The sequence below is a fragment of the Impatiens glandulifera genome, chromosome 1 (genome assembly GCF_907164915.1).
Source record: "Impatiens glandulifera chromosome 1, dImpGla2.1, whole genome shotgun sequence".
Classification (NCBI taxonomy): domain Eukaryota; kingdom Viridiplantae; phylum Streptophyta; class Magnoliopsida; order Ericales; family Balsaminaceae; genus Impatiens; species Impatiens glandulifera.
Window position 1 is genome coordinate 36,323,635 of NC_061862.1, and position 72,089 is coordinate 36,395,723.

Consider the following 72,089-nt stretch of genomic DNA (forward strand, 5'->3'; position numbering starts at 1 on the left):
TTATTTCTACTATGAGAAATTTCATCGGATTCAATCATTTTCAGGTTAATACTCTTTGACGTGAAGCTTAATGCCTACAATATTTTAAAAGATAAAAGGAATCAAATTTTGATAATGTAAAAAAAAATATATGATTCAACCTCAAAAAATAACATATGATTTTAATTTTATGAGATTTATAATTCTAATTTCTTTATATAAACAAATATGAGAACTGAAATTGAACCACTTAATTCTAGTTCTAATTTTAACCTAAACAAAACATATCTAAAATTACAATACTATTGGAGCAACTAGGAAAAGAATATGATAAACAAATAACCTAAATTATGTTTTCAAATAAGAACACGATCGATATATGATTAAGACTAATTATTATGATAAAAGAATTGCTTCCATTTTGCATCAACCAAAATAATGGGTTTGGAATCACTTATTAAAGGATCTTTCCTTTCATCATGACAGTGCAGATCTTTGCAAATTAATACCAAATAGATAATGTTCCAATATATCCATGTCTTTAGTAGTTGAATAACACCTATATAACAATCATCAACAATCATCATTAAAATTTGTTTAATAAAATGTTGGTTGTTTTTATAATTAGTTGGTTAGACTAAGTTGATGCTACTTTTAACTTGTTCTAAACAGTGGGTTAGTAATTGAAAGTTTATTTAATAGTGGATTAGTGTTTAGTAGTTTATTTAGTAGTGAGTTAGCGTTAGTGTTTAATAGTTTTCTTATTAGTTAGTGTTTATTATTTTGTAGGACAATAGTTATTTGTTGTACTATTTAAGACCTACATTTTTTACTAATATTATTATGAGTTTGAAAAGACATTTGATTATTATTTACAATTGGTATCAGAGCCAGATTCAATTATAATCAACCGAGAGTTTGAGAAGTAAGACGCATTCGATTCACAAAGATTGACGAGAAAAACAATAGCAACCTCGCAAGGTTACCCACCTTCACTGATTAGCACTATGACCACTGGATTGAATGGATGAAAAATTTGCTTAGGGCAAAAGGGATGTGGCATCTAATCTAAAAAATGTTGAAGAAAAGCAAAGGCAGTCCGTTTTAGCAAAACTCAAATTAAAGAACTAAAGAACACAAATTGCAAAGTGAAATACTTCCTCTACCTAGCAATCGACAAAGTTACTTTTGAATAAATCTTAAACCGCAGTTTAACTAAGATTGTTTGAGAGTCTCTTAAAATAAAATTTGGGGGCAACGAGAGGTTCAAGAGATCTCTGCTCAACACTCTAAGACGTGAATTTGAAATCATGAAGATGAAAAGAGTGAAACGATCAAGTAGTATTTCACGAGGATTACAGTTGTAGCAAACCAGAAAAATGTCGGACACCATTATCATAGAAATAAATCTTGAGAACATTGACTGAAAAGTTTACTTACGTTGTGGTTGCAATAAAAGAGGCTAGGGATGTCAAAACTATGTTAGTCAATGAACTACAAAACTCATTGGCTGTACACATGCATAAATTCAAGCCCATCGAAAAAGAAGAAGATCAAGCCTTGAGAATGTCTGTTTTTGTTAATGGACGAGGAAGAGGCGGAGACAGAGGGATGAATAGAGGAAGAGGAAGGGAATTTGACAAGTCATGTATTGAATGTTTCAAATGAAAAAAGTTAGGACATTTTCAAATTGAATATCCGAGTGGGACAAAGCCAATTATGTTGCAGAGGATGAAGAATAAGAAGTCCTACATATGGTTAATGTTGAATCGGTGGTTACAATCGCAGCTCCATCAAAAGTACAAGAAAAGTTCAAAAGTAATTAATGGTTTCTAGTCTCAGGCTGCTTAAATCACATGTGTGGAGGACTACATTGGTTCACACATTTGGATACCAAGTTCAATCATTTGTTAAAATGGGAAAATGACATAAAAATTGTTGTATTCGGAAAAGGAAGCATTCAAATTAATGTAGATGGCGTTAAACAAATTGAAGATGTTTACTATGCTCTAGAACTGAAATGTAACCTCTTAAGTATGGGTGAGCTATAACAAAAATGTATAGCGTTCTTATGTTAGACGATGAATGCAAAATCTATCATCCGAGAAGGGGATTAATAATGAAAACAAATATGAGCTCAAATAGACTCTTTAAAATCAATACTGAGAAGATGACAATCGAAAATAAACCAAAAGAATAGAAAAAACAACCTCCACACCTACATGTCTTCAAGTTGTTCAAGTTGTTTCTGATGAGGAATATCTGTTATGACGCTGTATAATGGGACATCTTAATTATCAGAGTTTATAAAAGATGTATTCTCAAAAGATGGTAGAAGGACTACTCTTAATCACTAATCTTGAAGACACTTGCATACATTACCTGATTGGAAAGCAACTAAAAAAGAAACAATTAAAGAAAAGTAATTGGAGAGCCACAAGGAAGCTGCAATTAATCCACTCAGACCTTTGTGGTCCTATCACTACAGTCTCTAATCGAGAGAAATGTACTTACTAACTTTTATTGATGATTATAGTAGAAAAATATGGGCATATTTTAATATGTGAAAAATCTGATGTGTTAGAGAAATTTAAGAACTTCAAGCTAATGGTTGAAAATAAGTGTGTATTACCACTAACTTGCATTCGTACCGATAAAGATGGGAAATTTACCTCCAAGGAGTTTAACCAGTTTCGTGAGGAGAGAGGAATGAAGAGGCAATTGACTGCAAAATTCACTCCTTAGCGAAATGGAGTTACAGAAAGAAAAAACAGGACTATCATTAACTCTATAAGGACCATGTTGGCTAGTAGAGAAATGTTTAAAGAGTTTTAGGTTGAAGCAACTGACAGGTGTATATACCTAATGAACAGAAGTAACACTTCTGCTGTACATAAACTAACTACGGAAGAAGTATGAAGCAACTTAAAATCATATGTAAGTCATTTGAAAGTTTTTGTGTGCATAGCTCACATATTAGGTACTATACAAAAAAGACATAAACTTGATGACAAGAGTCATATATGCATATTTCTTGTCATTAGTAGAGAATCTAAGGCATATAAACTCTATGATCCAATATTAAGAAAGGTTATTGTGAGCAAATATGTGATATTCGAAGAAAGAAAATGGTGGAATTGGAATAAAGAAATGCCTGAAGTTTATAATGGAGGAGTTTAGAAAAGTGGTGTGATTAAAAAAGAAAGTGAATTAGAAGAAAAATATGTGGTAGAAGATGAAGAGGAGCTGAGTTTTCCAGCTCATCTTATGAAGAAATAACAACAAACCCACCTACTATTTTTAACTCCTCTCAAGGAACAATAGTAATCAGACCTATTAAACTTATAGTCCATTCGGGAAGAATTAGAAGGGCCCCTAAATGACACAAAGACTATGTATTTGATGAAGACTTATCAGAGGAAGAGGGATAGAGTGATGTGGCTTTACTTGTTACCCTTGATCCAGTCAAGTATGAAGAAGTTGCAATCAATGGCAAGTGGTAAAAAAACAATGAATCAAAAATATTGAAATAATACATGAAAGTTAGTGAATTTTCCAATTGGATCAAAAAAGATAGGAGTGAAGTGGGTTTTTAAAACTAAACTCAATGAGCATGAAGAAATTGATAAACATAAGAACAGACTAGTTGTTAAAGGGTACGCTAAAAAACAGGGCATTGACTATAACGAAATATTTGCTCATTTAGCTCGCTGGGATACTATTTGTATGATCATTGCAATAACGGCTCAATAAATGTGGAATTTCTATCAAATTTACGTGAACAGTGCATTTCTTCCTGCAAAACAACTTGAGGAAGTATTTATTGACCAGCCCAAGGGATTTGAGAAAAAGGGGGAGGAGGACAAAGTTGATAAACTAGGAAAAAGATTTGTATGGATTAAAACAAGCTCCAAGGACATGGTTCATCAGAATTGAAGCTTACTTCATAGAACAAGGATTTGAAAAATGCTCATCCAAACCAACTTTGTTTGTTAAAGTAATGCAAACATAAAAATATTAATTGTTAGTTTGTATGTGACCACTTTTTAGAACCCACCAAGGAAAACCAGTGGTAAGAGTCGGCTTAAGAGACCAAAAGGTCACGGGTTCGATTCCATATGGAAGCGTTTTAAGTTTAAACGGGGAGGGAGGCATAGTTGTGGGGGTGTTTTAAACTCAAAACTTTTTCAGATAAAATCGAACCCGTGACATTTTGTTATCTTAATTCGACTCTTACCATTGGGCTATCTTGGTGGAGTTAAAAAATGTGGCCACAAGTGGGTTAAGCATATATATCCCGCAAATAACTAGGCGCAGAACTTGCCGTTTGACGGACTCGAATATATGACCTCTTAAGGAGGCAGGGGATATACATCTATTGTTGTCGCTAGGCTAGAAGAAGAGATTTTTATTAATATTATTATGAGTTTGAAAATTGAAAAGGCTTTTGATTACTATTTTACTCTCATAAGCTAGTGTAGGTCTTTTCAAATACATACTTGGAGAATTGGAAACACATAAGATTTACTCTACTCAATATCCAACCAGAATTAGATTTCCGAGTTTTATTGAATAACCCAAACATGTTGGCTTTCTAAACCCTATCATATCTTACCGGATGCAAGATCGATTTATCATAAATTATCCATCAAAGAGATATAAATGAAGAGCAACGATAATCAGTGAAAAGGGACATCATGAAAAGAGATATATATCATCAAAGAGATATAAACCACGATTTGGACAACGAAATCAAACATATATGAAAAATGAAATAACGTACAGTGGGTTTAGGGTTTAGGGTTTAGGGCGGCGAATGAAGCAGCTAGCTGGCTATGAGGTTGAAGATGAAGAAATTCAGAGGAAGATTTTCCTGACCTTCGTTTGATAAACAGTCTAAGCAATCAGCATGGCTAGCGATATACATACGCTGCGCTCAGCCATTTCTCTCTCTACTGTCTTTCTTACAAATTTAAATTCAAATTAAAAATTATAAAAGAATAAATAAAAATGGGATTGTCTTTTCTTTTACCAAATTGCGCTCACACTTATTAACTCATTTTAGTGTAAGCTTTTGTCACTTAATCACTATTTTTAATAAAAGTTTCCAATCCTAAATAATACCCAAAGTGTTCATTTACATTTTCATATTCTTCCATTTTTTCCTCGTAAAACTTTTTTTCTAAGACAACAAATATCACAATCTTTTCAAATAAAATAATTTATGTAGGTATTTATATAAGTATGACATATATTTATATAATTGTTATTAACCATAACAATCAAAATTACCGTATTTAATAGAAGGTACCTATATTATATATTACATGTCACATTTTACCTAGTAAACAAAATATAAACACCACTTAATATTTCATATTGAATTAGAGTGTGTTTGCATTAACAACGTAAGAGAGAACATCGATGTTATTTTAGACAAATTTGCTAACAATTATCTATCTTTTTCAATATTATTGAGCTAGTTGATTAAATTAATTATACCCATAGACAAAAAGGGTGAACAGCTAAATTATTTTAATTTAAAGACGATAAAGACAATAGACTTTTACTTAAAAGTGTTTAAAAAAAAGAGGAATAAAAGATAAGTTCAATATTACAATTACATATATCAATAATTTCAAGTTCGCTTTAATTGACATATGTAACCTTTTTTTTGCAAACTTCTCTATCAAACCGAATAAAATGTTTTAAGATACTAGTCATTTTTCAGTTTTGAAAAGTCGTCACTTATCTTAAAACAAAGAAAAGTAAGAAATTATGGGCAAGTGTTCAGTCACATTTAGGGAATACTTATACTACTTCGTCTACAAAACATTACGGGGAGGACAGTAACAAAGCGCATAAACGGTGCACCGTAAGTGTTTGTCGGAAGATAATCTCTACTCATTAATATATTGTTGAGAAAATATTTAATATAAACACACGATAAAAGAAAATATAAAAAAAATGTGGTCAATAATAACAAAGAACACAATATATAACAGGCTTCGGCCAACAATGCCTACATCATCGGGGAGTCGTCAATTCTATTATTTCCATGGAATATTGGTCCAAGTAACTCTATATTAAAATGTCTATTTATAGGAGTACATTAAAAACCTAAAAGACTAAACTACTATTATAAGTCCAATAAAAGTTTAAAGCTCATAATATATAAACTCTAATAAAATATGAGTCAAAGCCAACATATATTTAACATCAAATTTTTGATTTTGCCATTCAAAAATTTGTGAGCTCTAAACTATTTCGTAATTTTATTTTTATATTTTCTATATTTTTGAGAGATACGAAAAAAATAAGAACCGTGTTAACGAAATATAGATAATGATATAAGTTAATAATTTTTAGGGCAAATTATATGGCCGACCCAAATTAGATTGTTTACTTCTAGTCTTTAAATTTTTTTTTTTTTTAAAACAAATAACCCTTTAGATTTTTAAAAAAATCACCCTTTAGATTTTTAAAAAGGATCACGAATGACTCATCTGTCAATTTTTACGTTAGGTTTAACGGCTCTAACAAAAATCATCGCTGCCAATTTCTTTTTCTTATTTCCTCATGCTGCCACCACAACCACCGCTTGTTGCGGTTACATAGTCAATTTGAGCAAGGACATAATAATTGTTTTCCACCACCACCTTTTTCAAGGCCTCATTAATCAATACATTCGTCTCTTTTAATCTCTTTTGCTATCACCTCTAACTTCTAAAACGTTTCGTTCTGCTCACTTTCACAACCTCCACTTGAGCCATCACAGTCGTCACTCTCATCTCCGTCAGCCTGTCTCATTCCTCAATTTTCTCTCTCTCTCATCGATTGAATTCCTCTTTAGAAATAGTTATTTGTGTCCCGATTTAGATGTGAAACAATTCATTCGCATCGTCGAGCTCCAACGTCACCTCTTTCACAGACATAATATTCACAACTTTCACTTTCTCAATTTTCTCTTGCGGATATCCAATCTCGGGTTGAGTTTGTGATTTGAAGCCTTTAGCAAGTTCGGGATGATACTCGCTCTTCAAGGAATTTAATTTCTTAGCAGACTCTTCGATGTAAGATTTATAAGTTTTCTGATTAAGGATGTTCTTTTCCGCAAAGATCTTCACTTTCACTTCAAGCAAATGGTTACCAACGATTCGCGAAGTTCGGTGATTTCGTCTGAAATATCTCTAGCTTTTGCAACATTCAATCAACACGAACTCCGCTTCAGACAAGATCTTGGCGTTGACAATTTTCTAGAGGGGTTAGACATAATAAAAGAAATTGACAAAAGGGCCATTTGTGACTCTTTTTAAAATTTGAGGGACGATTTATTTTAAAAATTAATTTAAAGGTTAAAGTAAGCGATTAGATTAATTGTAGGCTCATTTAATTTTCCCTATCTTTTATATGTATTTGATGCGTCTTAATTCGACTCGCCATGTATCCTAGTTCTAATTAAAACAAACCGTTTTTTTTTACTTCTCACAATTAATTATAATTATCCTCATAGCCCCACCAAGGTAACATAGTGAAAAGAGTCGACTTAAGAGACTAGAAGGTCAAGGATTCGATTTCATCTTGAAGCGTTTTAAGTTTAAGTAGGGGTAATGGTTGTGTGTCATGCTAATTCTTCTTTAATTCCAAAAAAATTATAACTATCCTCATGACACATAGATCAATACTAATTTCTAGACGTGCATGCATATTAATATGAAATATGAAATTGTATTATAAACAAGATTGATGTTTACAATTGATTAATAATGCTTCTAATAGGTTTAACGTGATCTTCTATCAACCTAGCTAGGACAAGCTCACTTAATGGCGAAATCATATTCTAATTTTTTTAGAGCCTCTATTTTTTCTCCAATACTCTATACATGATCGATTATGGGATAAGCCCACGGGCTAGGACAGTCCACTCTAAGGCAACTCATTTATTTAAACAAAATAAAAGATTTAGGTAATTTACAGGAAATTTGACGAAATGACCCTATTAAGATGTGAAATTTGAAAAATAACCAAGGTCAATAATGTTTAAAAAAATGATATTTTAAGCCAGTGAAATGTCCATATTGTCTTTAATATCCCTTTTTGGGAGTTTTGGGGTGTCAAATTTCTTCTGTTCATCTTCTCCCTCTCTCTAAATCCTAAACATCAGTAGTAACGTTTTACGTTCATCCCCACGACTGTCAAACTTCTCGTTCAACATCAGTAGTGGTTTCTCCCTCACTCATTGCATTGATCCTTAAATATCTCTTTTGCATTCTTCCTGAATCTCTCTTTCGCATTCTCCCTCTCCAACTTCCTGTTCAACATCAATAGCGGTTTCTCCCTCACTCACTACATTTTCAATGGGTATGTTAAATGTGAATTTTATGTTATAATTGGTTTGTGGCGATCATGTATGTATTTGTTAGTGACATGAATACTATGGATCGTAAAGAATATTATAGTTGTTTCGTCACAATTATATATGTATTGGTTCGTGACACAAATTATATAGTGCACGACGCAAATTGTATAGTTTGTCCCGCGAATTGTGTAATATTATCCATTCACTATTTTCAATTATTTTCAACTGCAGCTCATAAAGTAATTATTTTCTATGATGGAGAGTGGTTATAGAAATTGATGATCCTGGTGTATTCCTGAATCCTGATGTTTTAGTAGAATGTCTTTGAAAGTCAAAATGATATATTAGTAAATAAAATAGAAGAATGAGAAAAATTCTCATGTTTGCGTCTGAATGAGGGGTTAGTAATTGGGTTGCTAGTACCGGAGTAGCACTTTGTTGGGTCAAATTATTTTGACTAAGTGTTGAAATAATTTAACCATTGGAATTTTGATGATGAAATGACTTATGCGTTTTGATGCAGGTGTATCGAAATCATATTTCATAAGACTATGTTCTAATGAGGCTCATTAGACCGATTTTGGCATTAGATGCATAGAATTAGACGTGCAGTCTAACTCAACGGAGTTAGACGTGCAGTCTAATGAATGCATAGAATTAGACGTGCAGTCTAACTCAACGGAGTTAGACGTGCAGTCTAATGAATGCATAGAATTAGACGTGTAGTCTAACTCAACGGAGTTAGACGTGCAGTCTAATGAATGCATAGAATTAGACGTGCAATCCAATTTTCAGCAGAGTTAGACGTGCAGTCTAATAAATTATCGAATTAGATGTGTAGTCTAATAGATATTTGGAATTAGACGTGCATTCTAACTCAGCGGAGAAGACGTGCAGTCTAATATATATACGGAATTAGACGTGCAGTCTAACTCAGCGGAGTTAGACGTGCAGTCTAATATATTTGCAATTAGACGGATAGTCTAATGTATATGGAATTAGACGAACAGTCTAATATATTTGCGGAATTAGACGTGCAGTCTAACTCAGCGGAGTTAGACGTGCAGTTTAATATTTGTGCGGAATTAGACGTGCAGTCTAACTCAGTGGAGTTAGACGTGCAATCTAATAGATTGTGAAAGTTAGACGTGAGTCTAACTCCTTCAGACAAGTCTGAGCTAGAACCGGAATTAAACGTGCAGGTTAATGGTTAGTGAATGATTAGACGGGTAGTCTAATGCATTGTGAAAGTTAGACGTGAGTCTAATGTATTCAGACAAGTCTGAGTTAGAACCGGAATTAGACGTGTAGTCTAACTCAGTGGAGTTAGACATGTAGTCTAATGATTATTGGATAATTAGATGGGTAGTCTAATTAGTGAAAGTTAGACGTAAGTCTAACTCCTTCAGACAAGTCTGAAGTGATTGTAATTAGACGTAAGTCTAATTCTATTAGACCAGACAGACGGTCTAATAGACTCTGTTTTTAGACGGGAATATTTGAATTTCATTAGACTGATTTTCACAATCCGTCTAACTGAAATACGTCTAATGCTCAGCTTAAGCAGTATGCTTGAAGCTAGCACCCGCCTACCCACGTGCTATAGCTGTACCCTACTCCTGCTCCACTTTCTAGTGAAGATTAGTACAACAACTATATGCAACCAACCAACGAATGCCACATAAGAGAATTTTCCTCATATTACTTGTTTTGCAGGTACATTCCTGATGGAATATTCGGCGCACTACCAGTTGTTGTACGGCCACGATCCTTGTGTTCAGAACCTGCTGTGTACAATGGAGGCTTTCCAATGGAAGAGTGCTACGTATCATTCTAAAAGATTCGACCGTTAGCTCCTGCTCAGTATTTAACAAATCTTAAGGACATCGGACAATCTGTCTTACGAACTGCCAATTTTTACATTCTTGTTTGCTGATATTCAAGAGAGAGAAATTAAGCCTTTGAATATTCATACTATGAAGTTGCTTTCCTGATTGTACTGTGTGTGAATCAAGAGAGAGCTGGAATCAAAAACACTTTTAGCTGAGTGATATTCTTCATCTTGTAATTGAACAGAGTGTGTTCTGTTCAATAGTGAGCTAAATGTGTGCAAACTGGTAAATCCATCCGGTGGTTGGAAAAAGGGGGGTGACGTAGAAGAGTTTCTCCGAACATCCATAAACAAGCAGCTGTGTTATTTTTTTTTCTGTCATCTTTTCATCTTTCATCTTGAGCGTCAAACCCAAGTAAACAATTCCGCCTTGAATCTGTTTCAAGTATTTACAAGTGTTTGCGTAGAATAGAAAACGAACTAAATCTCTAACAGGATTTCTTTCAACCCGTTTTTCATAAGCCTTTATCCATAGCTAGACCCCCGTCTCTATCGATAAAGATGATCTTATCATATGGTATCAGAGCCTTGTTTCTATTCTCAAGCATCAAGAACCTGAAGCATGTCTATCATCAATGAAATTCCTATTCTGTCAAAGGACAACTGCGAATATTGGATGATGAGAATGCAAGCTCACTTGGTTGCTCTTGACTATGATATGTTGAGCGTTATTACTGATGGCCCCATAAAGATTTTGAAGCCAAGAAGTGAGTGGACCTCTGAAGATAAGATGACCAACAACCTGGATAATGTTGTTAAGAATATTTTGTACTAGTCGATCAACATGAATGTGTTCTATGAAATCAAGTCATGTTCCTCTGCTAAAGAGATATTGGATAAGCTGAATCAGACCTACGGTAGAGGTATTCAAGCAAAGAAGGACTAGAAATTGTTCATATGCAATGAAAACAAATCCAGATGGGCCGATAATGATTCAGAGGAATCTCCTGCAGAAAAAGAGAATGAAGTTACCACATGTCTGATGGCAGATGACCAATCCAAGGTAAATAATATCTCTGCACCAGAATTTACAAACGAGGAGTTAACTAATGCATTCAATGAAATGGCTATTGAGTACAAGAAGTTAACGGACTCTTTTTATGAAATGAAAGTTAAATATGAATCAATTGTTCTTCCCTCCAACAAAGAATCTGAATCAAACGTTTTTTATGAAAACTTAATAGAGATTTCATCTGAGAATGAGATGCTTAAAGAACATATTCAAATTCTTTCATCTGAAAACAAGAGATTAAACTATGTAGTTAGTGCATGGACAAGATCAGAAGATGCTGTCAAACATCAGATCAGCATATTGAAACCTGATGGATCCAGATCCGGATTGGGATTTGACAGCAATGACCCTAACTTGTCATGCAAAAAGTCCAACTAATCTGACAAGTTTAAGCCAATAAGTTTTGTCAAAGGGAGTATGACTAACATTGAATTAGATCCTATCCATGAAGAAGTTGCTTTCAAAAATGAAATAGTTTATGTTCCGCCTACTGTTAGCTAGCTTAAGAATAAGCTAGATGCAGCTAATAAGTCTGGCAAGTTAAAACCTGACTCTAAGTCAAGGAGTTTTAAAAGAAAATCTTCTTCGAGAGTTAAAGGATCAGTGGCTAGCAGAAAGTCGTCTGCTAAGTCAAAAACATACGCATTAATTACAGCACAAAATGGGAAATTCATCATAATAACTCAAATATGGATTCCTAAGGAACTGATTAAACGAGAACCCAATTTAAAGTGGGTACCAAAAGATTGTAGATATTTATTTATGTAGGTACAAATAAACGAAGGACTAGAGGAATCTGTATGGTATCTTGATAGCGGATTTTCCAGGCATATGACAAGAAACAGAAGGCTTCTCACTGATATATCAGATTGCTCTGGACCTAAGATCACGTTTGGTGACAACAAGAAAGGTAAGACCATGGGTAAGGGTAAGATTATCCATGGTAATCTAACTATAAATGACGTGCTGCTTGTTGACAATCTGTGCTATAATTTGATCAGCATTAGTCAATTATGTGATAATGGTTTGTCAGTAGATTTTTAAACTCATGCATGTCTGGTTAAAGATCAAGATGGAAACATTTTATTGACTGGAAGTATAGTAGGAAACTCATACAAAATGAATTGGCTCTGATCCTATGTGCATGATTGCCAAGAATGACTAGAAATGGTTATGGCATAAACGTTTGAACCATTTAAATTTTAAGACAATCAACAACATCTGTTCAAACAATTTAGTTATTGGTTTGCCCAAACTTCAATTTTTGAAGGACAAGATATGCACTGATTTTCAGTTAGGCAAACAAGGCAGGTCATCGTTCAAAAGTAAAGGGAAATCACAATTCAGCCGTATCCTAGAACTTTTACATATGGATCTGTTTGGTCCAATTCCTGTAAAGAGTACAGGAGGAATGAGATTTGCCCTAATTGTTATTGATGATTTCTCTCGATTTAAATGGGTTGCATTTTTACCATCAAAAGATAAAACTGTTGAAAACTTGATTAGATGATTTAAAGAAATTTAGAATTAGAAATCTTTAAATATTACGTGCATTAGAAGTGATTAGGGAACTGAGTTCACTAACAGATACCTATCATCTTATCTCGAGGAGACTAGAATTAGGCACGAGTTGTCTAGTGCCAGAACTCCACAGAAAAACGGCATTGCTGAGAGAAGAGTGAGAACTCTGAAGGAAGCAGCGAGATCTATGCTTGCTGAATCAGATGTACCTCAGAGGTTCTTGGCGGAAGCCATTAGTACTGCCTATTATACACCAAACCGGTCAATAATTAACAAGCGTTTTGATAAAACTCCCTATGAACTGTATTATGTAGAATTCCCACAGTTTCTTATTTCAAGATATTTAGGTATAAATGTTTTATCCATAAGAATGGAACGGTTTATTTGACCGCTTTTTATGCTAAAGTAGATGAGGGATTCATGTTGGGATACTCATCAGTAAGAAAGGCTTACATAGTATACAACAAAAGAACACAGACTGTTGAAGAATCCCACCATGTAGTGTTTGATGAGCCTGTTGAGAGCAAATCTAATGAACCCATTGATCTTGCTGATAGACTAAAAGCGAGTAGTCTTGAGTCTGTAAGTGAAGAAGAAGAAACCTTGGATAAGCGGATGGCTCTGTCATATCTAGTGGTTGATCCAATTGAAGTTCAATCAGACGTACAAACTTCTGTTCAACAAGAAGTTGAAAGTTTATACGTCGTGGAGTCACCTGTTCATATGACCAATCCCCTTGGATCCAACTTCAGATGGAACAGAAATCACCCACTAGAAGTGATCATCGGAAATTATTTCTCTCCTCGAAGGACAAGACGTCAACTAATGGATGAAATTGCCAACTCTGCATTTATTTCTCAGATTGAACCCAAGAAAATTGGTGAAGCTATAGTTTATCCAGATTGGATCAATGCTATGCAGGAAGAGTTAAACCAATTCGCGAGAAATAAAGTGTGGTATCTTACTCCTAGACCAACTGACAAGTTAGTTATAGGAACGAGATGGGTCTTTAGAAACAAGCTTAGTGAAGATGGTTTAGTCATTAGAAACAAAGCTCGTTTAGTTGCTCAAGGATACAGACAAGAGGAAGGTATCGATTTTGATGAGTCTTTTGCACTAGTTGCAAGACTAGAGGCAATTAGGATCTTCCTAGCATATGCATCATTTAAGAATTTTAAAGTTTTTCAAATGGATGTGAAAAATGCATTTTTAAATGGAAAATTAAGTGAAGAAGAATATTCTGAGCAACTCCCTGGATTTGTAGATCATGTTTTACCAAATTATGTTTATAGGCTTGACAAAGCATTGTATGGTCTGAAACAAGCTCCTAGAGTTTGGTACGACACATTAACCAAATTCTTGTTTGAACATGACTTTGTTGTTGGAACTGTGGATAAAATCTTGTTTAGATTTACTAAAGATTCTCACATTCTACTTGTTCAAATATATGTTGATGACATTATTTTTGGTTCAACTAACCCCAAATTGTTTGAGAAGTTTGCTAAGCTGATGCAGGATAGGTTTGAAATGAGCATGATGGGATAATTGATATTCTTCCTTGGGCTTCAAGTCCGTCAACTAGAAAATGAAACCCTTATCAACCAGGACAAATACACCAAAGAACTGCTAAAGAAGTTTGGTTTAGAGAACTGTTCTGCAGCAGCTACTCCAATGAGCTCTTCTAGTAAATTGGATAAAGATAAAGGTGGCCAAAGTGTTGATGTAACAGCATATAGAGGACTCATCGGATCCTTGCTGTATGTAACTGCTAGCAGGTCAGACATTCAATTTGCTGTTGGTGTTTGTGGCAGATATTAGGCTGATCCTAAACTCTCTCACTTTACTGCTGCTAAACGTATTCTTAAATACTTAAAGAGAACTCAAAATATGGGACTGTGGTATCCGAAGGATTCCAGTTTCAATTTAACTAGTTTCTCAGATGCAGATTATGCAGGGTGCAAAATTGATAGAAAAAGCACAAGTGGAACTTGTCAGTTCCTTGGTGATCGTCTAATCTCATGGTTCATCAAGAAGCAGACGTCAGTTGCCACGTCTACAGTTGAAGTAGAGCATCTTGCAGCTGGCAGCTGTTGCTTCTAAGTTCTGTGGATTCAACAACAGCTCAGGGATTAATGGATTGAGGCTGATGAATCTCCAATTTTCTACGACAACACGAGTGTTATCGTAATCACCTACAATCCAGTTTTGCATTGTCGAACAAAGCATATTGAAATCAGGCATCACTTCATCCGAGAACACGTCAACCAGAAGCAAATTCGTCTTAAACATGTTCCTGCAGATCAACAAACCGCAAACATCTTCACAAAACCCCTACCACTAGCTAAGTTTTCTCATTTTAGAAAAATGTTAGGTCTTGTTGATCTTGATTGATATGATTATGTGCATAAATCGAGGGGGAACGCATTGTTCAAAATGCAACTGAACAGACATGAAAGACAAAGTTCTTCGAAATCCATCTTTCTCTTTCTGAATTCGAATCATCCAAACCCTTGTTCATCAAATCGAAATGTCGTCTTTCCGTCCAAAATCGATTCAGGTGGATTTCAAATCCGTATCCACTCTGAAATTTCCGGGCATGATCAAAATGTTTGAATCTCTGAAAGCTTTCGGGCTGAGAAAGTTTCTTTCCCCACATCATCTCTATCACGAACAGTTGGTCCGTAAATTTTTCGAAACAGTGAGCTTTTATCAGGATAAATTCGTTGTTGGGGTTGTGATGGGCCAGATGATCTGCATCACCGAAGAGTCTTTCGGTATGTTTTTCCAGCTTCTAAACGTAGGTATTGATGAGTTCTCAACCACTCCGTCTGATATAATGATTACAATGATGAAAGTCTTTTCTGATTCTCCTCAAGTGGGCATTCATGGAAAGAAAAACCTCATAAAGGTTGAGTTTGCTCTTCTAAGCGATATCGTCTCGAATTCTCTTCTCTCTAAAGAGTCCTCTTACAAGTATTGTACGAAGGTTTTTCAGATAATGGTGGCTATCACCAGGGGTGTTCCTGTCAACTGGACAAGCTTTCTCTTCGGAAATCTTGTCAGAATGGTTGTTGCTCGAAAGACTATTTTCGGTTTTGATGGTCCTCTTAGCTCTTTTCTTTGTTTCCTTCTGAATGAACCCGGTAAGAGTTTTCACATTCCTTCTAAAATCCTGAACAACAAAAGGTTGTCGATTATGTTCAAAGGGTGGAGACGCTCAAGTCCAAGAAAAGGAAAAGAGAAGACTCTAACTCCCCTCTAACCACAGTCTTAGAGATCTCTTAGGTTGAAGTCTATCCTTTTTAGAGTACAGACTAGGAAGAAGAAGAAGATTATAATGGAAATTATTTTCATTTAAGATGAAAACTTTTGAAAAATCTGTTAGCAATACTTTGATGTTAACTTATTTTGGTTATTTTTTAGAACAAGTTTTTGTATGTTTCTTCTGAAAAACACTCACGTTTGGTTAAATATGAATAAGATATTTTTGTATGCTGCTTTTGCATGTAAATGATTGTTTTATCAATATGATGAATGCATACCTTGATATATATATGTAGGTTTTCAATTTCTTCATCAAAAAGGGGAAATTGTTGGGTCAAATTATTTTGACTAAATGTTGAAATAATTTAACCATTGGAATTTTGATGATGAAATGACTTATGCGTTTTGATGCAGGTGTATCGAAATCATATTTCATAAGACTTGGTTCTAATGAGGCTCATTAGACCGATTTTGGCATTAGATGCATAAAATTAGACGTGCAGTCTAATGAATGCATAGAATTAGACGTGCAGTTTAACTCAACAGAGTTAGACGTGCAATCTAATGAATGCATAAAATTAGATGTGCAGTCTAACTCAATGGAGTTAGACGTGCAATCTAATGAATGCATAGAATTAGACGTGCAGTCCAACTCAGCGGAGTTAGACGTGCAGTCTAATGAATTCTCGAATTAGACGTGCAGTCTAATAGATATTCGGAATTATACGTGCAGTCTAACTCAGCAGAGTTAGACGTGCAGTCTAATATATATACGGAATTAGACGTGCAGTCTAACTCAGCGGAGTTAGACGTGCAGTCTAATATATTTGCAATTAGACGGATAGTCTAATGTATATAGAATTAGACGTACAGTCTAATATATTCGGAATTAGACGTGCAGTCTAATATATTTGCGGAATTAGACGTACAGTCTAATATTTGTGCGGAATTAGACGTGTAGTCTAACTCAGTGGAGTTAGACGTGCAGTCTAATGGATTGTGAAAGTTAGACGTGAGTCTAACTCCTTCAGACAAGTCTGAGGTAGAACCGGAATTAGACGTGCAGTCTAATGGTTAGTGAATGATTAGACGGGTAGTCTAATGCATTGTAAAAGTTAGACGTGAGTCTAACTCCTTCAGACAAGTCTGAGGTAAAACCGGAATTAGACGTGCAGTCTCACTCAGTGGAGTTAGACGTGTGTGCAGTCTAATGATTATTGGATAATTAGACGGGTAGTCTAATTAGTGAAAGTTAAACGTAAGTCTAACTCCTTCAGACAAGTCTGAAGTGATTGTAATTAGACGTAAGTCTAATTCTATTAGACTAGGCGGTCTAATAGACTATGTTTTTAGACGGGGATATTTGAATTTAATTAGACTGATTTTCACAATCCGTCTAACTGAAATACGTCTAATGCTCAGCTTAAGCGGTATGCTTGAAACTAGCACCCGCATACCCACGTGCTATAGTTGTACCCTACTCCTGCTCCACTTTCTAGTGAAGATCAGTACAACAGCTATATGCAACCAACCAACGAATGCCACGTAAGAGAATTTTCCTCATATTACTTGTTTTGCAAGTACATCCCTGATAGAATATTCGGCGCACTACCAGTTGTTGTACGACCACGATCCTTGCGCTCAGAACCTGTTGTGTACAATGGAGGCTTCCAATGGAAGAGTGTCACGTATCATTCTAAAAGATTCGACCGTTAGCTCCTGTTCAGTATTTAACAAATCATAAGGACAATGGACAATCTGTCTTACGAACTGCCAATTTTTACAATCTTGTTTGCTGATATTCAAGAGAGAGAAATCAAGCCTTTGAATATTCATACTATGAAGTTGCTTTCCTGATTGTACTGTGTGTGAATCAAGAGAGAGCTAGAATCAAAAACACCTTTAGCTGAGTGATATTCTTCATCTTGTAATTGAACAGAGTGTGTTTTGTTCAATAGTGAGCTAAGTGTGTGCAAAATGTATTTAATTCTAATCATATTATAGTGAATCCTTCGGTGGTTGGAAGAAGGGGTGACGTAGGAGAGTTTCTCCGAACATCCATAAACAAATGGCTGTGTTATTTCTTTTCTGTCATCTTTTCATCTTTCATCTTGAGCTTCAAACCCAAATAAACAATTCCGCCTTGAATCTGTTTCAAGTGTTTGCGTAGAATAGGAAACGAACTAAATCTCTAACAGAATTTCTTTCAACCCATTTTTCATAAACCTTCATCCATAGCCAGACCCCTGTCTCTATCGATAAAGCCGATCATATCATTTCCCATTACAAAATAAAAGAAGATGACAGTTTCTCATAAATGAAAATACTAATAAAAGCTTTTATAGAAACTAAAATTCAAGATTCATATAGACACTAGTGTAGTCAAAGTTTTGCACACCTCACTAATAACCTGAAGGAGATAAAAAAAACCAATCACCATGACCTCCACGTGAATATGATCTTTTCAATTAAATAAATTTTCACATATAAGGTATTAAGGTCTCTAACCACTAAATTAACCAAGATTGGTGTCAATACATTAGTATAATGCATGGTTGTTATGGAGAAGGCTATATAAATTTTTTGACCCTAAGTTGATCCACTAATATAATCTCATACTTAAATAAATGTCGAAGAAGATCATCCTCACAAATAAAATTATATATTAACAGAATTTGCAAAGTTGAAGAGCTTACAATCCAAGTAGGAATGATCAAACCTCTACCCTAATGGTAGAATCAATGTCTTACATGATAATCAGTAAATTAGTTTGTTAAATTAAGTTAAAGAAGGAAAAAAGAAAAATTGTTAAATTAAGATTAAAGGGGAAATCATTAAATTATGTTAATTATGAAAAACGCTTTAATTGATTAAAATGAACTTAAGATAATTAAAATGAACACATAGTTTTGATGATGTTTTGATAAATGAATAAAATTAAGTTCAACAATGTTTTAATGCATAGGTAAAGACTCGCTGGCAGCTGACTTACTCAAAGAGCTGAAGAAACGTTGGCAAGAGAGTTGCCATCAATAGAGCTGAAGAAGCGCTTGAAGCACAGTTGCCATCAACATAACTAAAGAAGCGCTAACATCAGAGTTACCATCAGCAGAGTTGAAGAAGCACTGATAGTAGAGTTGCCATCAACAAAGTTGAAGAAGCTGGCAGAAGAGTTTCCATCAGCTAAGTAACTCATTAGTTCTGTTGCCATCAACTGAGTTGCCATCAGCTAAGTAGCCCATCAACAGAGTTGTGCTAACAGCTGAGTAGCCCATCAACATAGTTGCGCTAACAGGTGAGTTACCATCAGTAGAGATGCGCTAACAGCAGAGATGATCAACAACTGAGTTCGCTATTAGTAGAGTAGCCAACAGATGAGCTAATCAATAGCTGAGTCCGTTATCAGCATAGTAGCTCATCAATAGAGCTCGCTATCAGCTGAGTTCCACATCAGCTGAATACGTTAAAATATATAACCAACTCTCTACTTTGATAGGAAAAACGATAAACGAATATTCCACTCTATTATGCACTACAATCCCTACTCCACACACAAACAAATATTTCATTCGTCTGCGCACTACCCCGTACTCCAAACGTATGATGAACTTACCGTTGCCACGTATCAACAAATTAGATTCGATCGTTGCCATGCCGAAAATATAAAAAGGCATCAAAGAACAATGGAGAATCATTTGGTTTTTCTCCAATCGACTCAAGAATTCTCCGGTTCTTTTGCAAGACTATATTACGCATACACGAGACGATATACGTAGAGCGATAATCTCTTGTATTACTCGATAAAAATTTATCATTGTGTAGGTTGAACAGATAGTCGTCTATTTAATAAGATAGTGTGAGATCTAGGAGTTCAAACAAGCAAGTGTTAAGACATGTGATCTAAGTGAGTTTATGTAGAGGCTATACAAATCAAAGTCTTCTAGTGGAATCCTTCTAGAAACAGAAGAAGGGGTGACGTGGGAGTTTTATCTCCGAAAATCTATAAAATCTTGTGTTGTCTTTTCATTTCTTCATTCATTATCATATTTGTCGATTCAAATCCCGCAATCATTTTCCGCACTTAAAACCGTTCAAGAGCTTGCTACAATTTTTCCAAAAATAGAAACAGATTTTTAATCCTTAACATGATTAAAATCGCATTTAAGTGAAAAATAGAACAACAATATTCAACCCCCCTTCTACTGTTGTCTTCGATCCTAAAATTGATATTAGAGCAAGATTTTATATTCTTAATTTACTGCAGATATCTGAATCATGTCTTATATAAACAAAATTCTAATGTTCTCAAAGAAAGACTATGATGACTAAAAGATCAGAATGCAAGCATATTTGGTTACACAAGATGATGATATGTGGTATGTCATCATATATGGTCCTATGAAGATACTAAAGGTAACCACAACCATAAATACAATGGAGGGTGCTCTTGAGATGAAGGAGAATCCTAGATACTAGTGGACTGCTGATGATGTAAAGAGGAAATCCAACCTCGACAACGTGACCAAAAACATTCTCTACAAAACTTTGGACAAGAACATCTTCAACAAGATCAAATCATGTTCCACTGCCAAAGAGATATGGGAGAAGCTGACTCAACTTTGTGAAGGCAACAACCAAACAAAAGAAAACAAGTTGATGGTTGCCACATAAAAGTTTGACAGCATCAGAATGCGTCCGGGTGAGACTATGACTGAGTTCGACAAAAGATTTAGTAACATAGTCATCGAACTCTCAACTTTGGGAAAGGTATATATCAATAGGGAAATTGTTATCAAAGCTATGATAGCTTTGCCTAGAGAATGATATATCAAAACGATGGCTATGAGGGAATCTAATGACCTCAACAAGGTCGAGTTGCGTGATCTCTTTGTCGATATGAAGGCCTATGAGTTTGAGATAAACTCAAGGAATGAGGAGGAGGAGGAGTCCACCTCCATCACAACACAAACATTGGTGATTGCTGAAGAGCCACCTACTTCAATATCTGCCAAGTCTACTGAACACATCAACAACGACGCGATATCATTATTTGTCAAAAAGTTTGGCAAATTCATGAGGAAGAATCATTCTAACTCACAGAAATAATTATAAAAATGAGTATAATACTAATTTAAAATGTTTTAACTATGACAGATCATGTCACTTCAAAGCTAACTACAGGAAATTTGGAAGGGATGACAAGAAGCCATTCGAGAGGAAGTACAAGGAGGATCACAGATCTTCCAAGAATAAGAAGGAACAAAGGCTCTATTTGTTGAGGAAAGCAAGAGAAAATGGGCTGAAAGTGATTCCGATGAAAGTTCCTCAACTGAAAGTGAGAAAGAAATTGTCAAATGTTTCATGGCAAATGACAACGAGGTATTTGATTTCACCTTTGATGAATTCACAAGAAATGATCTAATTATTGCACTCACTCAATGACATGGTCATTGAGTACAAGAAACTGTTAGATCTTTTTAACGAAATAAATTTGAAAAACTAATCTAACAACACATGTTTCTTAACTATAAATAATGAACCAAAAGTTTTGGAAAAAAAATGAATGAGCTATCAGTTGAGAATGAGAAGCTCAATGAAATTGTTCATAGTTTATCTGTTGAAAAATTAAAGATTAAATTATGTGGTTTGATCATGGACAAAATTTATCAAAGGTCTGCCGGATGCAAATCCGGTCTGGGATTTGTTGGGGGAAATCCAACTAAGTCCTGCAACAATTTGACCCTAGTAAAAGGAAAACTTAATTACAAACCTGATAGAAAGTCATGAATGTTTTATCAAAAATCATTTTTCTAAAATTAACGGATCATTAGTAGAATGAAAAAAATCTGCCAAGTCTAAAACATACACACATTATTAAAAACACAAAATGGGAGATCCATAAAAATAACTCAAGTATGGATCTCCAAGAGAATAATTAACCATGGACCCAAATAAAAATGGGTATCAAAGGTGTCAATGTTTATGTGCAAATAAAACAGGACAACAACTTGAAAGATTCAGTATGGTATCTGGACAGCGGCTGATCTAGGCATATGACAGACAACAGTCGGCTACTAACATACATATCAAAGTGTACTAGACCAAATATCACTTTTGGTGATAACTCGAAAGGTAAAATCGTGGGTTAACTCAGCCAAAACCCGGACTCAACTTCCGAGTCATCCGCGCCCCTAGTCCACCCGTGCACCTCTCACTCCGTGTTGATCAACGACCAAACCATTTGACCATAGTCCATGCCGTGTCCAAAGCGCCCCAAACCACACTCTTTTAACCGACGGTCCCCTAGTGGTCGTTCTAGTCCGTCCTATGGGAAATTTATCTTCAATTTTTGATTTTAAATGTCTTTCAAAATTTAAAGTCTTTAAGCTATTTTTAAAAAAATTGAAAAAATAAAAAACGCCTTTAAAATATATATTTTATTATTGTCTCTTTTGGATTTATTTCTTAAATTTAACTTTTTTTTAATTGACATGTTCAAGTACCATCCCCACATTTTCTAAATCAATCGCATATACCGACATTTAATTAATATTTAAAAAATTAAAATATTAAACTTAGATGCATGTATTTATAAAAGTAATTTAGATAAATAAAATATAAGAATTCAATTTTTAAATAGTAAAAATTTTGTGAAGTAAAAACTATTTTTTAATGGGCACGAAATAAATAGGGGGTAAGACTTCTTCAAGTGACATCAAATATCGAACTAAAAAGAATAAAATATTTTTTGATTTTTAAATTTAATAATAAGTTTAAAAGGTTAACTGTTTAAAATTAATTTCTTAAAAGTTATTTAATAAAGAATTCATTTATCAAATCTCTTCCCACCTCCTTATGAGATTCAATAGAAGACTAAATTATGAGATTTCATAATAATTATGGATGAAAGGTTAACTTAAAATTAATTTTAATTAATTATTTTAAAAATAAAATTGTGTCCACCATCTCTTGCTCGCTATGTCAACCCATTTCCGAGCTTTTACAATTTCTATTATTATGAAATTAATAAATAAAAATAATTAATTATTTATTTTAATAATTTTTTAATTAATTGAAATTTGGTATCACATAATATTAATAAAATTATAATAATGACATTTTCTTTATTATCACATATTTATTTTAAATATAATTTTATTTTATTTTTAAATAATTGAAAATATTATGTTTGTTATGATTTTATTGTTAATACTCTTATTTTATTTATTAATGTATGCTTATTTATTTAAATATAAATTTTATAGCATTTCTTTTTAATAGTATAATTAATATATATTTTAATTAAATAAACTTAAAATTAAATAAAAATTAAATTTATGTATCCCTATCAAGAAAAAGAATGTGAGAAAAAAGTATAAAAATACATAAATAGAAATTTTTAAATTATAAATACATGTAGATTTATTTATTAAATATAAATAAATTCGTTAATTCCGTGGCACGAAATCCCTCATTGGCATAACAATTATTTGGTTATGTCATTTTGGCTTTGCTCTAACAGAAGCGATTGCATGATTTGCCCCAATGATGGCCTTTTTGATCTCATTCGTATTTCGACAAAAATTAACTAGATATAAAATTACATAATTTTTTGTTTTTAATATATAACAAAAAAAATTTATATTAACACATAAAATAAATTATTAACATATTTAAAATTTGTTTATAATTTATACATATTAAATATAAAATTTGATTTTTCTTTTTATTAAAATCACTTTGTTTATATTTGTACTTAAAAAATTAAATTACTTTATATATATATATATATTTTTAGATAAATATAAAATAATTTTGTAATACTTGTAATGAAAACCCTTGCTTATATATATATACCTGTATTCTATTCTAGGCAATTTAATATTGTTTAGAATAATAAACAATAAAATCCATTCATCAATAAAATAAAAGTTCTTAATAGTATTAAGTTTAGCAAGAGAAGAAAAAAAGAAAAAAATCCAAATATCAATAAAATAAAAGTTATTAATACTAATTTAAACTGTTGCTGTAATGCAAGGATAAAATGTGATTCCACGTTCTAACCTCTGACGCGTCCTTATAGAAACTTGCAACCATTCTTTCTTCAAAACATCATAAGTAACAAACTTGTTCCTTTTTTCAGATACAAATGACAACATGATCATGTCTTTGTTACCTATACAAATCATGTGGATAGTGTTCTTCCGGTTCAATCCCAAGCACCACTCACTTGGCATCCTGTCGAACTCTTTCCATAGTAACGTCATTTTTTGTAACTCCCAAATGCGAACAGAAACACATGATTCTATTTCACTTTCCACCGAACCAACGAGCATGATCCGACCCCCACATTCCACGAGAAATCGGTTAGCAATCAAAACACGAGGATTCGGGACTAAAAAATGATTCCAAACTCCCGACAACATATTGTAGGAGATTATACCTTCTGGATTCGAACACGTGAAGTAAAGACAATCGTCTATAGAGATAGCCTGCGGGAGAAAGCTCAAATACAACGGCAACATTCTAATCGCCGGCATGACTCCTGATTCATACCATGTATTCTTGATAGAGTCAAAAATTATGTATTGGCCCAACTCCCCATTGATGCAAATGATCTTGTAGCCCTCGACTATAGATTTTCCATACATCCACATTCCAACGACTGCTATAGGCCAATTAATTTTTGACCTAGCAGGAAGCTCCTTGAGTGTCTGAGTAAGCGGGTTACCCACGAAGAAACGTGTTTGAAGAAGATTGACAAAACAAACAATACCGCCAACAGAAGCAACAGGGACGATATCCATCTTCTCTTGGAAATAATGATTTTTTAAATGGTACCATTTATTTGAACAGGGATCGTACATGGCTGCGTTTTTGTGGGTGACAGCGTATACCCATGGTTGGGTGATGGGAATTTTATCATATCGGTCTCGAAAGGTATGGGAAGTCAATATGGAATTCCACTTTCTATTAACCGAAAGAAAACGAAAGAAGGTAGCCACTGGGAGTCTCGCCCCAACCACTTCAAAGAGCTCTTCCGGAAATTTTCCCCATATCTTAGGTGACATTTCAATAGAGGAACACAAGGTAAACTTATTTCCACTGTGAGAAGTTTCATCGGATTCCATCATTTTCAAGTTAATACTCTTCGACATGAAGCTTAATTATTGATCATCATCATTGACCTACAATATTTTAAAAGATAAAAGGAGTCAAAATTTGATAATGTAAAAAAATATATGATTCAACTTCAAAAAATAGCATATGATTTTAATTTTATGAGATTTATAATTCTAATTTTTTTATTTAAACAAATATGAGAACTGAAATTGAACCACTTAATTATAGTTCTAATTTTACCCTAAACAAACATATCTAACATTATAATACTATTGGAGCAACTAGGAAAAGAATATGATAAACAAATAACCTAAATTATGTTTTCAAAAAAGAACACGATCGATATATGATTAAGACTAGATATTAGGATAAAAAAATTACACTCTGGATGCTTCCATTTTGCACCAACCAAAATAATGGGTTTGGAATCACTTATTAAGGGATCTTTCCTTTCATCTTGACAGTGCAGATCTTTTCAAATTAAAACCAAATAGATAATGTTCCAATATATCCATGTCTTTAGTTGTTGAATAACACCTATATAACAATCATCAACCATCATCATTAAAATTTGTTTAATAAAATGTTGGTTGTTATTTTAATTAGTTGGTTAAATTAAGTTGATGCTACTTTTAACTTGTTCTAAACAGTGGGTTAGTAATTGAAAGTTTATTTAATAGTGGATTAGTGTTTAGTAGTTTATTTAGTGGTGAGTTAGCATTAGTGTTTAATAGTTTTCTTATTAGTTAGTGTTTGCTATTTTGTAGGACAATAGTTATTTGTTGTACTATTTAAGACCTACATTTTTTACTAATATTATTATGAGTTTGAAAAGACTTTTGATTACTATTTACGATTGGTATCAGAGCCAGATTAAATTATAATCAATCGAGAGTTTGAGAAGTAAGACGCATTCGATTCACAAAGATGGACGAGAAAAACGATAGCAATCTCGCAAGATGGACGAGAAAAACGATTACTAATATTTTTTACTGGAATGAATTGATGGAAAATTTGCTTAAGGCAAAAGGGATGTGGCATCTAATCTACAAAATGTTGAAGTACAAGCAAAGACAGCCCGTCTTAGCAAAACTCAAATTAAAGAACTAAAGAACACAGATTGTAGAGTGAAATACTTCCTCTACCTAGCAATCGACAAAGTTACTTTTGAATAAATCTTAAACCGCAGTTGAACTAAGATTGTTTGAGAGTCTCTTAAAAGAAAATTTGGGGGCTACGAGAGGTTCAAGAGATCTCTGCTCAACACTCTAAGACGTGAATTTGAAATCCTGAAGATGAAAAGAGTGAAACGATCAAGTAGTATTTCGCGAGGATTACAGTTGTAGCAAATCAGAAAAATGTCGGACACCATTATCATAGAAAAAAATCTTGAGAACATTGACTGAAAAATTTACTTACGTTGTGGTTGCAATAAAAGAGGCTAGGGATGTCAAAACCATGTCAGTCAATGAACTACAAAGCTCATTGGTTGTACACAGGCATAAATTCAAGCCCATCGAAAAGGAAGAAGATCAAGCCTTGAGAATGTCTGTTTCTGTTAATGGACGAGAAAGAGGCGGAGACAGAGGGATGAATAGAGGAAGAGGAAGGGAATTTGACAAGTCATGTATTGAATATTTCAAATGCAAAAAGTTGGGACATTTTCAAATTGAATATCCGAGTGGGACAAAGCCAATTATGTTGCAGAGGATGAAGAATAAGAAGTCCTACATATGGTTAATGTTGAATCAGAGGTTACAACCGCAGCTCCATCAAAAGTACAAGCAAAGTTCAAGAGTAATTAATGGTTTCTAGTCTCAAGCTGCTCAAATCACATGTGTGGAAGACTACATTGGTTCACACATTTAGATACCAAGTTCAATCATTTGTTAAAATGGGAAAATGACATAAAAATTGTTGTATTCGGAAAAGGAAGCATTCAAATTAAAGTAGATGGCGTTAAACAAATTGAAGATGTTTACTATGCTCTAGAACTGAAATGTAACATCTTAAGTATGGGTGAGCTATAACAAAAATGTATAGGGTTCTTATGTTAGACGATGAATGCAAAATCTATCATCCCAGAAGGGGATTAATAATGACCACAAATATGAGCTCAAATAGACTCTTTAAGATCAATACTAAGTAGATGACAATCGAAGATAAACCAAAAGAATAGAAAAAACAACATCGACACCTACATGTCTTCAAGTTGTTCAAGTTGTTTCTGATGAGGAATTTCTGTTATGATGCTGTATCATGGGACATTTTAATTATCAGAGTTTATAAAAGATGTATTCTCAAAAGATGGTAGAAGGACTACTCTTAATCACTAATCTTGAAGACACTTGCATACACTACCTCATTGGAAAGCAACAAAAAAAAGAAACAATTAAAGAAAAGTAATTGGAGAGCCACAAGGAAGCTGCAATTAATTCACTCAGACCTTTATAGTCCTATCACTGCAGTCTCTAATCGAGAGAAATGTACTTACTAACTTTTATTGATGATTATAGTAGAAAAATATGGGCATATTTTAATATAGTAGAAATTTAAGAACTTCAAGCTAATGGTTGAAAATGAGTGTGTATTACCACTAACTTGCATTCGTACCGATAAAGATGGGAAATTTACCTCCAAGGAGTTTAACCAGTTTCGTGAGGAGAGAGGAATGAAGAGGCAATTGATTGCAAAATTCACTCCTTAGCAAAATGGAGTTGCAGAAAGAAAAAATAGGACTATCATTAACTCTATAAGGACCATGTTGGCTTGTAGAGAAATGTTTAAAGAGTTTTAGGCTGAAGCAACTGACAGGTGTATATACTTAATGAACAGAAGTAACACTTCTGCTGTACAGAAACTAACTACGGAAGAAGTATGAAGCAACATAAATCATCTGTAAGTCATTTTAAAGTTTTTGTGTACATAGCTCACATATTAGGTACTATACAAAAAAGACATAAACTTGATGACAAGAGTCATATTTGCATATTTCTTGGCATTAGTAGAGAATCTAAGGCATATAAACTCTATGATCCTATATTAAGAAAGGTTATTGTGAGCAAATATGTGATAATCAAAGAAAGAAAATGGTGGAATTAGAATAAAGAAATGCCTGAAGTTTATAATGAAGGAGTTTAGAAAAGTGGTGTGATTAAAAAAGAAAGTGAATTAGAAGAAAAATATGTGGTAGAAAATGAAGAAGAGCTGAGTTTTCCAGCTCATCTTATGAAGAAATAACAACAAACCAACCTACTATTTTTAACTCCTCTCAAGGAACAATAGTAATCAGACCTACTAAACTTATTGTCCATTCGGGAAGAATTAGAAGGGCCCCTAAATGACACAAAGACTATGTATTTGATGAAGACTTATCAGAGGAAGAGGGATAGAGTGATGTGGCTTTACTTGTTACCCTTGATCCAGTCAAGTATGAAGAAGTTGCACTCAATGGCAAGTGGTAAAAAAATAATGAACCAAAAATATTGAAATAATACATGAAAGTTAGTGAAGTTTCCAATTGGAGCAAAAAAGATAGGAGTGAAGTGGGTTTTTAAAACTAAATTCAATGAGCATGAAGAAGTTGATAAACATAAGAACAGACTAGTTGTTAAAGGGTACGCTAAAAAACAGTGCATTGACTATAACGAAATATTTGCTCATTTAGCTCGCTGGGATACTATTTGTTTGATCATTGCAATAACGACTCAATAAAGGTGGAATCTCTATCAAATTTACGTGAACAGTGCATTTCTTCATGCAAAACTACTTGAGGAAGTATTTATTGACCAGCCCAAGGGATTTGAGAAAAAGGGGGAGGAGGACAAAGTTGATAAACTAGGAAAAAGATTTGTATGGATTAAAACAAGCTCCAAGGACTTGGTTCATCAGAATTGAAGCTTACTTCATAGAACAAGGCTTTGAAAAATGCTCATCCAAACCAACTTTGTTTGTTAAAGTAATGCAAACATAAAAATATTAATTGTTAGTTTGTATGTGACCACTTTTTAGAACCCACCAAGGAAAACCAGTGGTAAGAGTCGGCTTAAGAGACCAAAAGGTCACGGGATCGATTCCATCTGGAAGCGTTTTAAGTTTAAGCGGGGAGGGAGGCATAGTTGTGGGGGTGTTTTAAACTCAAAACATTTTCAGATAAAATCGAACCCGTGACATTTTGTTATCTTAAGTCGACTCTTACCATTGGTCTATCTTGGTGGAGTTAAAAAAAATGTGGCCACAAGAGGGTTAAGCATATATATATCACGCAAATAACTAGGCGCAGAACTTGCTGTTTGACAGATTCGAATATATGACCTCTCAAGGAGGCAGAGGATATCTATCTATTGTTGTCGCTAGGCTAGAAGAAGAGATTTTTATTAATATTATTATGAGTTTGAAAACTGAAAAGGCTTTTGATTACTATTTTACTCTCATAAGCCAGTGCAGGTCTTTTCAAATACATACTTGGAGAATTGGAAACTCATAAGATTTACTCTACTCAATATCCAACCAGAATTAGATTTCCGAGTTTTATTGAATAACCCAAACATGTTGGCTTTCTAAACCCTATCATATCTTACCGGATGCAAGATCGATTTATCATAAATTATCCATCAAAGAGATATAAATGACGAGCAGCGATAATCAGTGAAAAGGGACATCATGAAACCTAGTTAGTATGAAATGTTGGAGATGAAATTAAAATTTGTGGATTGAACAAGCATAGGTAAAAGTATGGAGATTATAAGATTAAAAACAACTATTTGGACAGCCAAAGCAAACAGATATGAACAAGCATAGGAAAAAGTATCATATTAGATTACATTACAATCCTCAACAGCCAAAGCAAACAGATACGAACAAGTATATATAGATATGAGATTATAATCCTAGATTTGGACAGCCAAATTTAACAGATATGAACAAGCATAGGAAAGATTACCTACCTATCACACAGTGGCGATGGAATCGGCGAAGAATGGAGAAGAAGATAATAAGAGGAATCGAATGAAATGACGATCAAGGGACGATCAGGAGGAGACCTGGTGAGATTCAAATTTGAGAATTTACTAAACATAAACCACGATTTGAACAACGAAAGCAAACATGTATGAAAAATGACATAACGTACAGTGGCGGCGGCGGATGAAGCAGCTAGCTGGCTATGAGGTTGAAGATGAAGAAATTCAGAGGATGATTTTCCTGACCTTCGTTTGATAAACAGTCTAAGCAATCAGCATGGCTAGCGATATATACGCTACGCTCCGCCATTTCTCTCTCTACTGTCTTTCTTCAAATTTTAAATTCAAATTAAAAAATATAAAACAAAGGGTCTAAACCAAATTGCACTCACATTTATTAACTCATTTTTGTCTAATTAGCTTTCGTCACTTAATCACTATTTTTAATAAAAATTTCCAATCCTAAATAATACCCAAAGTGATCACATTTATTAACTCATTTTTGTCTAATTAGCTTTCGTCACTTAATCACTATTTTTAATAAAAAATTCCAATCCTTACAAATTTAAATTCAAATTAAAAATTATAAAAGAATAAATAAAAATGGGATTGTCTTTTCTTTTACCAAATTGCGCTCACACTTATTAACTCATTTTAGTGTAAGCTTTTGTCACTTAATCACTATTTTTAATAAAAGTTTCCAATCCTAAATAATACCTAAAGTGTTCATTTACATTTTCATATTCTTCTATTTTTTCCTCGTAAAACTATTTTTCTAAGACAACAAATATCAAAATCTTTTCAAATATAATAATTTATGTAGGTATTTAAGTATGACATATATTTATATAATTGTTATTAACCATAACGATCAAAATTACCGTATTTAATGCAAGGTACCTATATTATATATTACATGTCACATTTTACCTAAATTATTTTAATTTAAAAAAGATGAATAAATTATTTTAATTTAAAGAAGATAAAGACGATAAAAACTTTCACTTAAAAGTGTTAAAAAAAAGAGGAATAAAAGATAAGTTCAATATTGCAATTACATATATCAATAATTTCAAGTTTGCTTTAATTGACATATGTAACCTTATTGCACATTTCTCCATCAAACGGAATAAAATATTTTAAGATAATAGTCATTTTTCAGTTTTAAAAAGTCGTCACCTATCTTAAAACAAAGAAAAGTAAGAAATTATAGACAAGTGTTCAGTCACATTCAGGGAATACTTATACTACTTCGTCTACAAAACATTACGGGATGATAGTTACAAAGCGCGTAAACGGTGCACCGTAAGCGTTTGTTGGAAGATAATCTCTATGTTATAACAGAACGCGTGAGAATGACGTAAACAATAAGAAGGACAAAGATTTAACGTGGTTCACCAAAATAGAACCTTGCTATGTCCACCTAGAATAATTAAGTAAGTTAATTTTTAAAACCGGCCATACATTACAAGTTTTGAATATTTATTCTAAATAATCAAAAAGGGAGAAAAGGGATAAATTGATAGAAAAATTAAGTAAAGTTAATTTTTGGAGCCGGCTAGGGGAACTAAACAATTATTAACTTTTATGTGCAGGAACAGATCGAACTGTATAAACCGGCTGGAGCCTCATAAACCGGCTGTTGAACACTTCAAAGAAATCCAGTTCCAAGTGATCAAGTCAAGATCAGAGGAACCGGTTTTTACTCTTCCAAGAGACCGGCTAGCAAAGACAAGTTTTACATTCCAGCCGGACTATACTATGTAAGAAACAAACCGGAAACTACAATCTGCAGAAGTGACGTAATATGACGAAATAGACGTGTCTCAAATGGATAAAAGAAGATAAGATCCGATTAGAAGCATGCGAGGAAAGCAATGATGATTTACTGATCCGACGTTGACAATCGGAAGGTGCATGCCTGACACGTGTCCGAATTTGCAAACCGGCAACGTCATCTTTACCTGAGGAGTGTCTGCATGCTTGCCAAGTGTTGAGGAAGGAGAAACGTGCAAGCAACCTCCCTACACCGGCGTGATGCTGGATCAACCAATCCCACGGTGAGAGAAGAATATGACCGTTGGGATATTTCTTGCTATAAAAGGAAGACGAAGCGACCTCATTAAGAGATAACAAGCGAACACATAAAACGAGCAAGCGACACAAGTTACGAAAATCTTAGAGAGATAAAGAAATCTTACGAACGATCCAAAACCGGTGTGTCATAAACCGGAAGATTTGTGTGTGTGTTTGTGTTGTAGTTGTATTACATCAAGAGTGAGTTGGTGTAACCAGCGAGTAGCGAGTTGGGCTCGACCGGCATTGTAATTACTGTAACTTTGAAAGTTAGTGGAGATCCTTCTCATAACTTGAGAAGAAGGGGTGACGTAGGAGGGTTTGCTCCGAACATCCATAAAAAATCTTGTCTCGTGTTATTTCCTTCATTTACTGCTTACTCACTTAACCTAACCAAAATCAATCTTACTCCTTATATTAAAAACCGGTCCACTCATATCTCTAAAACCTACTCCTTCTAAACATCATCTAAGTCGCATACGTTGCTTCAGACTGAAACAGACATTTCCGCCCTTGAACCCGATTCAAGAGTCTGTGACAGTTTGCGAAGTGCTGAGAACGGTCATAGTGTCTAACCGGACTATCACCAAAGTGTTGTGTGTGTTGTAAGCGGCCACCCTTCCTGAAACCGGAAACACCCCGGTCCTCCAAGGGCGTCCCCGATCCTAACAAGTGGTATCAAAGCGAGGTTCTTAGCACTCAAGCAACCGAAGAAGATGGGAAGCATGACCCACAGCGACAAGCCGCCAATGCTAAACAGTGAAGCGTTTAGCAGTTGGAAGAAACAGATGTATCTACATCTGATCACGTTAGATGATGAGATGAGCTGAGTCCTAAAAGAGGGACCGATCAAGATCAACAAGGAGTTAGACTAATGGACAAATGAAGATCGAAGACGGAGTAACCTGGACAACCATTGCATGAGGCACATCTATAAGGCTATAGATGATAACACCTTGAACAAGATCTCAGACTGCGATAATGCAAAGGAAGTCTGGGAAACGATCATTCAGATCCATGAAGGAAACGAAAGAACAAAGGAGAACAAAATATTGGTGGCTACACAGAAATATGAAAACATCAGGAAGAAACCAGGGGAAAACATGAAAGAATTCAGTAACCGGTTCACTAGTGTGGTCAACGAGCTTCAAACACTCGGAAAGAAGTACGACAACCGAGAAGTAATCATTAAAGCCTTAAGATCACTGCCGAGTACTTGGGATATCAAGACCATGGTGATGAGGGAATCAAGCACCCTTGGGCAGATGAAGTTGCATGATGTGTTTGAGGATCTAAAAGCCTACGAGTTCGAGATTAAGTCTCGGATCGAAGATGAAGCATCCACATCAACCGCAACCAGAGCTTTGGTTACATCGGTGGAACCGGCGGTCCAAGTATCAACCGTTCCGGCTCCAGTCAAAAACGCTGATCAAATCAGTGAAGATGTGATGGCGATGCTAGCTCAGAAATTTGGGAGATTCATGAAGAAGAATCAGCCTCCATCTAACAACGACTTTAATTATAATTATGTAGATAAATCAAATAAAAGATGTTATAACTGTGACGGTTTTGGAGATTTCAGGTCAGAATGCAGAAAACCGAGGAGAGACGACAGAAAACCGGAAGGTAACTATCAAGGCAACAACTACCAAGGCAACCGGTACCAGGGTAACAACTACCAAGGGAACAACTACCGAAGAAAATGATAATCAACGGAACGACTACCGAAGAAACGATGACCAGCATGCTGACGAAGGGAATGAGATTCAGAAAGCACTCATTGCATCCGACGGTGGAAGCGAATGGGCGTATTCCGACAATGAAGACAATGAAGAAAGGGTAACATGTTTCATGGCAAACGACGAAGAGGTATTTGATTTCTCTTCTGATGAGTTTACTAAAGAATATTTGATTTCTGCACTCAACGAAATGGTCGCTGAGTTCAGAAACATATCTGCATACATACCGACTCCGGTAGAACATAAAACCGTAGAGTCAAGTAGTATCGCTGTTAAAACATGTGAAACCGCAATGTATGAACTAGATGAACTATTCTTAGATAATGAGGAGATAGTTCAACCGGTAACTGAAACCGATGAACGAACATTGTATGTTACGGTTGCGTGGGAGAGATCTCGTCAAGCCGTAAAACAGATGTGTAATTATAAAAGGCATCCTAAATGTAGATTTGGTATCGGTTACGAACCAAACAAACAAAACGAAACAAAACAACCTAACGGGATAAAACTCACGAAAGACAATCTTCCATTCATAAGATTTGTCAAGAGTTCAACAACCGAAAATGATTTAAAACCGGAAGAAGAACTAAAATATGTAAGTCCAACCGAATCAGAAAACTAGCTTCATCCTGAGAGAAGAAAAGCCAACCGGAAACAAAATAAAACAAACAGATCTCGGTCTCAAAGAAACTCATCACCACAACATAAGGCATTCTTGAGCAATGGTCAAGAAGTTAAGCCAAACACTATAAATAACAGATACCGGAAAAGTGACCCGACTTATTCAAGTCTGGATCCCAAAGTGACTAATCAACCATGGACCCAACTGAATGTGGGTCCCAAAAAGGTGTAAATAATTTTCTTTTGCAGGTTAGGAGAAGCAACCGGCTAAAGAACTCGGAATGGTATTTGGACAGCGGATGTTCAAGACAAATGACCGGCAACGATGAGCTACTAATCGACATCAAGTATGAAACCGGAGCAGTCATAACATTCGGTGACAGCTCGAAAGGTAAAACCGTGGGCAAGGGTAAGATTGTCCATGGTAACCTATCCATAAATAATGTATTACTGGTAGAAGAACTGCGTTTTAATCTGTTGAGTATAAGTCAAATATGTGATGTAGGTTACAAAGTGAATTTCATAAAAATGCATGTTTAGTTAAGAATCAGCAAAATGACATTCTTTTAACCGGTAACCGAATGGGAAATATTTACAAAGTTAATTGGAAAACTGATTTTGAAAAACCTGTGTGCATGATAGCCGGAAATGATCCAAACTGGCTTTGGCATAAACGGCTAAACCATTTGAACTTCAAAACAATTAACTTCATATGTTCCAAAGAACTAGTTCACGGTTTTCCAAATGTTAAGTTTTCAAAAGACAAAGTATGTGCTGCATGTCAAATGGGCAAACAAATAAAGTCATCTTTCAAAAGTAAAGGAAACTATCAATCTGAACGGTGTTTAGAACTTTTGCATATGGATTTGTTTGGTCCGGTTAAAGTAACCAGTCTAGGAGGCATGCATTATACTATGGTAGTTATTGATGACTATTCTAAATTTACCTGGGTGACATTTCTAGCTTCTAAAAATCAAGCAACTCCAAACCTGGTCAAATTGATTTTGAGAATACAAAATGAAAAATCTATTCGAGTAAACAAAATCAGAAGTGATAGAGGAACTGAGTTTATAAACAGCAATTTAACAACTTTTCTTGATGATTCCGGTATTAGACACGAGAAGAAACCGGACTGGCTAAGAGAAGAAACCGAACTCTCAAGGAAGCCGCAAGGTCAATGATAGCTGATTCGAGCATTGCTCAAAAGTTTTGGGCTGAGGCTATCAATACCGCATGCTATACTCAAAACCGATCTTTAGTAACTAAACGTTTTTCCAAAACTCCTTTTGAAATATACTATGATCGAATTCCAAACATACGGTATTTTCGAATTTTTGGTAGCAAATGTTTTGTTCACAACAACGGCAAGAATTACTTGGCCGCTTTTGATGCTAAATCCGATGAGGGAATAATGTTGGGATATTCAGCTGTAAGTAAAGCCTACGGGATATACAATACTAGGACTTTAACAGTTGAAGAAACAGCCCACGTTATTTTTGATGAATCAGTTGAACGAAACACGGCATTACCCTTCGACCTTCACAACAGAATGGCAAATTTCAATATCTATTCTGATGATGAAGACGAGGTTCCGGCTTTTAGACTATTTGTCAATGACCAAGCGGTTGATGCTGAACCTCAGTCTGCTCAAGCTGCCTTACCGTAGAAAGTTGACTCTTCAGTTTCGACTGAAGAAATCGGTCGGTCTGACTCTGTTCAACCTACCGATCAGTCTAACCTTGATCAGCCAACCGAAATCTTGATAGAAAAGTCTCAGATAAACCTCAGAAGGAATAAAAATCATCCTCTTGAACTAGTAATAGGTAACATATCCTCACCCGTCCGAACTAGGCAACAAAATTTGGAACACTGAAAACTCAGCTTTCATATCACAAATTGAGCCGAAAAAGGTGGATGAAGCATTGTCAGATCTCGATTGGATCTTAGAAATGCAAGAAGAATTAAACGAGTTTGAGAGAAATAAAGTCTGGTACCTAGTCCCTAGACCGAAAAATAAACCGGTTATAGGAACACGATGGGTATTCAGAAATAAACTCAATGAAGACGGTTTAGTGACGAGGAACAAAGCCCGGTTAGTGGCTCAAGGCTATAAACAGGAAGAAGGCGTTGATTTTGAAGAATCATTTGCCCCTGTAGCTAGACTTGAGGCCATTAGAATATTTTTAGCATATGCAGCTTTCAAAAACTTCAAAGTTTTTCAAATGGATATTAAAAGTGTTTTTCTAAACGGTAAAGTAAATGAAGAGGTTTATGTTAATCAACCTCTAGGTTTCAAAAATCCGGAACACGAAAACCATGTCTACCGGTTAAACAAAGCCCTTTACGGTTTGAAACAGGCTCCAAGAGCCTGGTATGATACATTAACACAATTCTTATTTTATCACAAATTCACAATAGGATCAGTTGACAAAACACTTTTCAAATTTGAGAGAAAGGAACACATATTACTCGTTCAAATCTATGTCCATGACATTATTTTCGGATCAACCGATCCAAAATTATGTGATAAGTTTTCAAAAATGATGACTGACAAATTTCAAATGAGTATGATGGGAGAACTGAGTTTCTTCCTAAGACTTCAGGTTAAGCAGATTGAAGCCGGAACCTTTATAAGCCAACCGAAGTACACAGCCGAATTATTGAAGAAGTTTGGAATGGATACATGCGCGGAGGCGGCTACACCAATGAGTCCTTCTGTAAAGTTAGACAAAGATGAGGATGGTCAAGCCGTTGACATCACAGCATATCGAGGAATGATTGGATCATTGCTTTATCTAACAACCAGCCGACCTGACATTTTGTTTGCGGTTGGAGTATGCGGAAGATTCTAAGCCAATCCAAAGCAATCACATTATACTGCGGCCAAAAGAATATTAAAATATCTGAAGGGAACTCAAGAAGTGAGACTTTGGTATCCAAAAGACTCAAGATTCAACCTCATAAGCTACTCAGATGCTGATTACGCAGGATGCAAGATCGATAGAAAAAGTACAAGTGGAACCTGCCAGTTCCTAGGTGATCGGTTAGTCACCTGGAGCAGCAAGAAACAAACCTCAGTTGCAACATCAACCGCAGAGGCAGAGTATATAGCAGCCGGAAGCTGCTGTGCACAACTCCTCTGGATTCAACAACAACTAAGGGACTTTGGTGTAGAAGCCAAGGAATCTCCAATATTCTGTGACAACACCAGCGCGATATCGATCACATACAAAACCGCTACAGGAAGCTAAGTTTTCTCACTTTAGGAATATTCTGGGAATTACTAATGTTAAGCAACTTATATCATGATCATGCATGCATACTGCTTACATACATAATAATGAAAAACCTGGATATGTATTCAGGGAGAAGCTCTCGCTTCTCAAACCATATTCAAATAGGCCATTGAAAATTCGAGAATGTTAACCGGGAGGAAGTCTCCGGTTAAGCCTGATCACTTCATGATGTCAAATCATGTGTATACTTACTATACGGTTGAAATGACTTGATAGAAGTGGATATATGTAATCCAAAGTTGAACAAATGTTGATGTGACTCAACATTTCTTCACAATCGGAACAAAATATCCAACTGAAACCGGTCATGGAAAATCGCCCAGTACAAATGCACTCTGGTTTCGATGGAATGAACTTTTCCGGTTAATTTGAGACAGCTAACCGCGTTTTCATGCATATCTTGAGAAATGAAGCCTGTAATAAATAAAAACAGTCTACCGCAATCGAGATGACGACATGTGTCCATCATCAAGAGAGGGAGACTCACATCTTGTCAATAGATTTTTGTCATCATGAATATCTTGGTAATAATTAGTTTTTGCATTGGAAATAAACATTATACACTTCAACAAGTTAAAGCCTATTAACTAATTGATGACATCACTAAGCATGCTTAACCTATTGATCTAGCTGAACCCCTGGCTATATAAACCACCTTCAAATCCTCACAACTCTTCACAAAATTCACTATTCACAAAACTTTCTTGAGCTCAAATTATCTCAAGAACATGAACTCCAACTCTCTAGCAAAGAAAATTCTATTAGCTGATTTCAACTCGATCTACCAATACGAAGATCATGAGGTCAGAGAAATGTTCTTAGTCGTTGAAAGAAGCGGGCTAAGAGGGTTTCTTGAAAACAGATTCATTCTCGACTATCTAGTAGTCGAAGAATTCTTCCATACCGCAAAGGAGGTGCATCGAGACATAATCGTTGCACAAGTTTACGGTCAATCCTTTCTGTTCAGCGAGATGGATTTCGCTGAATACTGCAGTCTGCCCACTGAAGGGGTAACCGATTTAACCTACTCTCCAGTGACCATGGAAGAAATGTGTCATCGGTTCTCCAACTCTGACATCCCGGTTAAACTCTGGGGTGCTAAAAGCCAACTCTCTCACAAGTACCATCTTCTTTGTGAGATTCTGGGAAAGTCCATTCTGGGCAGAGAGAAAAGTTATTACTACACCCAAAGGCTTTTCGAGATGATGATCGCCGTTGTGGTTGGGACACCGGTAAATTGGTCCTGGATCATCTTCAGCAACCTGAAGAAGATGCTTCTTTCTAACAAAACTGGCTACGCTCCTCAGCTAAGCGGTTTTTGTGCTAGCTTGGATATCCACTCCGGACCCTTCGTCACTCTCCATCCAAAGCACGTGCTCACTATGGAGAGAGAGTCCAAGAACTGATCGACCGATGGGAAGCAGCTAAGGCAAAGAGGAATCAAGCGGTTGGGTCATCCAATGTTTAAATCATCTCTCATCCTTTTACCCTTTCCCAAACCGGTAATTTTGTTGTACTACCGGTTTGGTACCCTGAATTAATGAAGATCATTTCTTTCCACTTTAGTCAAAAATCAAAAATCCTAAAGTAATGACCAACATTAAATGCGCCGTATCAAACCAAATCAAATCACTCTTGGAAACAGAAATATTCGTTTTCAAGAATCATGTCTGATCCGATTTGACTAGACATGCCTTTATCCTCTTGAAAATTTACAAAAACATTTATGACAAGACATAAACGGTCTGATTTTTCAAAATATCCTCATTTAATGCATCCAACTGCTCAAGCTATAAAAATGGCTCAAACCTTCATCTTCAAACACGCTTCCATTACTATTCTCTCTCTAAAGCTTGAAAGCTCAAATAACTTCCCTTCGATTCTCATTTCTTCTCTTTTCCAGAATGTCTGCTGAACTAAGAAACACAATCGTCATCAACTTCGAAGAAGTAAAAGATGGTCGGTTTCACGATACCATCTTTCAACCGATCATAGAATCGGGGCTTCAAAAATTCCTTGAAGGCTCAAACACCATCCTTGTAGAGGAAGTGTGCGAGTTCTTCAACAATGGGCACATTCTCGATGATGGTAGTATAAGGACCATCGTTGACGGAAGATTTGTTTGGATTACCGAAGAACATTTTTCTGCTTTCTTCCACCTTCCAACCGAAGGGTTCTCTGACTTTCCGATGCCATTCTTTCCGGCTAAGGAAGACTTCGGCTTTATGTTCTCCTCTTCCATCGAACCGGTCAAAGACCACGGGAAGAAGGAAAAACTCGCCCCTCACTATCAAGTCTTTCATGATTTGGTTCAGCGGTCTATCATGGGCCGAATGCCAAACCAAAACTATAACCGGGAGGAATTCGACATCATGATAGTCATCATCCGCAAATCGGCAATCAACTGGTCCTCCTATCTATTCAAAAACCTGAAGCAGCTCATAACCGCTTCAAGGGGAAGGGTCGGTTTCGCTCCACAAATCTCTCGATTTTTGGAGGCTCAACGCCGCAACCTTGGGCCCGGTGTTCCTGTCGACCGGCCAACACTATGACTCTATCCATGCTAAATATATGGATATCAAGGATTGACAAACGAACATCCGAAAACACTGTGTCCAAGTGGCTTGACAGAATGGTGGAAGGGGGACTGGGTCGATCTAAACTAAGTTATTTGTTTTTTTCTTTCCGGTTTTTGGTCATTTCATTGTACGACCGAAAACCGCTTCATTTACTCTTTCGGACTTATTTATAAAATTCTCTAATTATTAAAAGTCTCCGGTTATTCAATATCCTTCTTTCCAGTTTTGAAATCAATAAACATAAGACTTCATGTTAAACGAAACTTCCGGTTAACAAAGCTTCTGGTAAATCAGAATCTTAAGCAAAAATGAAAAGTTTGAAAAACTTACCGCCCACGGTTTTACCACACAAAATTTACCGCCCATTGTTTTCTCCGCATTTACCGCCGAAAGTTACTGCAGTAACTTTTGGAGGGAAAATTGGCGCCAAAATATTATCAAGTGACGGTTCGTCTTCCAACCGTTCGAAACCGCCTCCTATATAAGTTCAGATCAGTTTATTTTCTACATACGCTTTCTCTCTCTAAAAACTCTCAAATCTTAAAAGCCTCTCTAACTTTCGTTCATCGTTGTTCTTCATCTTTTTCCTTCACAAGATCAAACATGGCTCTAGGTAAAATACCTTTTCAATGGATGTTGCAGATCGATTTCAACAACATCGACGAACACGCCGGGGAGGAAAACAAGGTTGTGCTTCAATCTCTACGGGATTCAGGACTGGAAACGTTCTTGTCTGGTCCGTTCGTCGTGCACCCGACGGCAGTTATGGAGTTTCTAGCGACGACGACTTTAACGAAAAGGAAAGTCTCCGCCACCGTCAACGGCAAAGAGATTCACATCACGGAGGAGCTTTTCTCTAAAGCACTCGGTTTGCCGAACACCGGTTTGGACTTCAAGACTGACCTGACCGCTGCAGAATCTAATGCGGTCTGGTTAGTGATATCAACTGACGATCAGGATCTGGTGATTCACTCAAGCCGGAAGAACAAACTAAAACTGGAGTTCAAATGGTTGCTGAACATCATCTCTCGTTCGATTTAGGGTAGAGGAGGTAACTTCGATAACCTGACGAAACTTAAGCTGAAAATGATGATGGCTATTGTTCGCGGTGACAAGATAGATTGGGGAGACGTTATCTTCGAACAGTTCTGTGAGATGGTGATACAGAAGGATGGCCGAGTTCAGGCCTTCGCAATGCAAATCGTCAAAATTCTTAAGTTCCTTAATGTGGAACTTGGTGAAGGTGAACCGCTCTCACCCAATAACATTCTCAACTCCAAGAAAATGAGTAAGAAGACTGACAAAGCGGTTAAGCCGAAGTCTTCCAGAACGAAGTCTTCAAAGGGGATCAGTTCTTCCACTCTGGCTGAAGAAGGTTCAAAACAAGAAAAACCGAAGAGGAAGGCGGTTCAAGTTGAAGCCTCCCAGAAGAAGAAGGGAAGGAAGAAGTCGTCCGCAAAGAAGAGCTCCAACAAGTCGGCTGACTCCGAGAAAACCCTTTCATCGGACAATTCGCCGAAGAGAACTGGGGACGTCTTCCAGACCATCCCCATCAACACCGTTCGTCCCATCAATGTTGACTCTCCATCACCAAGGCAAACCGAACCCTCGGGGAGCCACGAAACCGAGTCAACATCAAAGGAGGAAGCAGAGGTTAGTATTCACTCTGAACACTCCAAGTCCCCCAACAAAAACATCGATGAGGTAATGGCCAATGTAGGTTTAAATACCTCAGAAGTCATTGTGGACGTAGTCCAAAATATTGCTAAGGAAACCGAAGACGATGTGTCAAGTCGTCTTAAGCCAGCTGATCAGGTTGAGATACCCGGTCAAAGTGAAAGTCACTCGGTCGAAGAAACGGCCAAAACTGTGAACATCACCCCTCCGGCTCAGGAGGGACTGAAGAAAAGGAACCATCCGGTTCAGCGGGGAACAAGTCAGTTCCAATCGATACAACGATCCAATCGGCTCAAGATGGGCCAGCAGACTCAACAATCATACCTGAAGGGCCAGTTCAGGTTAACAAGGGCAAAGAGGTTTTATTCGAAGATTCCACGGTAAAGGGAAAAAGTGTTCTGCAAACCGGCTCCCAACCTGAGATTATAACCGAGGCCGAGGTTGCCTTTTCCGCAGAAGAAGAGGAGGAGATGTTTGAGGGGCTAATTAGGGATATGGACAAAGATGCCAGTGAGTTGATATCACCATACCACTTATGGGTAAAGCTCCGTTGTGAGACAAAGTTGTCAGATATGATCTTGGAGATGAGCGGTAACAAACACTAGGAGAAACTCTTAGAATTAGAAGAATTGGCTCTCAAACTAGCAAATAACAATGTTATCCGAGCCGCATTCAGCAAAACCACGGTGATTCACGAATACGCCCGGTTACACGCAGTAGAAGACGCATTAAGTGAGGCAGAAGGAGCAACCTTAACTCCAATCGAAGCAAAAATGTTTCAACGGTTTCACCCAGTGCGGGAAAAGCTCCTTAAGAGCGTTGACCGACTCGACGCAAAATGGAGAAACGATTACAGACATCACTTAACTCATGCCAATCTATATCAAAGCCAGCCTTTCTTTGCTGCCGGGGAGACATCCATGACAGCAGAAAACTGGGGAAATAATCCTCCACAAACTGAAAAGGCTCCAGAACTTGAGCAGGTAAAGCAGGTGGTGATCGATACAATTGAGTCCTGCCTTGGGAACTACAGCATTGCAACCGATGAGAAGATTTCAACAGTTGAAGCCAACCTGTCGAACACTATCCGGGGATCCGTTCAAACCGAAATGGCCAACACCGCTCAAACAACGATCAAGTCTATGATAGATGAAGCCGTGCAAACTTCTGTCAAATCACTAATCGCAGAATCCGTTCAAACCGCAACCGCTCCCTTAGTCGATATGTTGCAGGCTATGGCTGTTCAAATTGGGGAGTTGTCTAAACTTCAAGTGAGCAAAACTCAAGAGCAAATCAATTCTGACGCCGAAACCGCAAAGAAGCTGCAAGACGAAGAAAGGGAGAGGGAACGGTTAAGGAAGGAACTTGAAGACAAAGATCATGCGCTTGCCAAGCAGTGTAATGAGGAAGAACAGGCAGCTCTCCAGGAACCCATACTGGCTCAACCCTCGCACGCTATGAAGACAAGGAATAAGAACAAGCGAAAGCCGGTTGCAAAGGTGATGAAGCGGGCAGAACAAAACAGTCAAAGAGTGATCGAACCAGTCGGGCTGAACGTGCAAACTCTTGACGAATAAGAAGAAGAGGACATCGAAGAACTCAACCGGCAACCCCAAGTTCAAGACCGATTGTTGCTCAAACATCTCGACCACCAAAACCAGCCTGTGCCGGTTTTGAATTCGGAAAAAGAACTCCCGGCATCTCAAGTGTATTTGCCGGATGGCGAATTGACGCTGAAAGAAGAGACAAGGAATGGAAGGCAAGGGAAGAAGAAGAAAGAAGGCGGAAGGAAAAAGAACTTGAAAAGGGGGACCATCCAAACCTTAGTTTCCTGTCTTTCTTAAGAACAATTTATTTATGTTTGTTTTTGTTTCATAACTCAGCAGCTTTTATCTTACTTTGAAGTTACTATCTCTCCTTAAATATCCTTTGAAAAATCAATACATGTTTTGAAAATTTTTTTCTTAAGCAGAAAAACTTCAAAAAGGGAGAAATTGTTAAACAGATTTTTAAAATCGGCCATACATTACAAGTTTTGAATATTTATTCTAAATAATCAAAAAGGGAGAAATTGATAGAAAAATTAAGTAAAGTTAATTTTTGGAGCCGGCCAGGGGAACTAAACAATTATTAACTTTTATGTGCAGGAACAGATCGAACTATATAAACCGGCTAGAGCCTCATAAACCGGCTGTTGAACACTTCAAAGAAATCCAGTTCCAAGTGATCAAGTCAAGATTAGAGGAACTGGTTTTTACTCTTCCAAGAGACCGACTAGCAAAGACAAGTTTTACATTCCAGCCGGACTATACTATGTAAGAAACAAACCGGAAACTACAATCTACAGAAGTGACGTAATATGACGAAATAGACGTGTCTCGAAGGGATAAAAGAAGATAAGATCCGATCAGAATCATGCAAGGAAAGCAATGATGATTTACTGATCCGACGTTGACAATCGGAAGGTGCATGCCTGACACGTGTCCGAATCTGCAAACCGGCAACGTCATCTTTATCTGAGGAGTGTCTGCATACTTGCCAAGTGTTGAGGAAGGAGAAACGTGCAAGCAACCTCCCTCCACCGGCGTGATGCTGGATCAACCAATCCCACGGTGAGAGAAGAATATGACCGTTGGGATCTTCCTTGCTATAAAAGGAAGACGAAGCGACCTCATTCAGAGACAACAAGCGAACACATAAAACCAGCAAGCGACACAATTTACGAAAATCTTATAGAGATAAAGAAATCTTACGAACGATCCAAAACCGGTGTGTCATAAACCGGAAGATTTGTGTGTGTGTTTGTGTTGTAGTTGTATTACATCAAGAGTGAGTTGGTGTAACCGGCGAGTAGCGAGTTGGGCTCGACCGACATTGTAATTACTGTAACTTTGAAAGTTAGTGGAGATCCTTCTCATAACCTGAGAAGAAGGGGTGACGTAGGAGGGTTTGCTCCGAACATCCATAAAAAAATCTTGTCTCGTGTTATTTCCTTCATTTACTACTTACTCACTTAACCTAACCAAAATCAATCTTACTCCTTATATCAAAAATCGGTCCACTCATATCTCTAAAACCTACTCCTTCTAAACATCATCTAAATCGCATACGTTGTTTCAGACTGAAACAGACATTTCCGCCCTTGAACCCGGTTCAAGAGTCTGTGACAGTTTGTGAAGTGCTGAGAACGGTCATAGTCTCTAATCGGACTATCACCAAAGTGTTGTGTGTGTTGTAAGCGGCCACCCTTCCTGAAACCGGAAACACCCTGGTACTCCAAGGGCGTCCTCGATCCTAACAGACGTAAACAATAAGAAGGACATAGATTTAACGTGGTTCACCAAAATATAACTTGGCTACGTCCACCTAGAAGAGAGAGATTATTATTGAGAAGGTTGTTTTACAGAGATGATATGACAAACTAGGATTATAACACGAGTTTGTATAACACGCGGTCCCCTGAAACCCTAATACAGAAACCCTAACAAATAGAGAATTAGGCCGGCCCATTAAGAAGGCCCAACTATTCAAGTCTATTCAACAAATCTCTACCTTGACTTGAATTCTCTTAAATGTCCCAAGTGCATTAGTCAATGCCCATATCTTCCAAATACATTCGTCAATGTCAGATAGCCCAGATGCACTCGCCGGTGTCGGATGGCCCAGATGCACTCGCTGGTGTAGGATGGCCCAGATGCACTCGTCGGTGTCGGATGGCCCAGATGCACTCGCCGGTGCCGGATGGCCCAGATGCACTCGTCGGTACCAAATGGCCCAGATGTATTAGTCAATACTAGATGGCCCAGATGCATTCGTCAATATCAGATGGCCTAGATGCATTAGTCAATGCCCAGATGCATTAGTCAATGCCCAAATGACCCAGATACATTAGTCAATGCCCAGATGGCCCAGATGCATTAGTCAATGCCCAGATGGCCCAGATACATTAGTCAATGCCCAGATGTTCAATCTTCTCTATCTCTCTCTTCTAAAGTTTCCCCTAGGGAAACTAACAGTTTCTGACGTTAAGTAAGTCCAAACAATGTTGGAACTTGCTATGAGGAACTGGCTTGGTGAACATATCAGAATGATTGTCAGCAGTTCCTACCTTTTTCACCTTTATCCTCTTCTCAGTCCTTAGGAAATGATATCGCACGTCAATATGCTTAGACCGTTCATGATGAACTTGATCTTTGGCTAAGCATATAACACTCAGACTATCACAGAAGACAGTTGTTTGATCCTGATGTAGGCCCAGATCACTAATTAGTCCTTTCAGCCATATTCCCTCTTTAGCAACTTCTGTTAATTCCATGTACTCTGCTTCTGTTGTAGACATAGTCACAGTAGGTTGCAGAGTCGCTTTCTAACTAACAACTGAGCCCCCAAGAGTAAATACATAACCAATCATAGATTTTTAACTATCAATGTCTCCAGCATAATCAGAATCTGAATACCCAGTAATCAGACATTGTGTATCACCTCCATATATGATACCAACATCAAAAGTTCCCCGTAGATACCTGAATATCCTCTTCACAGCTTGCCAGTACTCCTTCCCTGGTTGTACCATAAATCTGCTCACAACACTCACTGCCTGTGTCAGATCTGGTCTTGTACAACAAACCATAACATACATCAAACTCCCTACTGCACTAGAATAAGGAACTCGAGTCATATATTTTTTTCTTCATCTATCTAAGGAGTAAACAAAGTAGTAAGATGAATATTAGCAGCACAGGGTGTATCTATAGGTTTAGCTGATGACATCCCAAACTTTGACAACACCTTCTCAATGTAACCTTTTTGTGATAAGAAAAGTTTCTTCTGAACTCTATCTCTAAGAATCTCCATTCCTAGAATTTTCCAAGCTGTTCCTAGATCTTTCATCTCAAACTCAGCATTTAGAAGATCCTTTAGCTTCTGAACATCTGTTTTGCTCTTTGTTGCTACCAACATGTCATCTCAATACATGACTAGGTAGATGAATGAGTCATCCTTCAACTTGTTGTAATACACACAACAATCATATGCACTCCTCTTGTAGTTAAAATACATCATAAAGTTGTCAAACCTCTTATACCACTGCCTTAGAGACTGTTTAAGTCCGTATAAAGACTTCTTCAACTTGCAAACATATTTTTCCTTTCGTGGAACTTAGAAACCTTTTGGCTGAGTCATGTATATTTCTTCCTCTAACTCTTCATGTAGAAAGACTGTTTTCACATCAAGTTGTTCGAACTCCAAATCCTGATGTGTCACTATTGCTAGTAACACCCTAATAGAAGTATGTTTAACTACTAGTGAGAAAATTTCGTTATAGTCTACTCCCTCCTTCTGATTGAACCCCCTTGCAACAACTCGAGCCTTAAACTTGACTCCTTCAATAACTGTTATACCTTCCTTTTTCTTGAAAACCCATTTGCAGGTAATAACCTTTCTCCCTGTAGGCAAAGAGACTAACTCCCAAGTATGATTTTTGTGAAGTGATTCCATCTCATCTCCCATTGTTGTGAACCACTGGGCAGCTTCAAACCCGGATACAGCTTCTTTGTAAGTGGATGGTACAAACGTATTCACTTCCTCCTCGGCAACCTGTAGTGCATAACCAACCATATCTTTATAACTGTATCTTTGAGGTGGTCTAACTCCAATCCTCCTTAACCGACCTTCAACTACACTCTCATTAATAACTTCAGACGGTTGAGAATCTAATTGTTCAAACTCTGGCAGCTGACCCTCAACGTGGGGTTCTTTTTCCTTTTGTAAAGTAGTTTCTAACTCCACCTGTTTGTTAGCACTATTTGGACAGCCAAAACAAACAGATATGAAAAAGCATAGGAAAAAGTATCATATTAGATTACATTACAATCCTCAACAGCCAAAGCAAACAGATACGAACAAGTATATATAGATATGAGATTATAATCCTAGATTTGGACAGCCAAATTTAACAGATATGAACAAGCATAGGAAAGATTACCTACCTATCACACAGTTGCGATGGAATTGGCGAAGAATGGAGAAGAAGATAATAAGAGGAATCGAATGAAATGACGATCAAGGGACGATCAGGAGGAGACCTGGTGAGATTCAAATTTGAGAATTTACTAAACATAAACCACGATTTGAACAACGAAAGCAAACATGTATGAAAAATGACATAACGTACAGTGGCGGCGGCGGATGAAGCAGCTAGCTGGCTATGAGGTTGAAGATGAAGAAATTCAGAGGAAGATTTTCCTGACCTTCGTTTGATAAACAGTCTAAGCAATCAGCATGGCTAGCGATATATATACGCTGCGCTCCGCCATTTCTCTCTCTACTGTCTTTCTTACAAATTTAAATTCAAATTAAAAATTATAAAAGAATAAATAAAAATGGGATTGTCTTTTCTTTTACCAAATTGCGCTCACACTTATTAACTCATTTTAGAGTAAGCTTCTGTCACTTAATCACTATTTTTAATAAAAGTTTCCAATCCTAAATAATACCCAAAGTGTTCATTTACATTTTCATATTCTTCCATTTTTTCCTCTTAAAACTTTTTTTTTTCTAAGACAACAAATATCACACTCTTTTCAAATAAAATAATTTATGTAGGTATTTATATAAGTATGACATATATTTATATAATTGTTATTAACCATAACAATCAAAATTACCGTATTTAATAGAAGGGACCTATATTATATATTACATGTCACATTTTACCTAGTAAATAAAATATAAACACCACTTAATATTTCGTATGGAATTAGAGTGTGTTTGCATTAGCAACGTAAGAGAGAACATCCATGTTATTTTAGACAAATTTGCTAACAATTATCTATCTTTTTCAATATTATTGAGCTAGTTGATTAAATTAATTACACCCATAGATAAAAAGGGTGAACAGCTAAATTATTTTAATTTAAAGACGATAAAGACGATAGACTTTCACTTAAAAGTGTTAAAAAAAATGAATAAAAGATAATTTCAATATTACAATTACATATATCAATAATTTCAAGTTGGCTTTAATTGACATATGTAACCTTTTTTTCACACTTCTCTATCAAACCGAATAAAATGTTTTAAGATACTAGTCATTTTTCAGTTTTGAAAAGTCGTCACTTATCTTAAAACATATAAAAGTAAGAAATTATGGGCAAGTGTTCAGTCACATTTAGGGAATACTTATACTACTTCGTCTACAAAACATTACGGGAGGACAGTAACAAAGCGCATAAACGGTGCACCGTAAGTGTTTGTCGGAAGATAATCTCTACTCATTAATATATTGTTGAGAAAATATTTAATATAAACACACGATAAAGAAAATATAAAAAAATGTGTTCAATAATAACAAAGAACACAATATATAACAAGTTTCGGCCAACAATGCCTACATCCTCGGGGAGTCGTCAATTCTATTATTTCCATGGAATATTGGTCCACGTAACTCTATATTAAAATGTCTATTTATAGGAGTACATTAAAAACCTAAAAGACTAAACTAATATTATAAGCCCAATAAAAGTTTAAAGCTCATAATATATAAACTCTAATAAAATATGGCCAAAAAGTCAACATATATTTAACATAAAACTTTTGATTTTGCCATTCAAAAATTCGTGAGCTCTAAACTATTTCGTAATTTTATTTTTATATTTTCTATATTTTTAAGAGATACGAAAAAAATAAGAACCGTGTTAACGAAAATATAGATAATGATATAAGTTAATAATTTTTAGGGCAAATTATATGGCCGACCCAAATTACTTAGATTGTTTACTTCTAGTCTTTAAATTCTTTTTTTAAAACAAATCACCCTTTAGATTTTTAAAAAGGATCACGAATGACTCATCTGTCAATTTTTTCGTTAGGTTTAACGACTCTAACAAAAATCATCGCCGCCAAATTCTTTTTCTTATTTCCTCGTGCTGCCACCACAACCACCGCTTGTTGCGGTTACATAGTCAATTTGAGCAAGGACACAATAGTTGTTTTTCACCACCACCTTCTTCAAGGCCTCATTAATAAATACATTCGTCTCTTTAATCTCTTTTTCTATCACCTCTAACTTCTAAAACGCTTCGTTCTGCTCACTTTCACAACCTCCACTTGAGCCATCACAGTCGTCACTCTCATCTCCGTCAGCCTGTCTCATTCCTCTATTTTCTCTCTCTCTCATCGATTGAATTCCTCTTTAGAAATAGTTATTTGTGTCCCGATTTAGATGTGAAACAATTCCTTCGCATCGTCGAGCTCCAACGTCACCTCTTTCACAAACATAATATTCACAACTTTCACTTTCTCAACTTTCTCTTGCGGATATCCAATCTCGGGTTGAGTATGAGCAAATTGTGATTTGAAGCCTTTAGAAAGTTCGGGATGATACTCGTTCTTCAAGGAATTTAATTTCTTAGCCAACTCTTCAATGTAAGATTTATAAGTTTTCTGATTAAGGATGTTCTTTTCCGCAAAGATCTTCATTTTCTTTTCAAGAAAATGGTTACCAACGATTCGCGAAGTTGGGTGATTTCGTCTGAAATCTCTCTAACTTTTGCAACATTCAATCAACACGAACTCCGCTTCAGACAAGATCTTGGCGTTGACAATTTTCTAGAGCGGTTAGACATAATAAAAGAAATTGACGGAAGGGCCATTTGTGACTCTTTCTAAAATTTTGAGGGACGATTTATTTTAAAAATTAATTTAAATGTTAAAGTAAGCGATTAGAGTAATTGTAGGCTCATTTAATTTTCCCTACCTTTTATATGTATTTGATGCGTCTTAATTCGACTTGCCATGTATCCTAGTTCTAATTAAAACAACCCATTTTTTTTGTACTTCTCACAATTAATTATAATTATCCTCAAAGCCCCACCAAGGTAACATAGTGATAATAGTCGACATAAGAGACTAAAAGGTCAAGGATTCGATTTCATCTTGAAGCGTTTTAAGTTTAAGTAGGGGTAATGGTTGTGTGTGTCATGCTAATTCTTCTTTAATTCTAAAAAATTATAACTATCCTCATGACACATAGATCAATACTAAATTCTAGTTGTGCATGCATATTAATATGAAATATGAAATTGTATTATAAACAAGATTGAGGTTTACAATTGATTAATAATGCTTCTAATAGGTTTAACGTGATCTTCTATCAACCTAGCTAGGACAAGCTCATTTAATGGCGAAATCATATTCGAATTTTTTTAGAGCCTCTCTTTTTTCTCCAATACTCTATATAGGATCAATTATGGGATAAGCCCACGGGCTAGGGCAGTCCACTCTAAGGCAACTTATTTATTTAAACAAAATAAAAGATTTAGGTAATTTACATGAAATTTGACGAAATGACCCTATTAAGATGTGAAATTTGAAAAATAACCAAGGTCAATAATGTTTTAAAAAATGATATTTTAAGCCAGTGAAATGTCCATTTTGTCCTTAATATCCCTTTTTGGGGGTTTTGGGGTGTCAAATTTCTTCTGTTCATCTTCTCCCTCTCTCTAAATCCTAAACATCAGTAGTAACGTTTTACGTTCATCCCCACGACTGTCAACTTCTCGTTCAACATCAGTAGTGGTTTCTCCCTCACTCATTGCATTGATCCTTAAATATCTCTTTTGCATTCTTCCTGAATCTCTCTTTCGCATTCTCCCTCTCCAACTTTCTGTTCAACATCAATAGCGGTTTCTCCCTCACTCACCACATATTCAATGGGTATGTTATATGTGAATTTTATGTTATAGTTGGTTTGTGGCGAGCATGTATATATTTGTTAGTGACCTGAATACTATGAATCGTAAAGAATATTATAGTTGTTTCGTCACAATTATATATGTATTGGTTCGTGACACGAATTGTATAGTGCACGACGCAAATTGTATAGTTTGTGCCGCAAATTATATAGTTTTTGACGTGTGTTGTATAGTGCGTCACACGAATTGTATAGTGCGTCACGCGAATTGTATAGTATTATCCATTCACTATTTTCAATTATTTTCAACTGCAGCTCATAAAGTAATTATTTTCTATGATGGAGAGTGGTTATAGAAATTGATGATCCCGGTGTATTCCTGAATCCTGATGTTTTATTAGGATGTCTTTGAAAGTCAAAATAAAATATTAGTAAATAAAATCGAAGAATGAGAAAAATTCTCATGTTTGCGTCTGAATGAGGGGTTAGTAATTGGGTTGCTAGTACCAGAGTAGCACTTTGTTGGGTCAAATTATTTTGACTAAGTGTTGAAATAATTTAACCATTAGAATTTTGATGATGAAATGACTTATGCGTTTTGATGCAGGTGTATCGAAATTATATTTCATAAGACTTGGTTCTAATGAGGCTCATTATACCGATTTTGGCATTAGATGCATAGAATTAGACGTACAGTCTAACTCAATGGAGTTAGACGTGCAGTCTAATGAATGCATAGAATTAGATGCGCAGTCTAACTCAACGGAGTTAGACGTGAAGTCTAATGAATGCATAGAATTAGACGTGTGCAGTCTAACTCAACGGAGTTAGACGTGCAGTCTAATAAATGCATAGAATTAGACGTGCAGTCCAACTCAGCAGAGTTAGACGTGCAGTCTAATGAATTCTCGAATTAGACGTGCAGTCTAATAGACATTCGGAATTAGACGTGCATTCTAACTCAGCGGAGTTAGACGTGCAGTCTAATATATCTACGGAATTAGACGTGCAGTCTAACTCAGCGGAGTTAGACGTGTAGTCTAATATATTTGCAATTAGACAGATAGTCTAACTTATATGGAATTAGACGGACAGTGTAATATATTCGAAATTAGACGTGTAGTCTAATATATTTGCGGAATTAGACGTGCAGTCTAACTCAACGGAGTTAGACGTGCAGTCTAATATTTGTGCGGAATTAGACGTGTAGTCTAACTCAGTGGAGTTAGAGGTGCAGTCTAATAGATTGTGAAAGTTAGACGTGAGTCTAACTCCTTCAAACAAGTCTGAGGTAGAACCGGAATTAGACGTGCAGTCTAATGGTTAGTGAATAATTAGACGGATAGTTTAATGCATTATGAAAGTTAGACGTGAGTCTATTTCCTTCAGACAAGTCTGAGGTAGAACCGGAATTAGACGTGCATTCTAACTCAGTGGAATTAGACGTGCAGTCTAATATATCTACGGAATTAGACGTGCAGTCAAACTCAGCGGAGTTAGACGTGCAGTCTAATATATTTGCAATTAGACGGATAGTCTAATTTATATGGAATTAGACGGACAGTCTAATATATTCGGAATTAGACGGACAGTCTAATTTATTCGAAATTAGACGTGTAGTCTAATATATTTGCGGAATTAGACATGCAGTCTAACTCAGCGGAGTTAGACGTGTAGTCTAATATTTGTGCGGAATTAGACGTGCAGTCTAACTTAGTGGAGTTAGAGGTGCAGTCTAATAGATTGTGAAAGTTAGACGTGAGTCTAACTCCTTCAAACAAGTCTAAGGTAGAATCGGAATTAGACGTGCAGTCTAATGGTTAGTGAATAATTAAACGGGTAGTCTAATGCATTGTGAAAGTTAGACGTGAGTCTATTTCCTTCAGACAAGTCTGAGGTAGAACCGGAATTAGACATGCAGTCTAACTCAGTGGAGTTAGACGTGCAGTCTAATGGTTATTGGATAATTAGACGGGTAGTCTAATTAGTGAAAGTTAGACGTAAGTCTAACTCCTTTAGACAAGTCTGAAGTGATTGTAATTAGACATAAGTCTAATTCTATTAGACCAGGTGGTCTAATACACTCTGTTTTTAGACGGGGATATTTGAATTTCATTAGACTAATTTTCACAATCTGTCTAACTGAAATACGTTTAATGCTCAGCTTAAGCAGTATGCTTGAAGCTAGCACCCGTCTACCCACGTACTATAGCTGTACCCTACTCCTGTTCCATTTTAGTGAATATCAGTACAAAAACTATATGCAACCAACCAACGAATGCCACGTAAGAGAATTTTCCTCATATTACTTATTTTGCAGGTACATCTCTGATGGAATATTCGTCGCACTACCAGTTGCTGTATGGCCACGATCCTTGTGTTCAGAACCTGCTATGTACAATGGAGGCATTCCAATGGAAGAGTGCCACGTATCATTCTAAAAGATTCGACCGTTAGCTCCTGCTCAATATTTAACAAATCTTAAGGACAACGGACAATCTGGCTTACGAACTGCCAATTTTTACAATCTTGTTTGCTGATATTCAAGAGAGAGAAATCAAGCCTTTGAATATTCATACTGTGAAGTTGCTTTCCTGATTGTATTGTGTGTGAATCAAGAGAGAACTAGAATCAAAAACACCTTTAGCTGAGTGATATTCTTCATCTTGTAATTGAATAGAGTGTGTTCTGTTCAATAGTGAGCTAAGTGTGTGCAAACTGTATTTGATTCTAATCATATTATAGTGAATCCTTCCGGTGGTTGGAAGAAGGGGTGACGTAGGAGAGTTTCTCTGAACATCCATAAACAAACAACTATGTTATTTCTTTTCTGTCATCTTTTCATCTTTCATCTTGAGCTTCAAACCCAAGTAAATAATTCCGCCTTAAATCTGTTTCAAGTGTTTGCGTAGAATAGAAAACGAACTAAATCTCTAACAGGATTTCTTTCAACCCATTTTTCATAAGCCTTCATCCATAGCTAGACCCCCATCTCTATCGATAAAGCTGATCCTATCAATTGGTATCAGAGCCTTGTTTATATTCTCAAGCATCAAGAACCTGAAGCATGTCTATCATCAATGAAATTCTTATTCTGTCAAAAGACAACTACGAATATTGGATGATGAGAATGCAAGCTCACTTGGCTTCTCTTGACTATGATATGTTGAGCGTTATTACTGATGGCCCCATAAAGATTTCGAAGCCAAGAAGTGAGTGGACCTCTGAAGATAAGATGACCAACAACCTGTATAATGTTGCTAAGAATATTTTGTACCAGTCGATCAACATGAATGTGTTCTATGAAATCAAGTCATGTTCCTCTGCTAAAGAGATATGGGATAAGCTGAATCAGATCTACGGTAGAGGTATTCAAGCAAAGAAGGACCAGAAAGCGTTCATATGCAATAAAAACAAATCCAGATGGGCCGATAGTGATTCAGAGGAATCTCCTGCAGAAAAAGAGAATGAAGCTGTCACATGGCTGATGGCAGATGACCAATCCAAGGTAAATAATATCTCTGCACCAGAATTTACAAACGAGGAGTTAACTAATTCACTCAATGAAATGGCTATTGAGTACAAGAAGTTAACTAACTCTTTTTATGAAATGAAAGTTAAATATGAATCAACTGTTCTTTCCTCTAACAAAGAATCTGAATCAAACATTTTTGATGAAAACTTAACAGAGATTTCATCTTAGAATGAGATGCTCAAAGAACAGATTCAAATTCTTTCATCTAAAAATAAGAGATTAAACTATGTATTTAATGCATGGACAAGATCAGGAGATGCTGTCAAACATCAGATCAGCATATTGAAACCTGCTGGATCTAGATCCGGATTGGGATTTGACAGAAATGACCATAACCTGTCATGCAATAAGTCCAACTCATCTAACAAGTTTAAGCCAATAAGTTTTGTCAAAGGGAGTATGACTAACATTGAATTAGATTCTATCCATGAAGAAGTTGCTTTCAAAAATGAAATAGTTTATGTTCCGCCTACTGTTAGTTTGCTTAAGAATAAGCTAGAAGCAGCTAATAAGTCTGGCAAGTTAAAACCTGACTCTAAGTCAAAGAGTTTTAAAAGAAAATCTTCTTCGAAAGTTAAAAGATCAGTGGCTAGCAGAAAGTCGTCTGCTAAGTCAAAAACATACGCATTAATTACAGCACAAAATGGGAAATCCATCAGAATAACTCAAATATGGATTCCTAAGGGACTGATTAACCGAGGACTCAATTGAAAGTGGGTACCAAAAGATTATAAAAATTTATTTATGTAGGTACAAATAAACGAAGGACTAGAGGAATCTGTATGGTATCTTGATAACGAATGTCCAGGCATATGATAGGAAACAGAAGGCTTCTCACTGATATATCAGATAGCTTTGACCTAAGATCACGTTTGGTGACAACAAGAAAGGTAAGACCATGGGTAAGGGTAAGATTATCCATGGTAATCTAACTATAAATGGTGCGCTGCTTGTTGACAATATGTGCTATAATTTGATCAGCATTAGTCAATTATGTGATAATGGTTTGTCAGTAGATTTTCAAACTCATGCATGTCTGGTTAAAGATCAAGATGGAAACATTTTATTGACTAGAAGTAGAGTAGGAAACTCATAAAAAATGAATTGGCAAAAAGAGTCTTCTGATCCTATGTGCATGATTGCCAAGAATGACCAGAAATGGTTATGGCATAAACGTTTGAACCATTTAAATTTTAAGACAATCAACAACATCTATTCAAACAATTTAGTTATTGGTTTGCCTAAACTTCAGTTTTCGAAGGACAAGATATGCATTGCTTGCCAGTTAGCCAAACAAGGCAGGTCATCGTTAAAAAGTAAAGGGAAATCACAATCCAGCCATATCCTAAAACTTTTACATATGGATCTGTTTGGTCCAATTCCTGTAAAGAGTATAGGAGGAATGAGATTTGCCCTAATTATTATTGATGATTTTTCTCGATTTACATGGGTTGCATTTTTACCATCAAAAGATAAAACTGCTGAAAACTTGATTAGAATATTTAAAGGAATTCAGAATCAGAAATCTTTAAATATTACGTGCATTAGAAGTGATCAGGGAACTGAGTTCACTAACAGATACCTATCATCTTATCTCGAGGAGACTGGAATTAGGCACAAGTTGTCTAGTGCCAAAACTCCACAGCAAAACGGCATTGCTGAGAGAAGAGTGAGAACTCTAAATGAAGTAGCGAGATCTATGCTTGCAGAATCAGATGTACCTTGGAGGTTCTAGGCGGAAGCCATTAGTATTGCCTGCTATACACAAAACCGGTCAAAAATTAACAAACGTTTTGATAAAACTCCCTATGAACTGTATTATGGGAGAATTCCCACAGTTTCTTATTTCAAGATATTTGGGTGTAAATGTTTTATCCATAACAATGGAAAGGTTTATTTGACCGCTTTTGATGCTAAAGGAGATGAGGGATTCATGTTGGGATACTCATCAGTAAGCAAGGCTTATAGAGTATACAACAAAAGAACACAGACTGTTGAAGAATCCCTCCATATAGTGTTTGATGAGCCTGTTGAGAGCAAATCTAATGAACCCATTGATCTTGCTGACAGACTAAAATCGACTAGTCTTGAGTCTGTAAGTGAAGAAGAAGAAACCTTGGATAAGCGGATGCTCTGTCTGATCCAGTGGCTGATCCGTTTGAAGTTCAACCAGACTTACAAACTCCTGTTCAACAAGAAGTTGAAAGTTTATACGTCGTGGAGTCACCTGTTCAGATGACCAATCCCCTTGGATCCAACTTCAGATGGAATAGAAATCACCCACCATAATTGATCATCGAAAATCCTTTCTTTTCTCGAAGGACAAGACGTCAACTGATGGATGAAATGGCCAACTCTACATTTATTTCTCAGATTGAACCCAAGAAAATTGGTGAAGCTATAGTTGATCCAGATTGGATCAATGCTATGTAGGAGGAGTTAAACCAATTCGCGAGAAATAGTGTGGTATCTTACTCCTAGACCAACTGACAAGTCAGTTATAGGAATGAGATGGGTCTTTAGAAACAAGCTTAGTGAAGATGGTTTAGTCATTAGAAATAAAGCTCGTTTAGTTGCTCAAGGATACAGACGAGAGGAAGGTATCGATTTTGATGAGTCTTTTGCACCAGTTGCAAGACTAGACGCAATTAGGATCTTCCTAGCATATGCATCATTTAAGAATTTTAAAGTTTTTCAAATGGATGTGAAAAATGCATTTTTAAATGGCAAATTAAGTGAAGAAGTATATGTTGAGCAACCCCCTGGATTTGTAGATCATGTTTTGCCAAATTATGTTTATAGGCTTGATAAAGCATTGTATGGTCTGAAACAAGATCCTAGAGCTTGGTACGACACATTAACCAAATTCTTGTTTGATCATGACTTTGTTGTTGGAACTGTGGATAAAACCTTGTTTAGATTTACTAAAGATTCTCACATTCTACTTGTTCAAATATATGTTGATGACATTATTTTTGGTTCAACTAACCCCAAATTGTGTGAGAAGTTTTCTAAGCTGATGCAGGACATGTTTGAAATGAGCATGATGGGAGAATTGACATTTTTCCTTGGGCTTCAGGTCCGTCAACTAGAAAATGAAACCCTTATCAACCAGGCCAAATACACCAAAGAACTGCTAAAGAAGTTTGGTTTAAAGAACTGTTCTGCAGCAACTACTCCAATGAGCTCTTCTAATAAATTGGATAAAGATGAAGGTGGCCAAAGTGTCGATGTAATAGCATATAGAGGACTCATCGGATCCTTGTTGTATGTAACTGCTAGCAGGCCAGACATTCAATTTGTTGTTGGTGTTTGTGGAAGATTTCATACTGATCCTAAACTCTCTCACTTTACTGCTGCTAAACGTATTCTTAAATACTTAAAGGGAACTCAAAATGTGGGACTATGGTATCCGAAGGATTCCAGTTTCAATTTAACTAGTTTCTCAGATGTAGATTATGCAGGGTGCAAAATTGATAGAAAAATCACAAGTAGAACTTGCCAGTTCCTTGGTGATCGTCTAATCTCATGGTTCAACAAGAAGCAGACGTCAATTGCCACGTCTACAGCTGAAGCAAAGTATCTTGCAGCTAGCAGCTGTTGCTCCCAAGTTCTGTGGATTCAACAACAACTCAGGGATTATGAGATTGAGGCTGATGAATCTCCAATTTTCTGCGATAACACGAGTGCTATCGCAATCACCTACAATCCAGTTCTGCATTCTCGAACAAAGCATATTGGAATCAGGTATCACTTCATCCGAGAACACGTCAACTAGAAGCAAATTCGTCTTGAACATGTTCCTACAGATCAACAAACCGCAAACATCTTCACGAAACCCCTACCGGAAGCTAAGTTTTCTCATTTTAGAAACATGTTAGGTCTTGTTGATCTTGTTTAATATGATTATGTGCATAAATCAAGGGGAACGCATTGTTCAAAACACAACTGAACAGACATGAAAGATAGAGATCTTAATTTGTCCTAAGGATTAAGGGTTTAAGAAACACAGCTACTTAGACGTACGTCTACTTTAGCAGTTTAATCTTCTTCGGAATCATTGTCTTGGTTATACTAACTTGCATGTTTAGACGAACACGTCTAATAGACGGATACGTCTAATAGACGTTAGACGTTTTTACGTCATGAGCAAGTGGATGCTCACGTGTAACTAGGCACACGTGTTGCATGTGATGCTATTGCATCTAATAGACTGATTTCCAAAAGGAAGTTGAAAATGTGAAAAGGAGTATAAACGTCTAACAAGTGGTGTAATTAGACTCTTCATCCTCTTCCTAGTTGGACAGCTGTCCCTTGCTTATGTTTCTGCTCAAGTTCATTTTCCCGCCGAAAATAAAATCAATCATTCCTCAAAATAATTGAAGACTCGTGTCTCTCAGTACACAAGGAATGACTAATATTTCTGACAACTTTTGCTTGCAAATTTAGTACAAACTGTTCATTTTTATGATAACATTAAATGATCCGTTTATTGGGAATAGACTCTTGGGTTCTTGACAGTAAGCGTAATCATTAAAAAATTCCTACACGTTAGATATTGATAATTATATGGTTATTGACTCTAAAAGATAGAAGTTCTTCGAAATCCATCTTTCTCTTTCTAGAATTCTATTCGTCCAAACCCTTGTTCATCAAATCGAAATGTCGTCTTTCCGTCCAAAATCGATTCAGGTGGATTTCAAATCCGTATCCACTCTAAAATTTCCGGGCATGATCAAAATGTTTGAATCTCTGAAAGCCTCTGGGCTGAGAAAGTTTCTCTCCCCTCATCATCTCTATCACGAATAGTTGGTCCGTGAACTTTTCGAAACAACGAGCTTTTATCAGGATAAAGTCGTTGATGGGGTTGTGATGGGCCAGATGATCTGCATCACCGAATAGTCTTTCGGTATGTTTTTCCAGCTTCCAAACGTAGGTATTGATGAGTTCTCAACCACTCCGTCTGATATAATGATTACAATGATGAAAGTCTTTTCTGATTCTCCTCAAATGGACATTCATGGAAAGAAAAACCTCCTAAAGATTGAGTTTGCTCTTCTAAACGATATCGTCTCAAAATCTCTTCTCTCTAAAGAGTCCTCTTACAAGTATTGTACGAAAGTATTTCAGATAATGGTGGCTATCGTCAGGGGTGTTCCTGTGAAATTGACAAGCTATCTCTTTGGAAATCTTGTCAGAATGGTTGTTGCTCGGAAGACTATTTTCAGTTTTGATAGTTCTCTTAGCTCTCTTCTTTGTTTCCTTCTAAATGAACCCGGTAAGAGTTTTCACCTTCCTTTAAAATCCTGAACAACCAAAAGGTTGTCGATTATGTTCAAAGGGTGGAGACGCTCAAGTCCAAGAAAAGGAAAAGAGAAGACTCCAATTCCCCTCTAACCGTGGTCTTAGAGATCTCTTAGGTTGAAGTCTATCCTTTCTAGAGTAAAGACTAGGAAGAAGAAGAAGAAGATTATAATGGAAATTATTTTCATTTAAGATGAAAGTTTTTGAAAAATCTGTTAGCAATACTTTGATGTTAACTTATTTTGGTTATTTTTGAGAACAAGTTTTTGTATGTTTCTTCGGAAAAACACTCACGAATGGTTAAATATGAATATGATATTTTTGTAAGCTGCATTTGCATGTAAATGATTGTTTTATCAGTATGATGAATGCATATCTTGGTATATATATGCAGATTTTCAATTTCTTCATCAAAAAGGGGGAAATTGTTGGGTCAAATTATTTTGACTAAGTGTTGAAATAATTTAACCATTGGAATTTTGATGATTAAATGACTTATGCGTTTTGATGCAGGTGTATCAAAATCATATTTCATAAGACTTGGTTCTAATGAGACTCATTAGACCAATTTTGGCATTAGATGCATAGAATTAGACGTGCAGTCTAATGAATGCATTGAATTAGACGTGTAGTCTAACTCAACGGAGTTAGACGTGCAGTCTAATGAATGCATAGAATTAGACGTGCAGTCCAACTCAGGTGTTAGACGTGCAGTCTAATGAATTCTCAAATTAGACGTGCAGTCTAATAGATATTCTGAATTAGACGTGCAGTCTAACTCAACGGAGTTAGACGTGCAGTCTAATATATCTACGGAATTAGACGTGTAGTCTAACTCAGCGGAGTTAGACGTGCAGTCTAATATATTTGCAATTAGACGGATAGTCTATTGTATATGGAATTAGACGAACAGTCTAATATATTCGGAATTAGACGTGTAGTCTAATATATTTGCGGAATTAGACGTGCAGTCTAACTCAACGGAGTTAGACGTGCAGTCTAATATTTGTGCGGAATTAGACGTGCAGTCTAACTCAGTGGAGTTAGACGTGCAGTCTAATAGATTGTGAAAGTTAGACGTGAGTCTAACTCCTTCAAACAAGTCTAAGATAGAACCGGAATTAGACGTATAGTCTAATGGTTAGTGAATGATTAGACGAGTAGTCTAATGCATTGTGAAAGTTAGACGTGAGTCTAACTCCTTCAGACAAGTCTGAGGTACAACCGGAATTAGACGTGCAGTCTAATGGTTAGTGAATGATTAGACGGGTAGTCTAATTAGTAAAAGTTAGACGTAAGTCTAACTCCTTCAGACAAGTCTGAAGTGATTGTAATTAGACGTAAGTCTAATTCTATTAGACCAGGCGGTCTAATAGACTCTGTTTTTAGATGGGGATATTTGAATTTAATTAGACTGATTTTCACAATCCGTCTAACTGAAATACGTCTAATGCTCAGCTTAAGCAGTATGCTTAAAGTTAGCACCCGCCTACCCACGTGTTATAGCTGTACCCTACTTCTGCTCCACTTTCTAGTGAAGATCAGTACAACAGCTATATGCAACCAACCAATGAATGCCACGTAAGAGAATTTTCCTCATATTACTTGTTTTGCAGGTACATCCCTGATGGAATATTCAGCACACTACCAGTTGATGTACGACCACGATCCTTGTGCTCAGAACCTGATGTGTACAATGGAGGCTTTCCAATGGAAGAGTGTCACGTATCATTCTAAAAGATTCGACCGTTAGCTCCTGCTCAATATTTAACAAATCTTAAGGACAACGGACAATCTGTCTTACGAACTGCCAATTTTTACAATCTTGTTTGCTGATATTCAAGAGAGAGAAATCAAGCCTTTGAATATTCATAGTATGAAGCTGCTTTCCTGATTGTACTGTGTGTGAATCAAGAGAGAGCTAGAATCAAAAACACCTTTAGCTGAGTGATATTCTTCATCTTGTAATTGAACAGAGTGTGTTTTGTTCAATAGTGAGCTAAGTGTGTGCAAACTGTATTTGATTCTAATCATATTATTGTGAATCCTTCCAGTGGTTGGAAGAAGGGGTGACGTAGGAGAGTTTCTCCGAACATCCATAAACAAACGACTGTGTTATTTTTTTTTCTGTCATCTTTTCATCTTTCATCTTGAGCTTCAAACCCAAGTCATCTTTTCATCTTTCATCTTGAGCTTCAAACCCAAGTAAACAATTCCGCCTTGAATCTGTTTCAAGTGTTTACAAGTGTTTGCGTAGAATAGAAAACGAACTAAATCTCTAACAGGATTTCTTTCAACCCATTTTTCATAAACCTTCATCTATAGCTATACCCCCGTCTCTATCGATAAAGCCGATCCTATCATTTCCCATTATAGAATAAGAGAAGATGATAGTTTCTCATAAATGAAAATACTAATAAAAGCTTTTCTAGAAACTAAAAATTCAAGATTCATATAGACATTAGTGTAGTCAAAGTTTTGCACACCTTACTAATAACCAGGAGGAGATAAAAAAAACCAATCACCATGACCTACACGTGAATATGATCTTTTCAATTAAATAAATTTTCACATATAAGGTATTAAGGTCTCTAACCACTAAATTAACCAAGATTGGTGTCAATGCATTAGTATAATGCATGGTTGTTATGGAGAAGGCTATATAAATTTTTTGACCCTAAGTTGATCCACTAATATAATCTCATACTTAAATAAATGTCAAAGAAGATCATCCTCACAAATAAAATTATATATTAACAAAATTTGCAAAGTTGAAGAGCTTACAATCCAAGTAGGAATGTTCAAACCTCTACCCTAATGGTGGAATCAATGCCTTACATGATAATCAGTAAAGTAGTTTGTTAAATTAAGTTAAAGAAGGAAAAAAGAAAAATTGTTAAATTAAGATTAAAGGGGAAATCATTAAATTATGTTAATTATGAAAAACGCTTTAATTGATTAAAATGAACTTAAGATAATTAAAATGAACACATAATTTTGATGATGTTTTGATAAATGAATAAAATTAAGTTCAACAATGTTTTAATGCGTAGGTAAAGACTCGCTGGCAGCAGACTTACTCAAAGAGCTGAAGAAGCGCTGGTAAGAGAGTTTCCATCAATAGAGCTGAAGAAGCGCTGGAAGCAGAGTTGCCATCAACATAACTGAAGAGCGCTAACATCAGAGTTACCATCAGCAGAGTTGAAGAAGCGCTGATAGTAGAGTTGCCATCAGCAAAGTTAAAGAAGCTGGCAGAAGAGTTTCCATCATCTAAGTAACTCATTAGTTATATTGCCATCAACTGAGTTGCCATCAGCTGAGTAGCCCATCAACAGAGTTGTGTTAACAGCTGAGTAGCCCATCAACATAGTTGCGCTAACAGGTGAGTTGCCATCAGTAGAGATGCGCTAACAGCAGAGTTGATCAACAACTGAGTTTGCTATCAGCAGAGTAACCAACAAATGAGCTAATCAATAGCTGAGTCCATTATCAGCATAGTAGCTCATCAATAGAGCTCGCTATCAGTTGAGTTCTACATCAGCTGAATACGTCAAAATATATAACCAGCTCTCTACTTTGATAGAAAAAATAATAAACGAATATTCCACTCTATTATGCACTACAATCCCGTACTCCACACACAAACGAATATTTCATTCATCTGCGCACTACCCCGTACGCCAAACGTATGATGAACGTATTGTTGCCACGTTTGAACAAACTAGATTCGATCGTTGCCATGCAGAAAATATAAAAAGGCATCAAAGAACAACGGAGAATCATCTGGTTTTTTTCTAATCGACTCAAGAATTCTACGGTTCTTTTGCAAGACTATATTATGCATACACGAGACGATATACGTTGAGCGATAATTTCTTGTATTACTCGATCATAACTTATCATTGTGTAGGTTGAACAGAGAGTCGTCTGTTCAATAAGATAGTGTGAGAGCTATGCGTTCAAACAAGAAAGTGTTAAGACCTGTGATCTAAGTGGGTTTGTGTAGAGGCTATACAAATTAAAGTCTTCTAGTGGAATCCTTCTAGAAACAGAAGAAGGGGTGACGTAGGAGTTTTATCTCCGAAAATTCATAAAATCTTGTGTTTTCTTTTCATTTCTTCATTCATTATCATATTTGTCGATTCAAATCCCGCAATCATTTTCCGCATTTAAAACCGTTCAAGAGTTTGTTACGATTTTTCCAAGAATATAAACAAATTTATTGTCCTTAACATGATTAAAATCGCATTTAAGTGAAAAATAGAACAACAATATTAAACCCCCCTTCGATCCTAAAAAGTGGTAAAAGAACAAGATTTTATATTCTTAAGTTACTACAGATATCTGAATCATGTCTTACATAAACAAGATTCCAATGTTCTTAAAGGAAGACTATGATGACTGGAAGATCAGAATGCAAGCACATTTGGTGACACAAGATGATGGTATGTGGTATGTCATCATAGATGGTCCCATGAAGATACTAAAAGTAACTACAACCACAAATAAAATTGAGGGTGCTCTTGAGATGAAGGAGAATCCAAGATACGAGTGGACTACTAAAGACAAGAGGAAGGCCAAACTCGACAACGTGGCCAAATACATTCTCTACAAAACTTTGGATAAGAACATGTTCAACAAGATCAAATCATGTTCCACTACCAAAGAGATATGGGAGAAGCTGACTCAACTTTGTGAAGGCAACAATCAAACAAAAGAAAACAAATTGATGGTTTCCACACAAAAGTTCGATAGCATCAGAATGCGTCCGGGTGAGACTATGACTAAGTTCGACGAAAGATTCAGTAACATAGTCATCGAACTCTCAACCTTGGGAAAGGTATATCGCAACAGGGAAGTTGTTATCAAAACTATGATAGGTTTGCCCAAAGAATGAGATATCAAAACGATGGCTATGAGGGAATCTAATAACCTCAACAAGGTCGAGTTGCATGATCTTTTTACCGATCTGAAGGCCTATGAGTTTGAGATAAACACAAGGAATGAGGAGGAGGAGTCCACCTCCATCACAACACAATCATTAGTGATTGCTGAAGAACCACCTACTTCAACATTTTCCAAGTCTACTGAACATATCAACAACGACGCGATATCATTATTTGTCAAAAAGTTTGTCAAATTCACGAGGAAGAATCATTCTAACTCTAATCTTAACAGAAATAATTATAAAATGAGTCTAATGCTAATTTAAAATGTTTTAACAGTGACTAGCCAGGTCACTTCAAAGCTGACTACAGGAAATCCAGAAGGAATGACAAGAAGCCATTCGAGAGGAAGTATAAGGAGGATCGTAGATCTTTCAAGAATAAGAAGGAACAAAAGGCTTTATATGCTGAGGAAAGCAAGAGAAAATGGGTTGAAAGTGATTCCGATGAAAATTCCTTAAGTGAAAGTGAGGAAGAAATTGTCAAATGTTTCATGGCAGATGACAACGAGGTATTTGATTTCACCTTTGATGAATTCACAAGAAATTATCTAATTACAGCACACAATGACATGGTAATTGAGTACAAGAAACTGTTAGATCTTTTTAACAAAATAAATTTATAAAACAAATCTAACAATACAAGTTTCTTATCTCAAAATAATGAACCAAAAATTTTGAAAAACAAAATGAATGAGCTATCAGCTGAGAATGAGAAGTTCAATAAAATAGTTCATAGTTAATCTGTTGAAAATTAAAGATTAAACTATGTAGTTTGTTCATGGACAAAATCTGGAAATGCTCTCAAGCAATTGCATGAACAACAAAGGCCTTCTAGATGCAAATCCGGTCTATGATTTGTTGGGGGAAATCCAACTAAGTCCTGCAACAAGTTGAACCCAATAAAAGACAAACTTAATTTCATAAGTTTCGTCAATAGAAATTTAATTGACATTCGAACTAATCAAAACTGTAACAATTTGACTCTTAAAGATGAAATTAAATATGTTAAGCCAACTAATCAAAAGTCAAGTTGGCTTAAGCCCAAAAATAGGGCAGCCACTTGGTCTGGTAAGCACAAACCTGACAGAAAGTCAGGAATGTTTCATCAAAAATCATTTTCTAAAATTAACGGATCATCAATAGGAAGAAAAATATCTGTCAAGTCTAAAACATACACACATTATTATAAACACAAAATGGAAGATCATAAAAATAACTCAAGTATGGATCCCTAAGGGAATAATTAACCATGGACCCAAATAAAAATGGGTACCAAAGGTGTCAATGTTTATGTGAAGATAATACAGGACAACAACTTGAAAGATTCAGTAAGGTATCTGGACAGCGGCAGCTCTAGACATATGACAGACAACAGTCGGCTACTAACATGCATATCAAAGTGTACTAGACCAAATATCACTTTTGGTGATAACTCGAAAGGTAAAATCGTGAGTCAACTCAGCCAAAACCCGGACTCAACGTCCGAGTCATCCACGCCCCTAGTCCACCTGTGCACCTCTCGCTCAGTGTTGATCAACGACCAAACCATTTGACCCCAGTCCATGCCGTGTCCACAGCGCCCCAAACCACACTCTTTTAACCGACTGTTCCCTAGTGGTCGTTCTAGTCGTCCTATGGCAAATTTATCTTCAATTTTTGATTTTAAATGTCTTTCAATATTTAAAGGCTCTAAGCTATTTTTAAAAAAATTGAAAAATTAAAAACGCCTTTAAAATATATATTTTATTATTGTCTCTTTTGGATTTATTTCTGAAATTGAACTTTTTTTTTAATTGACATTTTCAAGTACCATCCCCACATTTTCTAAATCAATCGCATATACCGACATTTAATTAATATTTAAAAAATTAAAATATTAAACTTAGATGCATGTATTTATAAAAATAATTTAGATAAATAAAATATAAGAATTCAATTTTTAAATAGTAAAAATTTTGTGAAGTAAAAACTATTTTTAATGGGCACGAAATAAATAAGAAGTGACACCAAATATCGAACTAAAAAGAATACTTGAAATTAAGTTTATATACGTAAAATATTTTTTGATTTTTAAATTTAGTATGAGTTTAAAAGGTTAACTGTTTAAAATTAATTTCTTAAAATTATTTAAAAAAGAATTCTTTTATCAAATCTAGTTTCCCACCTCCTTATGAGATTCAATAGAAGACTAAATTATGAGATTTCAATTATGAGTTAACTTAAAATTAATTTTAATTAATTATTTTAAAAATAAAATTGTGTCCACATCACTTGCACGCTATGTCAACACATTTCCGAGCTTTTACAATTTCTATTATTATGAAATTAATAAATAAAAATAAATAATTAATTATTTTAATAATTTTTTAATTAATTGAAATTTGGTATGACATAATATTAATAACATTATAATAATAATATTTTCTTTATTATCACATATTTATTTTAAATATAATTTTATTTTGTTTTTAAATAATTGAAAATATTATGTTTGTTATGATTTTATTGTTAATACTCTTATTTTATTTATTAATGTAAGCTTATTTATTTAAATATAAATTTTATAGCATTTCTTTTTAATAGTATAATTAATATATATTTTAATTAAATAAACTTAAAATTAAATAAAAATTAAATTTATGTATCCCTATCAAGAAAAAGAATGTGAGAAAAAGGTATAAAAATACATAAATAGAAAATTTTAAATTATAAATAAATGTAGATTTATTTATTAAATATAAATAAATTCATTAATACAAAATTTACTTTATAATATAATTAACTAGATATAAAATTACATAATTTTTTGTTTTAATATATAAAAAATTTTATTTATATTAACACATAAAATAAATTAATAACATATTTAAAATTTGTTTATAATTTATACATATTAAATATAAAATTTGATTTTTCCTTTTATTAAAATCACTTTGTTTATATTTGTACTTAAAATAAATTAAATTACTTTATATATATATATATATATATATATATATATTTAGATAAATATAAAATAATTTTGTAATACTTGTAATGAAAACCCTTGCTTATATATATATATATATATACCTGTATTCTATTATAGGCAATTTAATATTGTTTAGAATAAGAAACAATAAAATTCATTCATCAATAAAATAAAAGTTCTTAATAATATTAAGTTTAGCAAGAGAAGAAGAAAAGAAAAAAAAATCCAAATATCAATAAAATAAAAGTTATTAATACTAATTTAAACTGTTGCTGTAATGCAAGGATAAAATGTGATTCCATGTTCTAACCTTTGACGCGTCCTTATAGACCCCGAAACTTGCAACCATTCTTTCTTCAAAACATCATAAGTAACAAACTTGTTCATTTTTTCAGATACAAATGACAACATGATCATGTCTTTGTTACCTATACAAATCATAATCATGTGGATAGTGTTCTTCCGGTTCAATCCCAAGCACCACTCACTTGGCATCCTGTCGAACTCTTTCCATAGTAACGTCATTTTTTGTAACTCCCAAATGCGAACAGAAACACATGATTCTATTTCACTTTCCATCAAACCAACGAGCATGATCCGCCCCCCACATTCCACGAGAAATCGGTTAGCAATCAAAACACAAGGATTCGGGACTAAAAAATGATTCCAAACTCCCGACAACATATTGTAGGAGATTATACCTTCTGGATTCGAACACGTGAAGTAAAGACAATCGTCTATAGAGATAGCCTGCGGGAGAAAGCTCAAATACAACGGCAACATTCTAATCGCCGGCATGACTCCTGATTCATACCATGTATTCTTGATAGAGTCAAAAATTATGTATTGGCCCAACTCCCCATTGATGCAAATGATCTTGTAGCCCTCGACTATAGATTTTCCATACATCCACATTCCAACGACTGCTATAGGCCAATTAATTTTTGACCTAGCAGGAAGCTCCTTGAGTGTCTGAGTAAGCGGGTTACCCACGAAGAAACGTGTTTGAAGAAGATTGACAAAACAAACAATACCGCCAACAGAAGCAACAGGGACAATAGCCAACTTCTCTTGGAAATAATGATTTTTTAAATGGTACCATTTATTTGAAGAGGGATCGTACATGGCTGCGTTTTTGTGGGTGACAACGTATAACCATGGTTGGGTGATGGGAATTTTATCATATCGGTCTCGAAAGGTATGGGAAGTCAATATGGAGTTCCATTTTCTATTAACCGAAAGAAAACGAAAGAAGGTAGCCACTGGGAGTCTCGCCCCAACCACTTCAAAGAGGTCTTCTGGGAATTTTCCCCATATCTTAGGTGACATTTCAATAGACGAACACAAAGTAAACTTATTTCTACTATGAGAAGTTTCATCGGATTCAATCATTTTCAGGTTAATACTCTTCGACGTGAAGCTTAATACCTACAATATTTTAAAAGATAAAAGGAGTCAAAATTTGATAATGTAAAAAAATATATGATTCAACCTCAAAAAATAACGTATGATTTTAATTTTATGAGATTTATAATTCTAATTTCTTTTTATAAACAAATATGAGAACTGAAATTGAACCACTTAATTCTAGTTCTAATTTTACTCTAAACAAATATATCTAACATTACAATACTATTGGAGCAACTAGGAAAAGAATATGATAAACAAATAACCTAAATTATGTTTTCAAATAAGAACACGATCGATATATGATTAAGACTAGATATTATGATAAAAGAATTACACTCTGGATGCTTCCATTTTGCATCAACCAAAATAATGGGTTTGGAATCACTTATTAAAGGATCTTTCCTTTCATCATGACAGTGCAGATCTTTGCAAATTAATACCAAATAGATAATGTTCCGATATATCCATGTCTTTAGTAGTTGAATAACACCTATATAACAATCATCAACCATCATCATTTAAATATGTTTAATAAAATGTTGGTTGTTTTTATAATTAGTTGGTTAGACTAAGTTGATGCTACTTTTAACTTGTTCTAATGAGTGGGTTAGTAATTGAAAGTTTATTTAATAGTGGTTTAGTGTTTAGTAGTTTATTTAGTAGTGAGTTAGCGTTAGTGTTTACTATTTTGTAGGACAATAGTTATTTGTTGTACTATTTAAGACCTACATTTTTTAATAATATTATTATGAGTTTGAAAAGGCTTTTGATTACTATTTACAATTGGTATCAGAGCCAGATTCAATTATAATCAACCGAGAGTTTGAGAAGTAAGACGCATTCGATTCACAAAGATGGACAAGAAAAACGATAGCAACCTCGCAAGGTTACCCACCTTCACTGATTAGCACTATGACCACTGGAATGAATTGATGGAAAATTTGCTTAGGGAAAAAGGGATGTGGCATCTAATCTAAAAAATGTTGAAGAACAAGCAAAGGCAGTCCGTCTTAGCAAAACTCAAATTAAAGAAATAAAGAACACAGATTGCAAAGTGAAATACTTGCTCTACCTAGCAATCGACAAAGTTACTTTTGAATAAATCTTAAACCGCAGTTTAACTAAGATTGTTTGAGAGTCTCTTAAAAGAAAATTTGGGGGCAACGAGAGGTTCAAGAGATCTCTGCTCAACACTCTAAGACGTGAATTTGAAATCCTGAAGATGAAAAGAGTGAAACGATCTAGTAGTATTTCGCGAGGATTACAGTTGTAGCAAACCAGAAAAATGTCGGACACCATTATCATAGAAAAAAAATCTTGAGAACATTGACTGAAAAGTTTACTTACGTTGTGGTTGCAATAAAAGAGGCTAGGGATGTCAAAACCATGTCAATCAATGAACTACAAAGCTCATTGGTTGTACAAAGGCATAAATTCAAGCCCATCGAAAAGGAAGAAGATCAAGCCTTGAGAATGTCTGTTTCTGTTAATGGACGAGGAAGAGGCGGAGACAGAGGGATGAATAGAGGAAGAGGAAGGGAATTTGACAAGTCATGTATTAAATGTTTCAAATGCAAAAAGTTGGGACATTTTCAAATTGAATATCCGAGTGGGACTAAGCCAATTATGTTGCAGAGGATGAAGAATAAGAAGTCCTACATATGGTTAATGTTGAATCAGAGGTTACAACCGCAGCTCCATCAAAAGTACAAGCAAAGTTCAAGAGTAATTAATGGTTTCTAGTCTCAGGCTGCTCAAATCACATGTGTGGGGACTACATTGGTTCACACATTTGGATACCAAGTTCAATCATTTGTTAAAATGGGAAAAATGAAATAAAAATTGTTGTATTCGGAAAAGGAAGCATTCAAATTAAAGTAGATGGCGTTAAACAAATTGAAGATGTTTACTATGCTCTAGAACTGAAATGTAACCTCTTAAGTATGGGTGAGCTATAACAAAAATGTATAGGGTTCTTATGCTAGACGATGAATGCAAAATCTATCATCCGAGAAGGGGATTAATAATGACCACAAATATGAGTTCAAATAGACTCTTTAAGAACAATACTGAGAAGATGACAATCGAAGATAAACCAAAAGAATAGAAAAAACAACCTCGACACCTACATG

At 35.6% G+C, this 72,089-nt stretch overlaps 2 protein-coding genes across 2 annotated transcripts; both read right to left on the reverse strand.

The window, feature by feature from the left end:
- Window positions 1-24,041: 24,041 nt before the first annotated feature.
- Window positions 24,042-25,184, reverse strand: LOC124924635 (F-box only protein 6-like). The gene has a single exon (XM_047464651.1). The coding sequence runs from the start codon at window positions 25,182-25,184 to the stop codon at window positions 24,042-24,044; it is 1,143 nt and encodes a 380-aa protein (XP_047320607.1).
- A 43,624-nt stretch (window positions 25,185-68,808) lies between these two features.
- On the reverse strand, window positions 68,809-69,876 carry LOC124924645 (F-box only protein 6-like). The gene has a single exon (XM_047464659.1). The coding sequence runs from the start codon at window positions 69,874-69,876 to the stop codon at window positions 68,809-68,811; it is 1,068 nt and encodes a 355-aa protein (XP_047320615.1).
- Between the last annotated feature and the right edge of the window lie 2,213 nt (window positions 69,877-72,089).

Bases quoted from the DNA above. Each gene is read 5' to 3' on its own strand.
- LOC124924635 (XM_047464651.1), bottom strand. From the start codon at position 25,184: ATGTCGAAGAGTATTAACTTGAAAATGATGGAATCCGATGAAACTTCT.
- LOC124924645 (XM_047464659.1), bottom strand. From the start codon at position 69,876: ATGTCACCTAAGATATGGGGAAAATTCCCAGAAGACCTCTTTGAAGTG.